At 33.6% G+C, this 72,089-nt stretch overlaps 2 protein-coding genes across 2 annotated transcripts; one reads left to right on the forward strand and one right to left on the reverse strand.

Annotated features, from left to right (window-relative positions):
• The first annotated feature begins 1,143 nt into the window (after positions 1-1,143).
• Positions 1,144-5,837, forward strand: LOC137397182 (microfibril-associated glycoprotein 4-like). The gene is made up of 6 exons (XM_068083470.1): positions 1,144-1,462; positions 2,184-2,330; positions 3,529-3,747; positions 4,126-4,262; positions 4,577-4,703; positions 5,701-5,837. The coding sequence occupies exons 1-6, from the start codon at positions 1,144-1,146 to the stop codon at positions 5,835-5,837; spliced, it is 1,086 nt and encodes a 361-aa protein (XP_067939571.1).
• Positions 5,838-21,255: 15,418 nt separating this feature from the next.
• On the reverse strand, positions 21,256-48,833 carry LOC137397183 (microfibril-associated glycoprotein 4-like). Its single transcript, XM_068083471.1, has 6 exons — positions 48,767-48,833; positions 48,358-48,486; positions 26,358-26,597; positions 24,993-25,129; positions 24,581-24,701; positions 21,256-21,407 (listed from the first exon to the last, which is right to left on the reverse strand). Exons 1-6 carry the CDS (start codon positions 48,831-48,833, stop codon positions 21,256-21,258), a joined length of 846 nt encoding a protein of 281 aa, XP_067939572.1.
• Between the last annotated feature and the right edge of the window lie 23,256 nt (positions 48,834-72,089).

Raw genomic sequence — 72,089 nt, forward strand, 5'->3', positions numbered from 1 at the left:
ATAAGGAATTGACAATATTAATCTTTTGTTTGGTAAAATACATACTAAATCAGAGCTTTAAGCATGTGTTCATTAGCTTAAGTTAATCATAGTCCAAATAAAAGTTCATTTTATACGCCTCTCTCAAATGTAAAATCTCCAAATAGTACATACTGTCCACAGTATTGTTCCATTTTATTGCACATCACAACCACTAAATACACTAAAGTTGTTGTACGTAGCTATAGTTGTTGAGGTTAATATACTATTTCGTCACTAATATTTAATATGTACAATACATATATAAAACTTTTATGGTGGTTTTTTAGGGATGTTTGTGTGGTATATTTACCATGAGTTTCTATAGACCTTCATAGAACATTTTCAGCCTGTGATGTCAACCCTAGAAACAGTTATTGTCAATTGACACACAAATTTACTGAATATCTCACTGTACCTGTTACTATTGTGAATAGCAATGGCAGCATTTCAACTTATTTCACTGATGGTTTCGCTATCAACATCTGGTTTCAAACATTTGGACCAGAAGCTCAACTAACAATTTTATGTTCCCAGAAGGTTCCATCGATGTTCCGAGGAGTCCTAAAAATGTTTCATCGCAACGGTGTCACAAGATTATTTGTAGACACATTTTAAACTTTCCAGCATTGTTTTGCGAAATACTTTGCTGCAAAGTATTTCCCATAACTTCTCAGCAATGTTGTAAGGATTATGTAGCTGGAAGGTATTTCCCACATTGGTATTAATAACATTGGTATTACCCAACAATCATACGTTACGTCACGAATCTTAGTTAAACTATTATAAACATTAAAATTTTAAATGTAAATGTACATATGGTTGCATACTCTGTTTGTGCAACCAACTCCATTTGATTTTCATACCACCTTCACTCTGCTCTGCACCAACTTCTAAAGATCAGGTGCCCAAAACTCCTAAACTACTTACGATCCCTATATACTATTATTTTTGCTTATCGGCAATAGCACTCCGTAATGGCGATATATCTACCGTTCCATAACCTTATTTTATAGGGATAAGTAGGCGGAGCTTATCAACTGATCATATGGCCTTTCCCATTACATTTCTCACTTTAAGTGTAAAAAGGTGCCATTAGTGAATTCATAACCGTAGTAGTCAGCAATGACAAAGTTTCAGCTTGCTGCGTTGTTCGTTCTGATATCAATAGCCAGTTCTAATGTTCTTGGACCGGATGATGATTCTCAAGAGCTTTTTATATATCAACAGAGAGTCTATGCTCTTCACCAACTTCTAAGGATCAAGTGTCCAGAACTCGTCAGACTAAGACGTGAACCGGTTGATGACACCTCTCTACCGTTTGCTTTGTCTGCAGACAAGATGGTGTATAACCGTCTCTTGCAGGCCTTGGTTGAATGTACTTCTAACAAATCTTTAAAGAGTGAACCATCACCTACCACAGTCAACTTACTTGCCTCAAAAGGTACTGTAAATAATGCTGTGATGAATAAATAAAAAATTGAAATCAACCATCTTTGCTACTCATTTTTTGACCTAAATAGAGCTTAATAAATCACTTTTAGGTTTCTTTGAATGGCAATAGTTCAGGTCATCTTGTTAACACAAACTTTTTTGTATTTGTATTAAGCTAGTATTATGGTTTGTTTTTCTAATTTTCAAACAGTTAATTATACTAATACTGTATGAAATGTGTGTATGATATGAGCATACGTATAGCATGTATGAAACTCCAGCAATGGTGCAGTCTGGAAACACTGCAATATTATATTGGCCTTTGATCTCTGATTTACTAAAGCCTTTTGTCAGAACTTTTGTCTTACAATGCAGAACAAACTGCAATGTTAGTTTAGTAAAAAGGGTAGTTTAGGTTTGAATACCCTTTGCCTTAAGGGACCTGTGCCAGCTGTTTTCAGAATTGTAGACTAACATGTTCTTTACAATTCAGGCTCTCACTTCTATTAGGCTACTTTTTCAGCTACCAAAATACATATAAACTAATTTGTTTAATATATAGGCCTGACTTTGTGATTATTCATATCCTTAGTACCATGGCTTATCTTGCTTTAATCAAAACCTTCAACCAATATATCCACCTACTTATATTTAGCTTACTACTTGTTCTGACTAGTGTAGAAGGAGTTCCTTAATTTGAACAATGATTTTATGAAATCTTTTTATTCCAGAACCTCACACAAACACACTTTTCACAGAGAAGCTTTTTACAACTCCTGTTCCAACTACTAGTACTACTACTAGTGTAACTGCTGACTTAGTTACTGTTACGACAACTACATCTGCTACTACTACAAGCTCACCACCAACTCCTAAAGGTCTGTACATTGGTTTCATGCTAACTGTGAGTATATGTCTTGTATTCGTAAACCTAGAAACCTAAACGTAAACCTGTTTCCTTAAACTTTGAGTGAAAGAAGAACACATAACTTGTTTACTGTGAAACTATTTTATGCATGCCAAAAAAACCGAAACCTGTGTTTTTTTCTATTAAAAACATCTGCTTTTCATTTAAAAAATATTACACGTAATGAGTACTCTATTGACAACTGCTTGTTCAAAGTGTCCACTAAAAGTACACTAAAATGTTGGCATGAAATTGATGAAAGCGTGAAATTGGAATAAAAGAATTTTAATGAAAACATTTTGTGCAGGGTCTATATCCCTGCTTGTATGTTTAGCCCAATTTTATGTTGCCGTTGAAATATACCCTTCAATAAATTAATCTAGTAAAAAACTTATAACTCAAGTGAGAAAGTATTTTAAAACGTAACATCAATCGGGACAACTAGAGACATGGAAAAAAGAGGACCGAATAGGTGGAATTCCCTAAATGACTCATAACATGTTTTTCATGCAACTGTATATTAGAGAGTGTTTAAAGGCAAAACTTGGTGATTTTAGTATTAGTTACAGCTTTCATATACTTTATCTTTACTTATATCGGTACCGTCAACATAAAGTAACTAGTGATTGGTAAGTGTTGGTAAGAATTATATCACCTCTTATTAATTCAAAATTTTAGCTTACACGCTCATCAGTTTACCACAGTCATCCGCATGAATATCTTTTTTGGAATAACCCCTCTACTAATTGACATTTTTATTAACTTAAGTTGAAACCAAAAAACAAATTTTTTGAAGCAAATCATCCATCTGCTAAACATAAAAGCAGAGCGAGTCCATAATTGTTTGAATCATATTGTTGGACATTAGTTTATACACAAATGCTGTCAAAGCAGTAATGTCAGTGTTAGCCATTCAAATTACAACAAATAAAGGTCATTATTGAAAAAGTCGTTTACAAAATTTTGCAGGTGAGCATGACAAACTCAATGCTTTAAGCGATACGCAAAAAATTGTCTACTAATTTGCCTATTTACTCATAAAAATTTTCAAACGGGATAATTCTGTTTAAACAATGTATAACTACTGTACTCCATTTTTATTCTGCAGATATATTGAGACATGAGATGAGCTTTTATAAAAAATCTGTTTTGATATACTCTGATTGTAGACTGTCAAGAGCTTTATGATCATGGTTGGACGACTCCTGGTGTGTACCTAATAAATCCATCTTCATCCAACATGACAGCATTCAAGGTTTGGTGTGACTTCTTTGATGATCATGGATGGACAGTCTTCCAGAAGCGCTTCAATGGTAATGTGAACTTTGCCCAGAACTGGACTGCATATGTACAAGGCTTTGGTAGCTTAACTGGAGAGTACTGGCTAGGTGAGAAATAAGGCTGTTGGTATTTCATTCATTTTTTGTTTCCTTACATGTATTGCTTTGTAGACTTCTTTTAGCATGCTGTGATCAGTTGTCAGTCTTATTTAAGAATACATGGTGGTTAACTGATCATTATTGGAAGACATTTAGAGGAAAAATAAAATGTTTGAAAAGTAAAGTTTTGTAAAAGTTGTGCAATAGAAAGAAAATACATTTAATTAGACAAACTCACATGAACAAATAAAAATCTTGCAAAAAACTAACACAAATATTCTGATTTTGCACATTCACAAACCATTAAAAATATTTGAAACACACAAAAAGGTCTCCTTTCATTCCTATAGTAGGGTTTCCCAGAGCCTTAGCTTTTATATGATTCAGGTCTAGAGAAACTGCATACTTTAACTCAGACTAACAGGAAACTGAATATTCATCTTAAGACAACATATGGATCTGTCAAGTCTGGTACCTGGTCTAATTTTTCAGTCGGCGGTGAACAAGATTATTATAAACTTTATGTAAGTAGCCTACCATGTTTAAGGTTGTTTAACAAGTCTTTCCCTTAATGCTAAACTATTGATACTATATACGATGTAAACAGTGTCATAACAGATTTATGTGTATGAGCTAAAGATACATAGTTGAGTGAATTTCACATTTATGTTAATCTGAAGTTTCCAAAATCTATGTTGACATCAGGTAATAATACTAATACATTATTCATGAATATGAAACATTGACTAAAGGCATACTCACTATTATTTGAAGCCAATTGTCAATTAGTGTCTTAATGGCAATGATGGAGTTAAAAGTTTTTGTATTGTGACAACAGGTAAGCGATGATGGCTACCATGGAACACTGGATAGTTCAGATTTCTCACTACACAACGGGATGAAGTTCAGCACAACTGATCGTGATAATGATGTTGACTCAGGCAATTGTGCTGAAGTTTGGACAGGTATGTGTATTTTTACATTGTTATATGCAACTATTCTCTGGTTTAAATGTGCACTTTGTAGCAGTGCCAGTTATATGTTTTTTGTTATTGTCACTTCAAGTGTCATTTTATATGCAAAAAACAACTCACATATTGGTAGATAGTTCTTGAATAAATTGTTCTTCACTAACTTCAATGAATCCAGTAGCTTAAACAAAATAGCTTACAAGTTTGTTTCAAACTAGCTAAATGCCTGGCAACAACATAATTGCCTAATAACTCTTAGTGAATTACCTGGTAAGCTATTAGCTTAAATATTTACTGAAACTAAAGCCGTACTTCAAACAAAGTTAATAACTGCTATTCCGATGATCAGTCATACCGGTTTAACTTAATAGGTTAATAAGTTAAACTATAACTATTTCTATTTAAATTTATTACCTTAATAACTAGTTAATAAATGTTATCATTTAAACCGATGTAATAAATGTCATCACTTGGGTATAATAGTGAATTACTTTAGCTAAATGGCTATCAGACTAGGATGTTCTGTGTTTAAATCATTTGCAGTCCTAAATTTTCATTGATATAGCAGAACATTTAATCAAGCGACTTTAAGATTTATATATATATATATATATATATATATACATATATATATTAATCTTAAAGTCTTTAAGAAGTATTAATCTTTAAGAAATATATATATATATATAAAACTATATTATTTATATATTATTATTTATATATTATCATTTATATATATATAACTTTATTTGTTTCTTATTAGTAAAGGCTGTGGTAAAAATTTTAAAAGTTTATCACTTTCTTATATTTTATTCTTTGATTTTGGCTTTAAATGGGTGTTTTTTGTATTATGCTAATAAGTCGGCAAAACTCATTGGACTATATTATATTCAGTCGTTTTTGGTAAACCATACTATTAGGATTACATACACGCATGTAAAAGCTAACCAATGTGACATAATTCAACAGCAAAAACTTTTGGTACTTGTAGGTGGTTGGTGGTTCATAAGTTGTCACAAAGCTTATCTTAATGGACTTTACGGTGATACCACTGGATGGGCTGGGATTGTCTGGGGAAGTAACTTTCACCATTATACGGAATCTGTTATGAGAGTGAGCAGAGACTGATTAGCACTGATCAAATGCTAAGTTGTAACTATGACCTGCTTCTTTAAACAAGTTGATCATATCAAATGCGGACATATTTTCCACAGAGCATGATGAGTGGCGCTTTCTATACTTTGCTTCAACAGTTTAATTTGTAAACTCATAAACATGGATAAATATACTCACAGTATATAAATATAAAAACCATACATCAACTGATAGACTATAGTTTTCAGCCTAATTTGAGCAAGTGATCAAATATATGATTATTGTTACATTGTTGATTACTCCCAACAAAGCATATATAGATTATTGCAGTTTTTAAGAAATGTTTAGCTGGTAATCCAGATGGAGCACTGGTTAAAACATTTCCGACATTTGTCAGAGATGCTTCGATTAACCAACTAAATTATATAGCTTATTGTAGTGTTTTAATATTTTGTGCTGCAAGCTAGTGCTTTTTCCAGAACAACTTGAATAGTAGACTAATTCAGGTAAAACAAGAAAGCCCAGTTTTGTGGAGAATTGAAAATGTTTTGTGATCTTTATTGCGTTTTCATGCCATGTTTATTATACTAAGTTCATCAATTATAAATAGTTTAGTTTAAGCTATATCCAATAGTACTAGAAATTGTTTTTGAAAGAAAAACATGACAATTAACTAAAATAATTGAAAAATGAGTTTGTCAACTTTATTTTCTCATTCTAAGTTTTGCCTGAAAATTTTGTTTACAAAGCTCAAATATTCTGTTATTTATTAACTGTTTGCATTAGCAAACTTGTGAAACAATGAAAATACCTAAAATAGAAATTGGCACATAACTTAAAAATTATTTCATGGTGCAAAATGTGTAAAACTAGCCTTTGATAACAGCTGAAATACTCTCGCAGCAACGCGTAAGGTGCATTCAAAATAATCTATTCTATCAGCTTCCGTGAATCTTACACCTCAGTCTCTAAGTAATGTCATAATCGGTTTACTTGTGAATATCTGAAACCTGAAAACTCTTATAAACTCTTTTCAAATTTATTTGGGAGAATAAGCCAAATGAGGTTGATCTGAAAAGCTGACTCTTGCATACTCAACTATATAGTGGAACTCGAAAACTGGCTAGTATGCTCTATTTCTAAGATTGCTCATATCTCAGGGAAGAAACCTTTAAAAAATTTGCTTGCGTCTCGTATGTGGAGGTATGACTGTAATAAGAGCCATGAAAGGCTGTATGGCTGTTTATTTAACTGTATACCTCTGCCATTTAGTTACTCGTCTGCCTGTCTGTTCGTTTATTCATTCACCCATTTGTCAGTTAATCTTTCCATCTGCCGCTCCTTTTGTCCTAAGCTGCACTGTGAGCATGAAGTAAAATAATACACTGCACAGAGATCAAACCAAGATATTCAGATATCAAGCCAAGCTCACTACCACCTGCACTATTTCATCATGTTTTTACATCTAAGAACAATTGAGGACATAGATATTACAAATATTGATCTGATGAAACTGTCAGCGCACTAGTATCTATAAAATACTGCAGATGATTGATTATCAAACTAGTTTAGAAAGTATTGGTAAATTTGGCGCTATTCAACTTCTTATATGCAAAAACTAAGAACATAGCTTGTAGCTTTAAAAAGTTTATTTGAAACTCTGACACAAGCTATAAATTTTGTTGCTTGATCAGAATTTTATGAAAAGTATAGCTTTTTCATACTGAGTCACCTAAAAAATCATTCTGCATGATTTATCTTACAGATATTTGCAACTCTTCTGCTTTACATTTCAAGCATGCTATAATAAATAATTGGTAGCTAATACATAAAAACTAGCTGCGTTTTTATGTATTAGCCACAAAACCATAAACAAAAATAATAAAAATGATGTACTCTTGTAATCGAAAAAATGGAATAAATGTATTAATAAAGACATGTTTTGCATGTGAATATAGTCAGCAATTACTAACTCATAGAAAATGCTATCACAAAAAGGATCAAATTTTCTACTAGTTTGCGTAGTAACTACTGCACACACTCAGAATAAAGAAAGGTTATCAGCAACAAGGACTGCTACTAACATACTAATGATATAGCTTGATTATCTGATGTCACAGTGGCTATCCTATTGAAAAGTATTGTAACCTTCCTTCAAGAGATAAGGTACTGCCATGCAACAGTGATTAGCATAAGGCTATGTTTTTTTAAATGTAAACATAGATAAATGGCTAGCTGCTGCTTCCAAGCTCATATAGTCACAGCTAAAGTCAGCTAAAGTCAGCTCAAGTGGAGTTAGAAATCTAAGAGATCTCACTGCTGACGCTAGTTTAAATGATTCATTGTGAACCCTTTACTGGTTCGCCACTAACCAAGCATTTGTTTGAGTAGAAGAGTAGTTATTTAGGTAAATAAAACTGTTAGAATCACAGTTATTGTTGGTGAAACAAGGAGCTACATATAAAAAGACTTTCCCGCAATTTTTCAGCTGTTGTCTGACCTTTTATACGCTTTCTACTTACATACTTCTTTCTGGTTTTCCAGATGGCTATATTTTGCCAGCCATGCAGCCAGTCATTTTAGTGGTAGACGCGTCATTGCCAGTTTGTATTTTGGTATTTATTTGGTGGTTGGAGCACATATTACCACAAACTTCATGACCTGTCTGTGCTTTTATTAAACTGACCCGTTGTGTTTCTGGCCGGCCTGGTTGCTTCTCAGCTTTGCTCAACCACATGTGTGTAATTTAGCCTGAAGCTAAAATTGGTTTATAAATACCCATTTTTTAATGGTAGCGAGAGAGCTAATATGCTCAATGTCATTAGAAGCAGGTGTTAGCATGATTTCAGTAAGCAGTCAACCATCTCAGTTCTGCTAGTGAGCTGGCTTTTGCTTCTAGATTACAATAAATTGGTGTAGATTATTCAGCTAATTTTGAAACAAACAAAGCAGATCACATGATTACAGTACTGTGGCATGTGGATTTGTATGCAGGTATTTAGGGTATACCTGCAGGATATGATTAAAGTGAGAAACTGAAAATGTAGCTTGATGTTTTGAAACTTGGTGTCGATCATGAGTCAAAGATTCCTAATAATGGTAAAGAACATATTCTAAAGGACCGTCACAATAAAGAGTCAACTTTGTAGTAGTTGAATATAAAAAGTTTAGTTTATGTTGGAAGAGATTTGAGACTGAGCGTACGTCATCGCAATTATAGCCTTTACCACACTTAAATGCAGTAGATTGTAAACAAAGCAAGTATGCGGTATAGAAACAATGAAACAAGAAGATTTTTATATCTAAGGACGTCTTGTAAACACATATGCTGAATGTGAAACTCTGGCCCTTGTTAAAAAAAGCTATTCGAGTCGAAAAAAGGAAACTTTACTCACATATTTTGTTGTGTTGACATGGCAGCATAAATTTTTCAATCAAACTAAACTATCATTGTATTGCAAATTTGGTACATCAACTCTTTATGCTAGAATTATAGATAACAGATAATTTCAAAAAATAACATGTGATAGTAGCAGCCTAATGACAGTAAGGAAAAAGATAATATTGAACAAACATTGCACACTGATAGCACCCACAAACTCATTTATGTAAACTTCACATTTAGCTAATAGGATGAGTTAAGGTGAAATATATGGGACGAATTAGCTCCATGTAGAGTGATATACTGTGTTGCTTTGTAAAAGCTAATACAATTTTAATTGCAATTCCAATCCTTTTTGCTAGCTATGTTTTGTGTTCCAAATCTTCCTAATGTTTCAGTAAAAGTTCTTTGATTTTATACAATTTCATCTGGATATGGTTTTTGTTTGGCTGTTCAGTTTTAAGATATGTGTAAGCAACGATTTCATACCCATGTTTCTGAAAGTTTTCTTTTTACAAAAATCAAAAGCTTTTTGATGATGTCAGTAATTTTGTATTTTCATATCATTTATTTTATAGAAAGTATTTGACTTGATTTTCAACCACTGGCAGTGTCATCATCAAGGATCTATTATGAAAATTTTCAAAATACAAGTTAATTTTATAAAGTACACCTAATCTAACAATAAATAGCAGTATCATTTGTCAAAAATTGATTGTTGAAAACCCTCAACACATGAGCAAGCAGAAGAGTGTCTTTGATATAAAAAATATAAAACTTCATCATTTTGTTTTAAGGTCTCAAGGTTGCTAATTCACATGCTACAACAAATAAAAATCATGCATAGCTCATATCGAGCCTATATGTCATTTTATGAGAACAACCGCTTAGTGAAAAAATATGTTTGAAAAATAAAATTGAATCAGTAGGACTGGCTTACCAACAAATTGAACGCAAATTACACATTGATGACAGAATTGAACAGACCGCAACAAAAAAGCATTTATAACAGTAAAAGACCCTAAACCCAATTTGTTTAACAACTCCTCTTATAGACTTACAAACCCAACGGAGACCGAAATTTGGAAAATAAGTTAACAAATACTAGCTAATAAAACCTTTTTGTGGCGATCTAAAACAAAATCAACTTTATGGCAAAACACGACAGAAATTATCAGCTGGTTTAAAAACATTAAAAATAAACACAAACACTCCTTCATTGCTTTTAACGCTTGTGACTTCTACCCATTTATAACACCAAAACTTCTACAAAAAGCGCCAAATATCTGCAATGATGAACTACATACAATAATGTGCAAGAAAATTCTTATCTCAGCTATAAAAATGCGAGCTGGATTAGAAAGGACTATGCCAACATGTTCGACGTGACGATGGGTAGTTTTGACGGGGCCAAGACTTGTGAACTCGTGGGAACTTACATATTATCTCTTCTACCAAACAAACCATAGAGTAATACTGGAATCTACCGTGATGACAAACTGGCAATATGCAACGACACTCCTAAATATGGCGGAAACATAAAAAAGACAATTTGCAATGTTTAAAGCAAACATTTTTAAAACAACAATCGAAGCTAACATGAAAATTGTCAACATTTTAGATGCGACTCTTGACTTACCCAAAGGCTCGTACAGCCCATACACCAAAACTATCAACGCTATTTTATATTTACCTAGACTGAGCAACCACCCCTTTGCATAATTAAAAACTTACCACGTAACATTAATAAAACACTGAGCAGGCTTTCCTCTAGGAAACAGATTTTTTAAAATGTGGTACAACCAAACCAGACAGCTCTGACAAGCAGTGGATACAACCATATAACTTACATATGAAAATACAATCTCAACTAAGAAAAGAAAAAGACAAACTAGACAACGAACCATAACTTGGTATAACCAACAATTTATTGCAAGTGTAAAAACTAACACAGGAAAAAGATTCCTGACTTTGATCAACAAGTGCTTCCAAAAGACAAAACCTCTAAATGAAATATTTAAAGTAGTACCCTAAAATTGAGCTATTCTAGAATGACTAACATCAAAAACAAACTAGAATACCATATCAAATATCTACTTTCAAATCCGCCAACTATCGAAATAAAAAATGCTACCACAGAACAAAATCATTCAGTCTGCTTATCCAAAACTGCCTTCAGAAAAACGTATTGTACCAAGCACAAGTGACAAGACTAGACAGCAACACTGCTGAGACCTACGTCGGACTTTGTGAAACCGACTTTAAAACTAGATACCATAACCATAGAAGCAGTATAAATAATAAATAAAAAAAGAAATGTTACAGAACTGAGCAAACACATATGGGCACTAAAAGAACGAGACATTAACTTTAAACTTGACTGAACTATACTGAAGAATGCTAAATCCTACAGTAACTTAAGGAAAAGGTGCAATTTATGTATTTCTGAAAAATATTAAATTATCAAAAAACCTGACATGTCAACATTTAATGAAACAACAGAAATGGCCTTCTCCTGTCCTTGCTCTAAAAGTTATCTCCTCTGCAATTTTAGTAACAAGTTAATCAGAGTGTGACACAAGCCACCAATCAAGTGAAAGAGTGGGATGTTTGAAAGGTCACCATCTTGTGCCAGTAGAAGTCTACAGCCTGAAGATTGCATTAGCAAGAAACTGTCAGTAGCTGAAAAATAGATAAGTAAACTGTTAAATTATCTAATTTATATATATGTAGATATACATATATAAATACATATATTACAGTTAGTACAAATATATGAATATATGTATATATATACATGTATATATATATGTATATATATATATATATATATATATATATATATATATATATATATATATATATATATATATATATATATATATATTAGTATGTACTAGCTGTTGTAATTATAATTATATATATATATATGTATATATATATATATATATATAACCTGACATGTCAACACTTAATAAAATAACAGGAAGTGCCTCATCCTTCCCTCATTCTAAAAGTTATCTTCTCTGCAAATTTAGTAATAAGTTAGTCAGAGCGTGAAAAAACTCACCAATCCTTAAAAAAGTGGGATGTTGGAAAAATCACCATATTGTTCCAGTTTAAGTCTACTATTTGAATAATGCTCCAGCAGGAAACTGTCAGTAGCTAAAAAAAGATCAGTGAACTAATTAATTTTCTGATTTTTATATATATGCGTATATATATTTGTATATATATATATGTATATATATATATATTTATATGTATATATATGTATATATATATATGTATATATATGGATATATATATAGCTCTTATATATATATATATATATATATATATATAAATATATATATATATATATATATACATATATATATATATATATATATAACTATGTGTACTAAAAAACTACAAGTTTAGTTAAAACATTTCGTGCGGTAGGCTTGCACTCTTCAGATAAAATGTTAAAAAAAACAAATATTCTACTAGCAGTAAAGCTGTATAAGAGCTAAAAGCTAGAGTCTTAAGTGACACTGTTTTTTAGCAGGAATTTATTGGCATGACGGCAACTGGATAGAATTTCGTTGCGCTTATTCATGGTGGCTAATTAAAGCTTGCATATTATGTAATACTTCTCCCATATACAGAGCTTGCATCTCTTAGTGGTAGGGCTATAAGGTCTTGCAGTTTTTAAGATTGACCATTTGATATTGTGGTCTAGTCCGCTATCCTTTAGTTGCCATATATATTTGCTTAGCTCAGTGGCATTCCTTTTTGATGTATGGTTGAAGGAAGCCTTATGGTTGGTATATCTAGTTTTGAAAGTATTTTGAGTCAAGCCGACATATGTCTCCTCTGTTCCGTTGTTGGTGGTGACTGATGCTTGGTAAACGACATTCTCTGTTAGGCACTTGCCATCTATAGGGCAGCTGGCTCTATTTCTACAGTTACATGTCCTGGAGTTGTCATCACCACGAGTAGGTAATAACAAAGCTTTATTGTGAGCGTTGATATGGCTTTTAATATTGGACATGCACCTGTAGCTAAGTTTAATTGTGTTGGCATTAAATACTTAATGCAGTTTATGGCCAGGTGAAAATTTTGTTCTTATGATGTTCAGAAACTGCTTTCCTATGTTGGAGGCAACATTCATACTATATGGCGGGTTATACCATATAATATTCCGTCTTCGCTTTTGCTTGATATTGGTGGTCTGGTCGGATTCGGGCAAATATGATAGTTTGCAGTCATACCCGCTTTGTTGGAGTGCTTGTTGATATGTGGGAGCTATTCTTTGGAAACAATCCTTACTGGAAGAGAGTGTTGACAATCTGTGATTTATTGCTCTAGGTATGTTCTTCAATATGCATGGTGGATGGTTTGACCTTGCATGTACATAGATGGGTTTATCTGAAGGCTTTATATATGGTCTATATTCTCCATTTGTCGGGTTAAGTGTCAGATCCAAAAAAATTACAACTTTGGAGTTGGCTTCTGTTGTAATTTTCAGACCTTGTCGTTTAAATATGGAGCAAAGATCTTTTTTGATATTTTCTATGTTACGGGGTGAGTCTTGTATGATTCCCAGTCCATCATCTCTATATAGACCAAATTTGTCTCCGTATTTCTGCTTGATTAAACATAATAAAAAGCAGCCTACCAGTTCACATGTTTCTGCACCATCATGGCTGCCCATGGTGACATCAAATAAGTTATCTGTACTTAATTTTTCCCAGTCTTCTCCTGAATGGTGTAATATCGATTTTTTAGAGTGTATAATGATGTGATGTTCTTCATCTGTGATGGTGGTATATTCAGAGGCAAAATCTAAACTCTTCAGTAATAAATTGCTCTTTATGGAAGGGTAGAATTCAACTACGTCAAAAGAGATGAATGCACTCTGGCTTTTGTTGTCAGTGCCAGTGAACCATTTCAAAACTGCTAAAGCATTTCTCCACTGGTTGAGTTTTAGAGTATTGACTACTTTTTCGTCAAGTTGACTACTTTTTCGTTAAATGTTTTAACTAAACTTGTAGTTTTTTAGTACACATAGTTTTATATCAGCTCTGTTTTTACTCTAAACATTGAGCACTCTTTTTACTAATGTCTATCAATATAACTTTTATATATATATGTATATATATAAATATATATATATATATATATATATACATTTCTGCAATTCACTCGAGTTTTGCTGTTAGTATTTGGGCAAGCCACATTTTATGCGCCCGTGTTATTGCGCCCAGTGCGCCAATGACTAATGGGATAACAGTGTTGTTACATCCCAGCATTTTTCAATTTCTCCTCCAAGAGAGAGAGAGAGATATTTCTCTACCTTTTTTTGCTGGCTATATTGTAGTCATTGGGTACTGCTATATCTATTACAGTAGCTGTCTTGTTCTCCTTATTCACCACTACTATATCTGGTTGGTCAGCTAGGACATGCTTTTCAGTCCCTATGTAGAAGTCCAAGAGGACCTTAGCGCGTTTATGCGCTAAGATATGTATATATATAAATATATATATATATATATATATACATAAATTTGTTGAGAAATTTATTAAAATTTGACTAAGCAAAAAATTACTAAAAGTTTCATATTACACGAAAGGTGTGTAACACTCCTCAGAAAAAATGCTTAGTATGTTATCTGATGAGTGTTACACACCTTTTGTGTAATATGAAACTTTTAGTAATTTTTTGCTTAGTCAAATTTTAATAAATTTTTCACCAAATTTATATACATATATATATATAAATTGTTTCCTGACCCCGGTTAACCCGTATGAGTAGTAGTAGTTTCTGCTCAAATTCGGGTCTCCTACCAAAGACCTTGGAGTTTGAGCACTCACCTCAAGATCTTAGCTGTTCCAAGTAGCGTACTTTTTTGCAACTCACCTGAGTTGATTGCTGTTGGTATTTGGGCAAGCCACATTTTATGCGCCGGTGTTATTGCGCCCAGTGCCCCAATGACTACTGGGATTACAGTTGTTCTTACATCCCAGCATTTTTCAATCTCTTCTCCAAGAGGGAGATATTTCTCTACCTTTTCTTTTTTTACTGTCTATATTGTAGTCATTGGGTACTGCTATATCTATTATAGTAGCTCTCTCTTGTTCTCCTTGTCCACCACCACTATATCTGGTTGGTTGGCTAGATCATGCTTGTCAGTCCGGATGTAGAAATCCTACAGGATCTTAGCGCAGTCATTTTCATTGACCTTACCAGGAGTTTCCCACCAGTGTTGTGGTTTATTAAGGCCATACTCGTCACATAGACTTCTATACACAACACCTGCGACATGGTTAAGCCGCTCAGTGTATGCATTTCCTGCTAGCTGCTTGCATCCACTGATGGTGTGTTGAATGGTCTCAGGTGCATCTTTGCACAGTCTGCATTTAGGATCGTCTCCAGCGTGATAGATTTTTGTTTTGAGTTGCCTTGTTGGAAGCACTTGCTCTTGGGCTGCCATGATTAGCGACTCTGTATTGGCCGTTAGGTTTCCTTTGTTCAGCAACAAAAGAAAGGTTTCCTTTGTTCAGCCATATATATATATATATATATATATATATATAAAAAATTGTTTCCTCACCCCGGATACCCCGTATGGGTGGTAAATTCTGCTCTAACTCGGGTCTCCTACCAGAGACCTGGGAGTTTGAGCACTCGTCTCAAGATCTTAGCTGTTCCCAATAGCGCACTTTTCTGCAACTCACCTGAGTTGATTGTTGTTGGTATTTGGGCAAGCCACATTTTATGCGCCGGTGTTATTGCGCCCAGTGCCCCAATCACTACTGGGATTACGGTTGTTCTTACATTCCAGCATTTTTCAATTTCTTCTCCAAGAGGGAGATATTTTTCTACCTTTTCTTTTTCTTTGCTGGCTATATTGTAGTCATTGGGTACTGCTATATCTATTATAGTAGCCCTCTTGTTCTCCTTGTCTACCACCACTATATCTGGTTGGTTTGCTAGGACATGCTTGTCAGTTTGGATGTAGAAGTCCCAGAGGATCTTAGCGCGGTCATTTTCATTGACCTTACCAGGAGCTTCCCACCAGTGTTGTGGTTTATTAAGGCCATACTCATCACATAGACTTCTATACACAATACCTGCGACATGATTATGCCGCTCAGTGTATGCGTTCCCTGCTAGCTGTCTGCATCCACTGATGATGTGTTGGATGGTCTCAGGTGCATCTTTGCACAGTCTGCATCTAGGATCGTCTCTAGTGTGATAGATTTTCGTTTGGAGTTGCCTTGTTGGGAGCACTTGCTCCTGGGCTGCCATGATTAGCGACTCTGTATTGGCCGTTAGGTTTCCTTTGTTCAGCCACAAATTTATATATATTTATATATATATATATATATATATATATATATATATATATATATATATATATACAGTAGAACATGGATAACTTGCCCTCGGATATATCGAACACATGGTTAACTCGAATGGCTTTGCTTGGTCCGTTCCCACACAATGATATATGGCTTTATATAACTCGACCTCGGCACCAAATTCACAATTGTGGTTTCCGTTCAATTTAATTCAAAGGTGTTTCCACTAGTCACAGAACTGAGAGTACTCTGCTTTCTTAACAAAAGCGCTTTTTATACGCGTATAGTGTACGTATAATTCCCCCGTATCATATAATGGAACCGAACAAAAAATTGTATGAAAATGATTAATAGGGTCTCTAAGACGTTCACTTAGTTACGGCCAAGCTATAAACGTAAGAAGGTATTAGCAATAATAAATTAATAAAGATAGACACAGCATGCAAAATGCATATTGTAACAGTAATTATATGCGGATACATAAAGATAAAATGTTACAAATAGGCTGGTGGCTTGGCGTCCGCTAAAACAGACATCCACTTTACAATGGCATCACGCAAGCAAAGAAAAGCATGGAAACCTTCTGACAAACCTAAAGTACTCGAGGAAATCGAAGCAGAACAAAAGCTATCAGCATTATCGAAAAGAGAAAATCTTTCAAAAAGTACAGTGTCAACATGGATTAAACAAAAATAATGAATAAGATCGTTATCTGACCAAAATTCATTAAGGCTAAGAGATCGTTCAACGTCGCACGATGATTTGGATGGTGTATTATTGACTTGTGATGTGACTGACAAGACGTTTTAAGATTAAAATTGGCAAAATTGATCTCGAGTAAAACACTCAGAAGAAAATGTGTCTTCTGAGCGTTTGAACCGCGATTAGGTTTTGCCAATTTTAATCTTAAAAAGTTCTGGAAGTCACATCACCTAAAACAACAAACAGATCTCGAGTGTATAAAAATATCTATACTTTCTGATAAATACTTTAAAACTCTACATCAGATGCCTTTGAACTTACAACAAACAACCTATACTTTAGTTTTATATATACATGTAGTTTGTATATGTTTCTACTGATAAATACATTCACTTGTGACTGTGCTCTGATAACTCGAACGCTCTGATAACTCAAACAATCTCGCTCGGTCTCGTGAAGTTTGAGTTATCCATGTTTTACTGTATATATATACATATATATATATATATATATATATGTATATACATATATATATTTATATATTTATATATATATATATATGTATATATATATATATATATATATACTTTTGATGTTTTTGACCAATTCATTGTAAACTCAGTACTGGAATAAAGAACATAACAGTGAGAACGCAACAATAACTGATTTTCCTACAACTCTGTGACCACTAATAACTTTGTGACCACTGTAACCACTAATAGAGTGTCGTCTCTTCGACTTTACACCTTCTTTTATTCAACCGTAGCAAGTTGCAATATTTTTAACATTCTTAATTAAAGGCTGACTTGTCACAAAATTCACATTAAAGCTATTTGATATCAAAAGATTCACCATGTCTTACTCTGCTGTGATGCAGGTTTAAAATATGTAGAAATGTGATTACAAGCTTTTAAATGCTCAAAAATGAACAGTTAAAAAAACGGCCATGGTTTGGAATCCCTTCATTTTGATGATGTGCTCAACTCGCCTGTTACTACAGGAAATGAAAGGCCAATAAAAAGCTCAATATCACCCTTCACGTAGCAATAGTTTATGAGAAACACTTTGAGTTCTACCGCTAAGTGCTTATCAAATATAGATGTTTGCTACTTTACAGTTTCGTTCTAGATTGGTCTCATCATCTAGACATAATCTGATAATGTGAGCAAGATTTTTCGCTCAATAGTGCGAAAACCTTTTGCAATGATTTTTGAAAATTGCAGGTGATGATATGCACCCTTTCGAGTTAAGCTTAAAATAAAACTACTTGTTAGGCTAGGTTTTAAGATATCAGTGATCAAAGTGACATCATTACAATGATAATGAGATAGACATAGAAGGACAATAGACATGCTTTTATTGAATATGTAAAGTAGATTTCTGAAACTATTTTGATGAATGAGGCTGCACGAAAGTGTGAACAGAAGCACATCATGTTCAACTATATCGCATTTGAGCCATTTTGATGGGGACTCCTTCATATGGCCGTTTTCGTGATGGCTGCAATTAGCCATTGGTTTTTAAGCTTATGATCGCATATCTACATATTTTGAGCCTTCAACAAAGCAGAATAAAACATGGTGAGCCTTTCGATACCAAATAACTGTAATGTAAATTTGGTTGAAAGTCAACTTTCAAATAACTTATTAGCCTCTTTTAGTAAAATTAGTTCATCGATAATTGTAGCTTCTTCCCACACTAGTCAACACCAAACTAAACAAACTTTGGAAAATCTCTTAGCCTTGATGAACCATGATCAAACAGTGGCTTTGTCCTCTTTTTCTCTTAAGCAAAATTCAACACTGTACTTTTTTGGAATGTTTTTTTTTCCTTTATCAATGATAGTTTCAAATCAGCATTAATCTCTTTGATGATTTGTGGTACATCCATAAGTTTTTAAGCATTATCTTGTTTTTGTGAAGTCAATGCAAAGCGGATGGCTTGTAAAATACTTAATTGTGAACCCTCAAACAAGTTGTTTATGAAAGTATTTTGCTGCGTAGAAGAAAACTAGCATCTAAGAAATATTAAAAATTAATGTTTGTTTCAATTGTTTAAAAAAGGATCTTCTAAAGTGATAATTACAGTTTTGATAGCTGTTCAGCAAAGAAACCACTCTCTGAATTAATAATTTTAGATTTGAGTTAACTAAAGCAATTTATCATTTTGTAAGACCGGATGAAACTAAATTGTATGAGTTTACAATGTGTTTGAGCTATTCGGGGGTGGGCTATCCAGATTTTGCTGTATTTTATTATAACACTTGGGTGGGGGAACCAGCATTTATTAAAAGACTTGGTAGAAGAAACCAGTATCTAATAACACATCAAGAGCTATAACAAGTAAAAAGCAGTAAATGTGATTATAATGCAAAATATTTTTAACTAGCACCCGTCTGTATTTCTCAAAATTGCAAAATGATTTACTACTGCAGCTATTCAAATATCATTTTAATCTGACTTATATTCCGGTGCAAACATTTATTATGATTATTGTATCATAACCAATTAATGTAGTATTTCAAAGGTAATGTTTTGCTAGTGCCTTACCCCCAAAGTAAATAACAAATATGATCTATTTTTTGCAGCTGACCGTATAGATTCAACTTTGGTTTCTAAACATCTTAGTTAGTTGTATCAAAACCTTTGGTATCAAAGTAAAATTATGCCGATCTTATTGTCATTATCAGGCTTTTACATGGGCACAACAGGAGTTGTCTACAATAAAGTTGAAAACAAGTAACTCTCACATTTACCTGGTGGCAAAGTGCTACCACAGCGGGTGTGGTAAATAGGCAACAGCAACTGGCAAATAACCAAACCATAGTAGTGTAGCACCACAAAAGTAAATCTAATCCACAATATTTTAGAAGATCATTTTATGTCAGTGACCAGAGTATGGAGTTGCTATACCATTTTATAGTGCATATTGTGAAATATTTCTGATCCCATTACTTATTGGTTTTGTGCCATGAGGTATAGGCTAGCTTGGAAATCATACTAAATGTTTAAAAAAAAAAATAAACCAATGAAATACGCAACAATTATTTTGTTAACAGAATGGTGATGAATTGCTAAACTAAGCCTCAATAAAAGTTCTGTTGTTCAAATAATACAAAATGAAGACTAATTGATATTCACAATTTACCCAATAATTGCAAGTTTAGGTATTGTTGTTCAATATATTATGTAGTGCAAAGGTCAAGTTTTTTCTTTATTCGCTATATTGCAACAACAATGTATTTACTATAGCCTCAGTTTGTTCTTAATAGAAACTAGTTTTACACTAGGAAAATGTTAGAAAACTATTGTAAATTGTTTAACAGATTTGCCAGGAATAAGATATTTTAGAAGTTTGGGGCTATTGATTGCAAATTTATCTGCGTATTTCATTTATTAGGGTAAAATCTTATTACAACAAAAGCCAACTAATGAAGTATACACTCATGACAATGTTAACAATGACAAAGCGATTTTGTGCATAGTGATAGTTTGGTATGTGGACCGTATTAGTTATCACTGTACTTTAAAAGCTCAAAAACACACAAAACAATTATGAGTAGAAAATATATGTACATCACTAACAACAAAATATACTTTCACAAGATTAAGGTAATCACCCAATTTTAATATTTATCACAACAAAAAGTTTAAAGTGTTCAATAATAAAAGTAATAATTAGTTTGGTATGTGGACTATATTAGTTATCACTGTACTTCAAAAGTTCAAAATACAAAAAAACAACAAAAGCCAACAATTAGGAATACGCTCATGACAATATCCACAATAACAAATCAATTTAATGCTTAGTGATAATTTGGTATGTAAACCAAATAAGGCATCACCGTGTTTCAAAAGTTCAAAAACACAAACAACAGTATGTGTAGAAAATGTATGCACATCACTACCAACAAAAAGTACTTCACAAGATTTAGGTAATCATCCAAATTTGCTTTTATCACAACAAAAGATTATAAAATGTCCAACTGTATAATATAAATATAATCTAGTCTGATCCTTATCTTCCCAACTTCATGTAAACTATTCTGAAAGAATAGTCCTCTGTCTTCCATTTAGACCAGATTATTCCTTTACCACGAGCAGAGTTTCCTCCTTCTATCCATCGACCATTCAAGTTGGAGGCAACACACTTTTTGTACCACCAGGCACCTAAAAAGTTTATTAGTTGGAAGAAAAATGTACAATAGTCCTAAGATTAAACACGAGCGGAGCGAAAATCTCCCAAACGATTGTTTGGGAGATTTATGATAAATGCATATGTGCACACAACTTATGAAAAATATTCATCAACGGCAGTCGCAAACCCTTGTACCGAAATCTCATCAGCGAAATTAGCCATTTTTCAATGGAGTCGTTTGGGTATAATAACGATACCAAACACATACAATGTATACACCTATTTAAATATGTTACCAAGTCTTTATTATCTGCAGAAAGTTTCTAAACCTTACCCAGATGATTGTATTATACATAAATAGACAGATTAATTTGGCCCAAAATCGTTATTAAAACTTGACCAGCCTTAGTTTTATTAAAATTAAGACTGGCAAACGAAACGCCGAGTGACAGAGAATAGAACCATTAAGTTGAGCACATTTCACAAAAAAACATGCAAATTTCACCAGTCTATAGCATTGTCGAATTGCCGAAGGTTTCTGTGATTAACGTAGAAGTACTGAAAAGCAATCGTTTTTTTTGCCGATTTTACAGTAACTGACATTTTGGACACTTATTAGTACTTTTGGTATTCCAACTGATGTCCAAAGCAGTGAAAGTAAAGGAAATGACGAAGATATTTTTTCTAACGATTTTTATGAGATTATTACAATATTTAATTATAAGAATAGTTAATCGATTTTATAAGATTTAATTATAAAAATAACTACTTGATTTTATAAGATTTAGTTATAAGACTAAGCATTCGAATTTACAAGATCGAAGTATATAGTGACCGATGTTGGGTATATTTTACTGTTATTATTTTTCATAAATAGTTTTGTTAAATAGATTTTCTACAAATCTATATAAATATCACAATTTCTTGATATTGTTAGCTGAGAGGTTTTGAAATCTAAAAAAAATTTTGCATTGTTTTTTTTTATTAATACTGTATTACTATATTAATAATATTGATTATTCAAATAATATCAGTGCATTATACTTCTAATATTGCATTTCTCCTATTGTGGAGAGAGATATAAACAGATAATCTTTTCCTTTCATTATTGCTGTTTGTAGTACATAATAACACCCAGTATATTACAGCTACCATTGTAGTTATCCTATTGCACTGCAGTGCCATTTGACTGCTAATATTGCATTTTTCAACCATCAGTACCCTTTCTTTTTTCCAATATCACTTTGGTTGTGGGCTGTATGACAGGGGAATTTTTTCGTATTATATGTAAAATAACTTTATCTATTAGAGCAATAGCTGGTGGATGCAACAAATAAATTTTTAACATAACATTTCATTGGATACTTGCGAGTTAATAAACTTTATTTATGATGCCTTTATTACCACTGGAATCACTATTCACACATTTATATTAGTATTTTCTATAATTTAACATAACAAATTTTGGTAATTCCAGATTATTTTATTGCATACTTGAGATTGAATAAACTATACATATCATACTGCTTTTAATACTGTTCATACGTAAAACATGACACTATATTTTTGAGGTAAAATGTAAATCAGATGTTGAATTATTAAACACATCAAACAAAGGTTCGAATGTACTATTTCAACTAGCTATCTTATCAAACTGGTTACTGTAGTTTGTTTCCTAACCATTAAAAGTTGAATTGCAACAAAATTCACATTACAGTTATTTGATATCAAATGATTCACCATGTCTTACTCTGTTGTGTTGTGGATGCAAAATATGAGGGAATGTGATTACAAGCTCTTAAAAGCTAAAAACAAAAATCAATCAATCACTGACTGTAATTGGTAAAGTTTGGATGCCTTAGTAGGTTAAATGCTAATGAGTTTCAATAGTTGTTTAAATTTTTTTAGTCAGCTAGCTAAAAAACTTAAAGGGCTGTTTTTAAATACTGGAGCAGCTCTGCTTTTTGACGCAAAATTTAGCTTTGAACTTTGCCAAATCCTTATGACATATTATCAATTTAATGCTACATAAAATTTATTAATCAGCAGACAAAGCTCGAATTCCTTTTTATCTTGTTTCAAGTATAATGAATTTTGTTTTTGAGATTTTTCCTAAGACTTTGGAAACCAATCCTAATTATGTTACCTGAAATCATCATGTTTTCTTTTTTTCTTGTGTTATTGAAATCTCCTTAATGTTGTTAAGCTTAGAAACTTCAATGAAAAACAAAGATGGTGGCATTATGTATTACACAAAGCCATGTCTTAGTGCTATGACATTACAAGAGTGTACAAACAGAGTTGTCAGTAAGACAGGACTAAAACGATTACAAAATATCTCAACCATGAGAAGCGGGCCATCATCATTCACCTGCACAAATTTTGAAAATCTGCCTGAGAAATTGCTGAAGAAATAAGCATACCCACATCAACTCTCGGAGATGTCATTAAATATTAAAGGAAACATGTACAGCGAATGATAGGTGTGTTAGAAAGAAAAATAACTACAGAGAAAGAATGTGAATGTTTTGACTAGACTTTTTTTTAAAAACAGGAAGCCAATGGGTTTAGAGATGACTAAAGGATTAAAATAATTTAGAGGTACAGTATAAGCACCATCAACCATCCAATATATCATTTTTAGAAATGGTCACTATGGCTGCAAAGCCAAAGAAAAATCTCTCTTGACACAGCTCCAGAGTAAATCGAGGTTAGCTTGGGCGAATATTTGTGAGTTCTGGATAAACTCAAAATGAACCAGAGAACTGTTAATTGGCTGTTGAGAATGTTCAGTTTTCAGTTTGTAGTTCAACAATTTCATTTGTAGAAGACCAAGTGCGGATTACTGACTTCACTGCATTTTCCCAATCATAAAGCATGGGGCTGTTTTTGCTGCTAGTTGATGTTTGCATATAGTTGAGAGAACCATGATCTCAAAAAAATTTGGTGAAGTACTTGAAAACAAAATGGTTCTATCGGTAAGAGATTGTTCCAAGAATATTGGTTCTTTCAACAATACAATGCACTGTGCCAGGTAATGAGCTCTTTCTGTAAATATATATTTTATATAAAGTAATATAATAGAAACAGACATATGCTATATAGTTAAAAATTACGCATGCATGTTCATGCTCAATTCTTCAAGGCATCACATTACTTGAGAGCAGTGCTGTAGTAATTAGCATTACTAAATACTGATATTTACCATCAGATTTAGCAGCGCAATTGACCCTGGTGTTGGGATCATTGTCATTGTCAAATGTTGAAAACCTTTGTCCATCATGGTAGGCCAAAGAGTCCTCAGCATTTCCAGTATAGCCTCCAACCTACATGTACATTAAATGGAATTTAGTCTTGGAAGTTATCATATTTTACTGCAATGTAAAACGCATATTATACATAATGGAAGACTGCATAAAAATATTTGAGTTATTTGTTCACAAAACCATCCACTGTTTTAGTTAAGAAGGTCGAAAATCTTTTTGAATGATAAAAATATTTACTAAAAATTATTTTTTACTCAAAATTTACATCACAAAGAGTCTATTAAAAAGTTTAACATAGCATAAATATGATGATATGTAGATAGTTTGTCAGATTTACTTATGTTTACATACATGAACAGTGTAATCAAAATCAGCATGATCTATGTAGAAGGTAGAGTAGTTAGCTGTTCTACCATCACCATCATGTGCTTCCAGGTAGACACTCAGTTTCTTGTTAGTTCTTGTAAGATAGTACATATTATCTAAACCTAAAATAGATAAAATAGTAAATGAGCAGACATCTAATCATTGTAAGAAGATATGAAATTTACATGAATGTATGTAACTCAAAGAACCTTCAAGGAAATTTGAATATTTCTTAGTAGTAACAATTTGTTGTCTCACACATACATATGGATTGAAAAACTTACTGCTGCATCTTACATATCAGTAAGATATCAGTACTGTATATCAGTAACCTTTAAATTATATCAAGTTCACAATGCATCACCTCGGACACCCACATTGCATAGAATTATTAAAGACCGAATAAAATTTAAACATACATAAGTGTTAGATAAATAATTTAGTGGTCTAAAGAATAACCAACACAATAAAGAATGATATGAGAAAGGTTGAGAAACAAAAGAATGAAGCAAGGTTAAATCACCAAATAAACTTTGCGTATTTCAAATGTCATGCATTAAATATGATTGTCTATTTAAATAATACTCATTAAATATCATAGATACTCATTTCATATCATTAAATAATAAGTTTTTAGGCGAATGCTAATAAATATCTGATTATAAAGCATCATGCATGCCTTCTAAAAGACTACAAGCAAAATCAAATAACTAAACATTTTTTGTAAATGTCAATATTTTCAAAGTGACTGTATTTTATGAAATCAAATCTCCAACTTTTAAATCAATTCTAAGCATCAAATTTCAACGGACCATAATTATGTATACAACTTACAGTAAATTCTTACTCTACAGCCAGCTACACGTATATTATTAACAAAACTTTTTAGACAAGCTAAATGGCTATTCAACAATTTGTCTTAAGTAGTTCAGAGTGTTCAAATGATTGTTAGTTCCAAACCACAAGGTTACCAAAAATTATTGCCAGCAGATTTAAAATTAACATGAAAATCACCTTGCAACTCTTAAAGCACAGCGAAAAGGCCATTATACACAAACAATAGATATTGAAAGTGAAAAATATGCTAAATAATAACATAGTAGTACATGGAATTAGTGGTATTGCTTCTAATCAAAAACATTTTATTAGTAAATGAAGTATTTTTTGGAAAGCTGAACAGCATTTAATTACAGTTTTGACAAGTTTTAACCAACATAAACTAATAATAAATAGCTGTAATTTGGTAACAACGTTGCTGACCTTATTTAAACAAGAACTTGAAATGAAACCTATTAATTTTATTCCTCGCATCATCACACATTAAAATAGCTCAGCCCTAAATATTATAACATATGTTCAAAACATGGCTACCTATCCAATACTCTCTATCAATGTAGCCAAATCCATCAACATAGTCACTCCAATCTCTGTAGAAATCAACACTCCCATCAAGTCTTCTCTGTATAACTGTCCAACCTGAATCATCGTCAAACTGACAGATGGCTCTGATCAACATCCGGCTAGGGTCTGGACGAAGCACATAAGCTGCACCGGATTTTCTTTCTCCTTTGTCAAACGCATCTTGACAGTCTATTAAAACATAGAAAACCAATATATATTAAACCTGGTTTAAAGAGGACAGTCAAAACTATCAGCGAAAAGCTTTTTTGACAGCTGTTATTAGTTAATCGCTTTATTCCACAGATCTGCATTACACCGGTTATTCATAAAGCTATGGAAACAGCATCATGTAAATTCAAATAAGATCAAGTTAACAAAACAAGAATTAAAGATTTACTCATTATGCATTTTTTCATGTGTTTGTTCAAACAAACTTTTTAAAAACAAAAGTAAAATTTTCAGTCAAAGGAACATTAAAAAGTTTTTAACTCGTTCAATGCCATTAATGTACAATTTTTTTGTCTGGCCTACTGCTTGCTATTTTACTGAAAATTCTGATTTAGCATGATGATGCATATTGCCTATTTTTTCCATTTTTGAACTACATTTTGAGAACACAATTGTTAAATATTTTATGTTGCCAACTTGTTTACCAAGATGGTCATCCAAAATTTTTTAATGTTACTATGTTATATGGCTTGCTAAAGTTAAGTGAAGGTATAATTTTGTTGTTACATACATCTTGTTGCAACACTACTATTATATTCATCATCAGAGCCATCACTTTCTTTATACGTGTAATCACTAAAATCTGAATCAGCTGTAATGTCATCAACACTAGTACTTCTTTATTTTAAAATTTGGTAGATACATACTTGCAAAAGCCATAATATGTAACACAAAATAGTTTAAATGTTAGAAAAAAAAGTGTTTTTGAGTTGGACATTCCAAAACAAAGATTTAAAACTGCTTGGTGAATTTAGGGTAATTTCATAGAGAAAACTTTAAACACCACTTTTAATGCTATAAAAGTACCAAAGATCATTGGTATATTAAGGTCATAAGGTCAAAGGTCATATTGTCAAAGAATATTAAAACTAAGTTACTACCCAACTGCTGAAAAATTCTCAAACATGCACACGGCAGTCGACCATAGATTTGTCATAAATGAGCATACAGCAGTAAAAGGGTTAAGCAACAAAAAGAATAATCATAATCATCATATTGTTTTTTGAGAAAGCAGAAAATAGTAATGAAAACATTTTAAGTATGGTTAGAATATTTTTTAAAAGGTTTAAATATATTTAATCTTTGTAACCAAAATTATTTTTCGCCTGAGCTACTTTCAGTTCTGGCACTAAAGGAATGCCACTTTTACATAAAATGTTATAAACGATTCAAGGGAAAAACAAACAGACTTGTGTTTTTGGTTATCTTAAAGAACAAATGTCATCTTGATTTATTCTAATCCTTGAGCAATTATACCAACATAAATTACATGATACTATACAAAGCAACACCAACTTTATTTTAATAAAACAATATTAAATAATATTTCGAAAATGAAAACAAAATACATTTTGAGACCATAGGTTTATATTTCAACTTGTTTACTAGCCTCAACAATTTTTTTCGTGAAACTAATAAAACTTTGACTCATATAATCTGACAGGGTCTAACAAAATCATTTTCCAAAGTCATACTAAGAGAAAATTGCCATAAACATTTGGATAACATTATATATTTGGCAACGATTAGCGTAACTTGCACAAATGTGCCTGAGCTCTCCTCACCATGTTTATAACAACAATATTATGAACAAAAAAGAAGTGTTAATTAAGAAAAACAAAGACTTCCTTTCAGAAATTTTTTGTTTAACTGTAAGTAAAAACTTTCAAAGTAAAAGCAACATTTTCATGTTTTCAAAAGTTTTTTTTAATAAAACTCTTTTAATAATTTTGCTCACAAAAACTTATATCTATCTATTATAGCATAGAATGAATTAATGTATTATGCGTGTCTCTGTGAGCATTATCTTTAAGTATAACAAAAAGTATAAATAGATTTGATAAGCTTGGCATAATTGCTTGCAATGTGTTTAAAAGTAGCTATGGGTTTGTTTGCTTCAGCCTTATAATGAACTTAATTGAACTGCAATCATTAATACTGGACTGTTGATGTTTTAATAAGTTGGTAATGATTGTTTCCTACCTTGAAATATTGGTGTTTGATCATTCATAGAAGTACTGTTCCAATTACAGCAGTCCTGTAACATACTATCGATAATTAATCTCTATGAAGTACCTGAAACTCTCAGTCTATCTTATATTCATACATCAATACTCTAGCTAATTAAACAAAGGAAAATGATGATGCAATAATCATACTTATTACCTTCAATAACTTATAACTAGTAAACCGTTTATTTATTATGTTATTTGTAGACTGCCACAGTTCAAGGTATTTGTATAGGGAAGGTAGTTCTACCAAGTGTATTAAAATGCTGCAGAGACAGCTCTTAGCAGTCCATGTCATTAAACTTTAGTCGTTTCAATATGAAATTTTTGGTATGACAATTCATTAATTTACTATAAAAGTTTATGTCAAGTGAAACATTTTAAATTCATCCTATCTAAAAACTGGCTTTTTTTTCGATTTTTGTATTTACACAAGCAAACAAATAATGGTTTAGCAATTGTCCCCTTAAACAACTATTGTTATATAGTAAGTATGAGCTGACCAAAGTTTAATTGTTTGAGTTTATTCTAAATCATAATGTTACATGTACATGAAGAAATACTGACAATGAAATATTAAAGTCTTACCCAAACCTGCTCAGCATACACCTTGGTACAGCTAGCTATGTTTGCCTGATTTCCAACAGTAGAAAGGTGATTCTCACACGTCTTAGTATCATGAGCATTCAGTGCTGCGAGACATGAGCTGTTTGCAGTACAACGAAGAAGGCACTTTGAAAGTGAGACAATTTCTAAAAAAAGGATATATTTTCTTCAACGATATTGAAGTTTCAAGTAACATTCAGCATATATAGGTCAACTTGCACTTCTGAACCTGACTTTGATGGGAAATTTTATTTGAATTTCAAAAACTGAACCATGTGTTGGAAACCATCTAACATTATCATTCCCTATATACATGAAAGCAAGATGTGCTTTGTCAACAAATAGCGTAATAGTGAGAACGAATGACAAAGTTGAAAAATAATTTAGTTTTGGTTCTTATGACATGTCTCACGTTCTAATGACACATTGATGAAATTTTTATTAAAAAGTTCACATTTCATCAGTTTGAACAGTTTTGATCAAAAGATTTTAAACAAAGCCAGCAAAGACAAATAATATCAGTGACTAAGAAGCAGTTTAAACATTATTTTCTAGGTTTGAAGAAGTATCTAATTCTAAGCATCTGATTCTATTAGAAAAACAACTTTAAAGAAACTATCTCCGACAGTTAAGCTTTGGCGTTGTGTGAAGTACATACAACTAAAAACTAACCGTATTCAACTGCACAACCTGAAACTAGACCAAAAACACTAATATTTTGTATTTGCAACCTTTTTTAACTAATCTTCAGCACCTATGGCTTCACTAATAAAATAAATTACAAGAAAACTATTCATGAAGTGAAGCTTCACTAGACTATAAAATGGCATATTTGTTGAAAATAAAAAAAAATATAATAAACTATGTATATGATATCTATGTACATACATATTATATAAACACATATATATGTAGTATTTACATAATTATATATTACATATATGTAATATTTATGTATGTAAATATTCATTAACAAATATTTACATGTATGTAAATATATGTAATATTCTTTTATACTCCCCATATATGTATGATATACATGTATGTATTATTATAAAAATATATACATATAAGCAAATATATTACATCTATGTTGAGCACTCTGTAAAAGGCGCAATACCATTAGCCTTAGTACAAAACTCATCACATTTGTGATTTGAGCATCCAGAGTTTTTTATGTAAAATTTTCGATTTGGAGGCTTTTGGTAAACCAACTACTTGTGGTAAGTTATAAATTTTCTCAACGTAAAGAACTGCAGGAAAGACTTTTTTGATGACTATGTCATACCAAAATCCGAATAACTTGTGACAACCTTGATTAAATTTGTAAATAGGTGAAATGCACTGGCAATGGGCTTAACCCAAAACTTTGACGATGATTTTAAAAGAGTTTGAAACTCAGCTACGTTTACTCACTCAATCTAGTAACTAGTTTTTACTTTAATGTAGTAGTTGTTCTCCCTTGTGTTAAAAATAAAGATAATTGTTCGTCAGTTTTAACAATTTGCGAAGTTGACTGTACGCGAATTCAAGAGTTATAGGTTCATCGAATAATTTCGTTATGTGGGGAACATATATTAAAGGCATGTTAATATATATGAGTTTATATTAACTGTAAAACATCAAATTGAATGTCACCTCCAAATCTTGATCTATATAAACCCATAATATCAAGTGATCAGTAGAAGAGTGTCCACAAAATCATATTAATGATTAATTGATTGTTACATCGATAACAATTTATTATCTTGCTGCCCAACTCAAAAGATGCGCATTTTTGTTGTTAAAACTCTTAAAGCAATTCCACAGAATTAATTAGTAACTGTATCAAACTTTTGGTAGATCCTTGTTTAGCTGGTCTTGATGCTTCAAAATTCATTTATATAAAAACAGTTTACATTTATGATAGTTGATGAACAATTAGTTTTAGGCCAAGGGTTACGTCTATCGAGCAAATATTTTTGTGTGTTGCATTTGTGCTAATGCAAGCCATCAACATTTTGTTCTGCCAAAAAAATTGTTTCGTTGCTGATATTAACTAGTTCAGCAATGGAAACAAAAAGTTGAGATCTGAAGAATTGTGGATAGCATTGAACAACCTCAAGATATTCGATCAATCGAAACCACAACTGGAACACAGCTAACCGAGCTAATTATGCAAATATTTTAGTTGTAAAAACATTAGTTTTTGTTTTTTCATGTAATACAAGCACGGTCAAATTATTTCACCTGTTCATAAATATATATTTTTACCATTTGATAGATAATCATTAAGTAACTTATAAATTTACAGCTTTATAGCATGTTATTTAATAGCATTATTGCAGTAATTTGATCTTACAATTGATCGACGCTCGTAACTCCTCTTCTATTGAGCATAAAAAGTTAGTTTTGGAGCAAACTGTAGCAAACACAACAATGAATGCAACAATGTTTTATGCAATAATCTTATGCAGGGATAAAACTAAATGTAAAACAAAAATATGACTTTAACTTCAAAATGGAATTTAAATTGAAAGCTCAAAACTCAAAAAACTGCTCGAGTAAGGTACAAGCTTTAATGTCATTGCAAGTTAAATGCACGCAATATATCAACTGGTAAAATTAATGTATTTTCCGGTTTCTCAATGCATATTTATTACGAGATGTTTGACAAGGTAAAAGTAAGTTAACAGATTTATTGCATCCAAAAGGCGCAATATTGCTTCATCAAAAAATAGAGCAAAATAGAGGTGACATTTGCTTCGCCTGTAGAAGGGCTAAATTTATCTTCCCAAAATGCGATGGGCCATTTGTAAAAAATAGAATGATAGCCGCTATTTAAATGCCACCACCAATTGACTGCCACTGTAGAAAATAAGGTTGAAAAATAGAGCACCATTGGCATTCAATTAGAGGTTTTTCAGTTTATGTATAACATATATATTTAAATTTAAATAGAAGTAAATATATTTATGTATACTATATTACATAAATAAAAGGGAATATGGTTACATATGTGAAATATATTTAGTTAAGTTTATATGTCTTTAAAAATATATATTTATTAATGTATATTATATATAGGTAAAGTTATATATGTTTATAAATAAATATATATATATATATATATTAAAATATATGGCGGTCTAATAGAGCTGGCTTTTAAATAGAGGCGGTGTTCAATTACAATTATATATATATATTATATAGACAAAGTGGATGCTGCACAGTTTGTTACAGAGTGCTCAATGATAAATCAGAGCTAAATTATAAAATATTTATAAGTGGAACTTCACTCTATATTTGTGGAGTAGTCAAAGCTAATACGTTCCATTTTAACGAAGTGTTGCTTAGAGTGCTCAACAGATATAGGAGCATATGTAGACATAGTATACATCTGTAGTATGCATATGTAGCATATGCAAAGGTGGTGTTCAATTATAAGTTTTTCGATATATATCTGTACATGTTTGTACTATATACATATATTTATAATTGTATTGCAACTACAATTATATATATTATTATATATATGTATAATTGTAATTGCAATACAATTATATATATATATATATATATATATATGTATATAGTACATACATGTACAGATATATATCGAAAAACTTATAATTGAACACCACCTTTATTTATAAGCCAGCTCTATTAGATCGCCACTACAAGAGATCCAAGAAGCGCCAACCATTATTTGAACATCACTTCCATTTGACTTCCACGCCGACTATCTTTGTACTCTATGAACTCGTAATATCAAGTGATCAATAGAAAAGCGTCCACAAAATCGTATTAATAATGAACCGTTTCTATTAACAACAATTAATTTTCTCATTGTTAAACTCCAAAGCTTTTTACTTCTTTGTTAAAACTTTGAAAGGAACACCCTAGAAATAATCAATAGTGGTCTCAGACTAATATCAGTTCCTTGGTTAACATAGTTTTAGTCCTTTGAAGTACATACACATGTAAAAAAATGGTTTAAACTTACGATGGCAGATTTTACTTTTTATGCAAATAATTACTGTCTCAGGCTAATAATTGTTCCTTGTTTAACGCTGTCTTAATACTTCGAAGAGTATGCACATAAAATGGATTGTAAGTATTTGGCCAAAGGTTATGCTTAGCGAGCAAACTTTCACGTGTTGCATTTGTGCTAAATACAGCGCGTAAAAGTTTTGCCCTGCCAAAACGTGGTTTTGAGGCTAATATTGACTAGTTCCGCAGTGCAGAAGAAGAGTTGAGGTCCGAATATATTGTGGAAAGCGTTGGACAATGTTCGTTCTATCGAGAGCAGCAATCAGAGTGCAGCTATCTGAGGAAATTATGGAAATCTTTTTTTTAGAAATGTTATTTTTTGTTTCTGCTTGTAATATATGAGTATGGTTCATTTATGCCACCTGTAAGTTAATGAGTATATATTTCTATCATTTGATAGATTACTGTTATATAATTTAAAAATATGCAAAATTATACATGTAGAATGTTATTTAATAGTGTCTTTGTGCCTATCTTAACAATGCTTACAATATAATGGTGCTCATAATGCCACTTGTATTGCGCATAAAAAGCTATATTTGCTTGCAAACTGTAGCAAAAATATCAAAGAGTGCGATGATTTTTTATGCAAAATCGTTCAGCATATTTTAAATAAAAAATAAAATATATGGCTTCGAAATTACAATGGAGTAAGAATTGAAAATGCCAACAAATTGCAAAGAAGGTCACAGGCTATAATATCATCGCAGGTCAATTGCAAGCAATAGATATCAACTGGTAGAGATATTTCTCGGTTTGTCAATGCATATTTATTAGGTTATCTAAAACAAGTTGGAGGTAAGTTAGCAGATTTATTGCACTTTAAAGACGTAAATTTGCTCAACCACAAAATGAGCAAAATATAGGCAAAATTTGCTTGGCCGGTCAAAGGGCTAAAATTATCTTCCAAAAACTTGTTCAAGCTATTCGAAAAATATACAGCCAGCCTCTAATTGAATGCTGTGTCCAATTGTTTGCCACTATACATGAAGGGTTGCAAAATAAAGCGCCATGGCATTCAATTAAATGCTTTACGGTAAATATATATATATAAATCAATAGATATGGACCTATAAGTATATATATATATTTATATATGCACTTATATTTGTTTATGTTATAGATATATATATATATATATATAGTTGTATATAGTTATATATCTATGTATAAGAGCACAGCTTCAGCCTTTTATCTGCAGATGTATACTAAAAGTATACCAAAAAGTAAACTAAAAATTATTTTTCTGGTTGTTTTAATTTTGTAATTATTTAAAAGTACCTTTAAGCTACAGCAAATCAAAATACATTGCACTGATAAACACATGCAATGTTTTATTGCTTCTAATGTATGAACTGATAGGCCAAATAAAGGCAAGGCTACACCAAAAATGTTATATTTAGCAGACAATAAAAAACATCCACTTAGTAAAAAATGTGATTTAAGGACTTACCAGGCTTTAGTAGGTTGGAACAGCTTTTGGTTTTATCTTCAGGTAAGCTTCGACTTAGTGAGTACATTTGTGATGTTTGCCTGGCAGAAGCAATGCTTATTAAACAATATGCTACCAGGAAGGCGCATAGACTGTGTTTTACTTTGCCAGTTTTAAAGTACATTATGAAGGTGCCTAAAAATTATTACAAACATTTTGATGTCTTCCCTCAAGTGCTGGACATTCATATAGATCATGCCGGTTACAGTCAATATGCCAGTTACTTAGCAAGTATAACAGGCAGTAAAGCAGCTTGTGCTACTGATTAATTTTTTACTCATGCAAATCTGCTACAAAGTTCTTAACCGAATGACTATTGTTGATTTTTGCCACAATAATGGAGCATCTGAAACCAGGTTTCTGTGGATATGGCATTCAATTGACTGGACACCATAATATGTTGCTTTTTAATTTGTAATCAGTGTCATGTAAACATGTTTCTTTTAGAAGCTGGCGTGAATTTCAAAATCAAATCTCACTTCTTAAACAATTTTTTTATTAAAAAATTCTGATTAACAACTGAAAATGAACATAGAAGTATGACTAGACAACAAGCGTGAAATATATTTTCTGATTAGTTTAATGCTAAAATATCCTTGCACATTATACCTTTAACAAAACATAATATTCTATAAAGTAGCCCTTCAGAACCTTATATTACTAACTCCCACTGATTGTGATTAATGTAGATCTAGTCTAGATTCAATGTTACAAACTGTTTACATAACTACTCTGTTACCCTAGTTACCATAGATACTATGTTAAGATAACTACAGAAGTTGTTAGATTGTAGGACTACTATGGTACACTATTCAAAAAGTCTTTCAAAAACCTGTACAAGTCATTGCCAGAAGAGTCATCACAAGCATACATAGTGTTCTATATAATTTCATACTCCAAGCTGGAAAAACATGAGTGCAGTGTTTCCACAGCCAAGCAACAGAACGATCAGCAAACTAAATAGTTACATTTTGTTTCTGGTAAAACCAGGTTAAGTTATGAGCTTTTGTGATAGCCTCATTCACATTTCAAGGTCAAGCAGTATTTCACAGATTGAACCACTTCACTTTACTCAATGCTGACAAGGAGTATGTTATAACACCTACCAACACCTAGCACCCACCTGCATGTGTAATCGACTAATGCTAGCCTAACTCATCTGTAAGAGCTCGATAATTGTCCAAAAAGAAAAATGCAATAAAATCATGACTTCGGTCAGACATAAAACCTTATTTCAGTTGCCAACGCAGCCTTTTATTTTCCTAAAACACGGATAAGTGATGATTTATTTAGCTAATGGTTTAATTATTTAGTAAGCACGTGTCTAAATCCTTTTCATGTAAAGCCAGCTACATAAAATATGCATAAATGCACCTGCTGATCTGTACACACAAACTCCCTGCAGGCCAACCTACATTGTCTTCAGAGATCATATAGTGCATCAGCAGGAGTAAGTATGTCACTTTTAAAAACCGTGGTTGTAAACAGAAACAACAAAAAAACTCAAGCTCCCCTCTAGAAAGATAAACTTCCTAAATTGAGGTGCTTGGGCTGATTTTAAAATTTGACTTATAGAAAAACTCAGCATGTTTGCCTAAGCAAAATAGTTTCTTGCATACCTTAAAAATATACATTAACTCTTTGTCTTCCATCTCTAAATAATTGTATTTACTCATATGTTGTATTAGTATTATAGAGCAGCTATCTACATTCATGATACTTTTGAAAAGTTTTCTACTACTGGACAGATGTTTAACTATCTGGTTATTTATAGTTCAGGTTACAGTATGATCAACTTCTTTTTCCTTCTACCATAAATTTGAGATAATCAGCAAGGTTAATAGTGGTGTTTAGCTAACTTTTCCAAACAATCAAACATAGATAGTTGACACCTCATGAGACCGAACTCAATTGTGTGAGTTATTAGAGTGTTTAAGTTAACAGAACTCTGTCACAAGTGTATGAATTTATTGGTAGATACTTTTCTTTACACGAACTATATACAAATGGAAAACGTATTAATTTTGCCGATTCAAGGACCAATCAGGTCAAATTTCAAAAAGTTGTACAAGCAAGTATAGATATATTTTCTCATTGAGATTTTCTTGAAGTTGTAGGTGATGTGATTTCCAAGATGTTACATGACTAAAGGTATAAAATTGGTCAAACTTGACTGTGATCAAAATGTGTAAACGAAGAAAAAAAACGTTGTCTTTTTTCACATTGTTTAGTAAAATATTTATTTTAGTATAATCAGTTGATTGATAAGTATACCTTCATGACGCACTATTAAACAAGACACAAACCCAAACTTTCATGTGGACTTTCAATCGCTCAGCCTTAATTAACTTTGGTCATATAATGACCTTATCCTATCTTTCTGTTAAACCAACATCAGTATTGTAATTTTTAGAAAGTTTTCGTTTTTTGATATTGATAGCTTTTGATAAGCTTTATTCTAATCAATGACTTTACATATATCTATAGGTTTTAAACTTGCAAGACCAATGCACAATATAATCTTTGTAAAATGGCCAATGGCAAACCTTCTAAGATGTTGTTTACAAAAATATTTTGCAGACCAGAGTATTAATGACATCTAAGAAACACCACAAGTTAATTTTTAGTTCTATGGTTTAAAATAAAGTAATTTTCTAAAGTGATAATTATATCTGTTATAGCTGTTGAGCAAAAAAATGTTCGAATTAATAAGGTTCCATTCGAGTTTTTGAAAGCAATTTGTCATTGTAAAAGACATTACCAAACTAAGCTATGTAAGTTAGCAATGTATTTTAACATTCTGTGGGTGAATTACCTGTGTTTGACTGTGTTTTAATCTAAAACTTGGCAGGGGGAACTAGCTTCTAATAACACATCAAAATGTATTATAAGTAAATATCACTCATTGTGACAATACTGCAGCATGTATTTGATCAGCTCTTTTCTTCATTTTTCACAGAAATGAACAACTTTTTTTAGTTTTTTGTGTCCGATTTTGACAAATATATATATTTTAAATTTGAGTAGTCTTCTCAATTTATCTAGCCTCCCTTTTATTCTTGTTTTAGTAATTTTTTGCATATAAAACACAACGCTTGTTTTACTCTTTTTAGTCTGTTTACCTTTTATGCTAGTCAGTTGAAGTGACATTAAAAACTTAATCATGATATAAACCTGATTACTTATTGCTCTTAATAACCCTAAAAAACTGGTCTCTAAGTTACTACAATTACCAACCTTTTATTATGGTATTGCTCTATTCACTCTTCCTTTACTTTTATAATTCATTTCTGACTTTTTTTCAGTTATTTTAAACATAGGCAGAAATAATCTCTTGTTAATTTATTCTGAATAACTGTAAAATATAACAATTTGTATATTCCTCTTTGTCAACAGACATTTGTGAAATCAGTAAATCTTCTGATTTATTTTATATTATAATTTGTTTTTTTGACTATTTAAATGAAAAATGGAAGAAACATGGTAGTGAATGATTTAAAACTGCAACTATTGAGGTATCCTTAAAAATTGACTTATGTTCCAGTGCTAATAATTTTTATGTCACCACTAATTAATGTAGTAACTTAAAGGTAATGCTTTGCTAGTACATTAACTCAGAAAAGTGAATAACAAATATGATATATTTTCTCCAGCTGACCATAAAGATTTAGTTTTTAATTTTAAACACATTAGTTAATTCTGCCTTGAGCAGAATCTTGACTGTTGTAAAATGTTCAGTACAAACACAAACGTGTTTTATTTGAGCCTGGCATCAGTGTTGGCAATATTTCAATTTTTTTAAAGTATGGTTAGATTTTCCAAAGTCTTTGCCAGAAAGTTTTATTTGTGAAAATTCAAAATCAAAAGAGTTACTTCACTTAAGGCATTTTGATTTCCTAAATTGACAGTTTACTATTCTAGCACTAGGAAATCAAAACACCCATTCACACAGATAGTGCAATTTTATTGCTTAATTGGACTGGCTTCTAACTGTTAGTTTGCCACAAGGCAATTTGCTATGATAGGATTATCAAAGGATTACAAGTATCAATCCTGATTATTAATCCAGTCTGCAAAAGCATAAAAGTGGCAACTCTTATTACTAATCCAGTCAACACAAGGATTAAAGCCCTGTGATAACCATCCTTCATCTCATATCTTAAATGTTGACTTGCAACAAAATTCACATTACAGGTATTTGTTATCACAAGATTCACCATGACTTACTCTGTTGTGCTGTAGGTGCCAAATACATGTATGTGCCAAATATGTGCCAAATATGTTAATTTATGTGTCCTTAAAACAGATACCGGGTCGTATCCAATTATCTTCCAGTTAAACCATTTTAACAAATAAGACTTTTGCGGGCAAAATGTATGTATTTTATCGTATCGTGTCCAAACACCAACTGCCCTTTATACAATTCAGGCATCTTTTATATACATGTACTACCAATTGTGGGCAAAACTTGCCCGGACGCGGAGAAACAAACTAAAGGACGTGTCGACCATAGCCCGTGTTCGGGTAACAAAGAGATTATCATTAGTTCAATATAAGAATGTATACCACAATTCATATAATTTCATGAGGACAACTTAGATATAATTCACATACTACAGTTAATACACAAACAAAACTTAACATAAATGAAACAATAAGAGTGAAAGTGTTATTGCATGTTCTTTTAATTGCGGTACTTCTTTGTAGATAGACGGCTATTGGTTTCATTACACATTTCATTACATTAAAAAGTAAAACTTAGTCAATAGATGATAAAAATATACATGTACACAGCAATATGTTTATAATAATGTTTATCAATCAATCTCGATATTCTTAGAAATATATAACTTCGCTATTTAAGAGCTGTTTGTGTCACTTTTGTTTACAAAAAATACATGCATATTGCTATTAAAATGTTGTGTTTAAATTGTTTACAGCAAGTGAAAATTCAATTTAAAAAAATGGTTTATCAATTTTATATATTATGTATGCATGTGCTTGTCTAGTGAAATTATCACAAAATGCTCATTATTTCACTGTCTTGTGTCTCGAGTCTTGAATTATTACAACACAGTGTCTCGAGTCTCGTCTCGAACTGAAAAAATCTATCTCGTTCCACCTCTTCTAGTGAACTTCTTTATATGCATAAATAAAGAACATAGCTTGCAGCTTTAAAAAAATTTATTTGAAAATCTGACACAAGCTATAAATTTTATTGCTTGATCAGAGTTTTATGAAAAATAAGGCTTTATCATGTTGACTCGCCTAAAAATTCATTATGTATGATTTTGCTTACAGATATTTGCAACTCTTCCGCTTTACATTTCAAGCATGCTATAATAAAAAGTTGGTAATTAATACATAAAAAACTATTTGCATTTGTATGTATTATTTACAAAACGGTGGACAAAAATAATAAAAATGATGTACCTTTGTCATCAAGAAAATTGAAAAAATATTTTAATAAAAACATGTTTTGCAAGTGAAAATAGTGAACAATTATCAACTCCTAGAAAATGCTATCATAAAAATGAGCTAATTTTCTACTAGTTGGCGTAGTAACAACTGCACACACTCAGGATAAGGAAAGGTTATCAGTCACAAGGACTGCTTCCAACATACCGATTATCTAGCTTGATTTTCTGATGGGACAGTGGCTATCCAATTGAAAAGCATAGAAACCTGCATTCTACTGATAATGTGCTGCCATGCAATAGTGAGTAGCATAGAATTGCATTCTTTAAAAAATAAATGTGGATACATGGCTAGCTCCTGCTTCCAAGCTCTTATAGTTACAGCTGAAGTCAGCTCAAGCTGAATTATAAATCCAGAAGATGTCACCGCTGCTGTTAGTTTAAATAATTCATAGGAAACCCTTTACTGGTTTACTGCTAACTAAACATTTGTTTGTGTAGAAAAGTATTTATTTAGGAAAATAAGTATGTTAGAATTACAGTTATAGTTGGTGCAACAAAGAGCTACTTACAAAAAGGCTTTCCCGCAGTTTTTCAGCTGTTGTATGACCTTTTATATGCTTTCTACGTACATACCTGTTTCTTGTTTTCCAGATGACTATATTTTCCCAGCCAAGCAGCCAGTCATTTTAGTGGTAGACACCTGATGGCCCGTTGGTCTTATGTTATTAAATTAGTGGTCAGATCATATATTACCACAAACTTCAGGACCTATCTGTTTATTTATCAAGCCGATCCGTTGTATTTCTGCCCAGCCTAGTCGTTTCTCCAGTTTTGATCAACCTCTACTGTGTTATTTAGCCTGAAGCTAAAATTGGTTAGAAAACTTCCAATTTTTTAGTGATAGCGAGAGCTAAAAGGCTCATTGTCATTAGAAGCAGGTGTTAGCATGATGCCAGTAAGCAATCAACCTTCTCAGTTCTGCTAGTAAGCTGTCCTTTGCTTTTAGATTACAATATATAATTGGTGTAGAGTAATCAGCTAATTTGGAAAGAAACAAAGCGCACCACACGCTGACAATACGGCACATGGCATGTGGCACGGGGCACGTGGCACATAGTTGTGTATGCATGTACTTAGTGTATAGCTTCAGGATATGATTAACGTGAGAAACTGAAAATCTAGCTTGATGTTTGGACACTTTGTGTAAATTATGAGTGAAAGATTACTAATAATGGTAAAAAACATATTCTAAAGGATCGTCACAATAGAGAGTCAAGTTTGTAGCAGTTGAATATAAAAGTTAGTTAATGTTGAATAGGATTTAAGACCGAGCGTACGTCACCACAATTCTAGCATTTACCACACTTAAATGCTTTCAACTGTAAACAATGCAAGCACGCAGTATAGAAACAATGAAATGGAAAGATTTGTATAATTAAAGACATCTTGCGAACACATATGCTGATTGTGACCCTCTGGCCATTGCTAAATAAAGCTATTTTAGTTGAAAAAGGAACCCTTACTCACATATTTCGTTCTGTTGATATGGCAGCCTAAATCTTCTGATCAAACCAAACTATCATTGTGTTGCAACTGTGGCACACCAACTCTTTACCCTTGAAGTATAGATAACCAATAACTCCAAATAAATAACTAGTAATACTATCAGCCTTATGATAGCAAGGAAAAAAATAATCTTGAACAAACATTGCACACTGTTAGCACCCATAAACTCATTTATGTAAACATTACATTTAGCTCATAGGGTAAGTTAATGTGAAAGATATGGGGGCAAAATAACTACATGTAGAGTGATAAACTGTGTTGCTTTGTAAAATCTAGTGCAGTTTTATTTGCGATTCCTATTCTTTTTACAACCTAAACATGTTTTGCGTTCCGAGTCTTCCAAATGTTCCAGTAAAAGCACTTTGATTTTATTCCATTTCAACTGATAATGGTTTCTGTTTGGCTGCTCTGTTTTAAGATATGTTCAAGCAACGATTCCATACCCATGTTTCTGAAAGTTTTCTCTTTACAAAAAAAAAGTTTTTTGATGATGTCAGTAATTTTGTATTCTCATATCATTTATATTATATATAAACAATGTTTGACTTAATTTTCAACAACTGGCAGTGTCATCATCGAGGATCTATTATGGAAAATTTTAAAATACAAGTTAATTTTATAAAGTAGATCTAATTTGGCAATAAGTAGCAGTATCATTTGGCAAAAATTGATTGTTGAAAACATTCAACACATGAACAAGAAGAAGAGTGTCTTTGATATAAAAAATATAAAACTTCATCATTTTGTTTCAATGTCTCAATTTGCTAATTCAGACGCTACAACAAATAAATATAATGCATAGCTCATATCGAGCTTATACGACATTTTGTGAGAACAACCATTGAGTGACAAAATATGTTTAAAAAATAAAAATGAATCAATAGGACTGACTGACCAACAAATTGCACCCAAATTACACATTGATGACAGAATTGAACAGACTGCAACAAAAGAAGCATTTATAACAGTGAAAGACCATAAACCCAACTTTCTTAACAACCCCACTTACAGGCTTAAAAACTCAAGGAAGATCAAAATTGGGAAAAAAAGTAAACAAATACTAGCTAATATAACCTTTTCTGTGTGATCTTAAACAAAAGCAACTTTATGGCGAAACACGACAGAAGTTACCAGCTGGTTTAAAGACATCAAAAATAAACACAAACCCTCCTTCATTACTTTCGACATTTGTGACTTTTACCCATCTATAACACCAGAACTCTTACAAAAAGCACTAATTTTTGCCTCAAAATACGTCAAAATCAGCAATGATGAACAACATATAATAATGCACACAAAAATGCTTATCTGAACCATGACGATGTCACTCAGATTAAAAAGTACTCTGCCAACATGTTCGATGTGATGATGGGTAGTTTTGATGGGGCCGAAACTTGTGAACTAGTGGGAACTTATATCTTATCTTTATTACCAGACAAATTAAAAAGTAATACTGGAATCTACCATGGTGACAAACTAGCAATATGCTACGACACACCTAAGTATGTCGAAAACATGAAAAAATAAGATTTGCAATATATTTAATGCAAACAACTTGAAAATAACAATCAAAGCTAACACGAAAATCGTCAACTTTTTAGATGTGACTCTTGACTTAGCCAAATGCTCCTACAGCCCATACACCAAACCTAACAACACTATTTTATATGTACATAAATTGAGCAACCACCCCCTTGCATAATTAAAAACTAACCACTTAGCATTAAAAAAGACTGAACAGACTTTTTTCTGGCAAACGGAATTTCGACAAGGCGAGACAACCATACCAAACAGCTCTGACAAACATCGAATAAAGCCATATACTTAATTTTGAAGTATTGACCTCAGCTAAAAAAAGAAAAAGACAAACTAAACAACAAACCATAACTTTGTATTGCACACCATTTGATTCAAGTGTAAAAACTATTATAGGAAAAAGATTTCTGACTTTGATCAACAGGTGCTTCCGAGAGACAAACCCTCTATATAAAATATTTAACAAGAATACCCTGAAATTGAGCTATTCTACTATGCCTAACCTCAAAAACAATGTATCATCCTATAATAACAAGCTACTTTCCAGTCCACTAACTACCAAAATCAAGAAATGCAACTGCAGAACGAAATCAGACTGTCCCCTTAACCAAAACTGCCTTCAGAAGAGCGTAGTTTGCAAAGCGCAAGTGACCAGACTAGACAGCAATACTTCAGAGACCTACGTCAGAGTTTGTAAAACCGATTTTAAAATTAGATACCATAACCATAAAAACAGTTCAAATAATAGCTCAAAAATAAATGCTACAGAACTGAGCAAACACATATGGGCACTAAAAGACCGATACATTAACTTCAAACTTGATTGAACTATACTGAAACATGCTAAATCCTACAGTAACTTAAGTGAAAGGTGCGATCTATGTAATTCTGAAAAATATTACATTATCAAAAAACCTGACATGTCAACATTTAATAAAATAACAGAAATTGCCTTCTCCTGTCCTCGCTCTAAGAGTTATCTTCTCTGCAATCTTAGTAACAAGTTAATCAGAGCGCGACAAAAGCCACCAATCAAGTGAAAGAGTGAGATGTTTGAAAAGTCACCATCTCGTGCCAGTAGACGTCTACAGCCTGAGGATTGCACTAACAGGAAACTGTCAGTAGCTGAAATATAGATAAGTAAACTGTTCAATTTTCTAATTTATATATATGTAGATATATATAAATACATATATTACAGTCAGTACATATAAATGAATATATATATATATATATATTTTTTTTTATATATATATATGTGTATATTAACATATACTTATATGTACATGTAAATTAAGAGGTATGGGTATAAAGTAGGGTGCAAAAAGAAATAAAGTTTTACTATTCATAAAAAATATCAAAAGTTTCATGCATATTACGCAAAAGTGTGTATACTCATAAAATAAGTCCATGGAAAAAATATATACTATATATATTATATATATTATATATATTATATATATTATATACAGTATATGAGTATATGCTCCCTCACTTTGGTTTGGTTGAGCAATCTGTGAGAAGTGCGGCACTATTAGCCTTAGTAAAAAGCTCATCACTTATGTGAATTGAGCAATCTGGTGTCAGCATATTGATTTTCTTAATGTCTGTGAGGCAACCTACATGTAGTTGTTCCATGGCAGGCAGTCAACTCTCATTGGTAATGGGATTTGTGTCCCTTGTCTAAGCTCTGAGCTGCCCTGATGAGGCTTCAATAACTGAAACAGTACTGTCTGTAGCATGAGTATATGCTCCCTCACTTTGGTTTGGTTGAGCACTCTGTGGGAGGTGCGGCACTATTAGCCTTCGTGCAAAGCTCATCACTTTTGTGATTTGAGCACTCTGGTGTCAACATGTTAACTTTCTTATAGTTTATAAGGCAACTTAGTGGTTTCATAGCAGGAAGTCAACTCTCCTTGGTAATGGGATTTGTGTCCTTTGCCTAAGCTCTGAGCTGCATTGATGAGGTTTCAATAGCTGAAATAGTACTATTTGTAGCATAAGTATATGCTCTTTAACTTCGGTTTGGTTTAGCACTCTACTTATTTTAGCAAGTTTCTCACTAGCTCAAAGGCTCTTGATTTGTACTATTTATGGTCTTGTCTTCACTAGCTTTATTTACTTTTTGAAATTATACGTTTCACCAAACATGAATCGCTCAAATGCTTTCGATACATAGTGCATGTAATGGATATGGATGACCGGGCGCAGGGTTCAGCATGCCTCACAGGTGCTTTTTTAATCATTCGGCAAGCTGATGGAAAGACAGTTCGACCCCATCGGCTCAAGAGGGACTTGGGCTAGCTCTATCGGACCAATATGAGAAAGGGTTGAACCAGGCTAATGAGAAATCAAGCTGGTAAATAGTATGACCAGTTGGCTGTCAGCAAATTAATAATGAATCGGCTGGCTACCGAGCTAGCACTAGATAGGCTAATTAACACCTGGCTAGGCAGGAGATGACCATCTGGCCCCTAAGATAAAGAGGCAGAGGTTAAGCCTACCAAATAGCGTATAAAAAGTCAGAAAAAGCGTTAGCCATCAGCTAGTGTACAGAAAAGCCTTGTTATATTCAGTTCTTTTTTGTGAACTTATTTACTGTATTTTGAGATATTTATTTAAAAAAATGTTAAGTCTGAGTGTATGTCATTCATATGTTTAGTTATAGTGATAAATATATAGTATAAAAAAGTGCTTTGTACAGGAATTGACTTTGCAACCCAAACTCTGCAGAAAGGCATGTTTATTTACTACACCACGCAACCTTCTTGTCACATTATGTAATTTTTGTGCACATACTTATTTTATCGATTAAACTTGAAACGATTAATAGGGCACTTGATGATCAAGATTGTGTGAGAAGTCGCTATGTGTAACATCATGTTTATAAATAAAGACTCAGAATAATTTAACCTTGTCCTAAAACCAATTGTATCGGCACAAAAGACTTGTTCCAGCGTACCAACCTAAGTTAAGCGTATATGAATTAAGTCTTTAATAAATCTCTTCGATAAAGAAAACTTTTAAAAGTTTTACTCTATTTGTGCTGAAAATGACATGCATAAAAATTTTAATGTGCTAAAAATTTTTTTGAAAATTAATATCAACTGATTAAGCTGTGCAAAATAATTGAAATCACAAAACACTTTGGAAGGTATTGAACAGCCAGAAAACACAAAATGATTTCAAAGAACTTCAACAATAAGAACGCAACTAGAGGAGCAAATGATGCAAAGATCATTTTATGAAAAATTTTTCAATTTCGATTATGTATGTATTATAAATATTGAGTGTTTATGTGCTTGTTTTTAAATAATAAGCTCTAGTGTTTGAAAAAATGTTAAACCCTAACTTATTCATTTGCAGTTTTACAGCATACTTTGACCCGCGTTCCTAAGTTTATTAAAATTCAGCAAAACTTTATGACCACCTTGCCACCTGATTGCAGGTTTCTTCTACTGTAACACCTGAGCCAGCAAATTAAGACTTTGTCTGTAAGCAGCATAAAATGCTGGTCATACAGATTGGGTCAAAAATGTTGACCATTTTTAAAACAGTTAACAGCTTCCTTAGAATGATGCAGTATTTCTAGTCAGGGAGTGCCGGCGTTCTGTTGTAGTAGGCAACCAGCCTCGCAGTTCTAATATGTACCTCAAACTGAATGAACCTCTACAACACTTACTCACAATTGAATTCAGAATACAGTGCTTCGCTTCACAGTAATTAGAACATTTTTTTCTAGTTTGCATAAGTGCATGTTTAGGTCTGAAGCAAGGACTATAATGTCACTTAAGTAGAGCAATAGCGTTTTCCAATAGAGTCTGTGCCAAATGGCATTAATTAGGGTCTACAAGGTGGCCAGGGCTGAGGTCATCCTAAAAGGCTAAAGCTGCAACTTCCAGAACAGAAAGCGCATGGCAAAAGCTGACTTTTGTTCTGCACATCCATTATGTTTCTCAATAACTTAAAGTTTATAAGGTGGTTATTTCCAAGGTTGGAAATACTGAGTCCTTCAAGTGTTTGAAAAAAAATACTGCCCTCTGCTGCAAAAACAATTTATCTCCCTTAAAAATGTTTTTTTGCTATGCAGCTGGTCAATTTTGCTCTAATAATTTAGTTTGAGCAAAATTGTAAGACATGATTCTATCAAATATTATGTAATTTAGTTTCATCAGTAAGGGATTACTAATCCCTATCTTAATCTGCTATGAGTTATTCTATCTGCAGCTCCCTTAAAAAAGTGCAGAAATTCTGAAGATAAACTACTTATCAGCTGTTAAGTGGTTTTATGTGCAGTTGAGGGTAATTGATTCATGCATATTACTTAGTGCTTATTAGTAGTTACTTATTAATGCATATTACAAATATTTTGAACTCTATGGAAATAATAATATAAGTAAACCATATAAATTATTACATAAACTTATTTCTCTATTTTTGTAGCCGGAGCAGATTTATTCACTGTTTGCTTGTCAACGCTCTGATGAATAAACGTTTTTCTGTCATTGTAACTGATGTTAGAAAAATTCATATATATATTCAAACTCTTCTGAACTAACTTATTTTCTCAGTGCATGATCTTGAACATACACAGGGTGGTCTCAACAGAGTGGTTTAGATATTTCATGTTGTAACTGGTTTTCTAACAAGCATTCTTCTGCTTTGTTAAAGTTCATCAATAGTTTAAGCAGCAAACATTGCATAAACCAGTTACCGTCAACTTCACATAAAACTACTTAACATCTGATAAGTAGTTTTATCTACAGAGATTCCGCACTCTGTTTAAAGGAACTGCATATAGAGCTACTCATAATAGATTAACATAGGGATTAGTAATCCCTTACTGACAAAATAAAATTACATAATAGTTGAATGAATTATGTTGCTGCTGTTGTTATGGTGCTGCTGTTAGCTGCATAACAAAAGATCATTTTTAAGGGAGATAAGTGGTTTTAGCAGCAGAGGGCAGAATAGTAGCGTGCATAGCAAGCATATTCTCCTGAGTATATGTGTTTTCTTGCTGCTATCTCGTGAGATCGATCTTGGTTTGCTTGGCTTGCCACACTTGACTGGTGTGGTTGAGCCGAGTGGGCCGGAGATGGACGTAGAATGTCTATCTTCCATCTGATTGGTGTTCCATTTAGAAGTTGGCTTGGTGAAAATCCAGTTGGTAACGGGGTGCTCAAATACTGCATCCAGAACTGATGTAGAGCTGCTTTTGATGACAGTTCAGATTACTGTAATGCTTGTTTAAATATCTGTGCTCGTCTTTCTGACAAGTCATCGGTTGCTGGATGGTAAGGCGCTCTTGCTGGGTGAACTATACCTCTCTCCCTACACTAAGTTTAGAATTCCTCTGCAGTGAAGCTATGCAGGCTAAGCTATTCACAGGAAACATTTGAGAGTGAATTGTTTACTTCTGTGGTAGGTGTTGATGATCTTCACAAGATGTACATTGTCAGCAGGTACTTTCTATGTCAGCATCAATTCTAGGCCAGTAGACTGTTGTTTGAACCATAGTCTTCATTCTTTCCATTCCAACGTTTCCAAGATGCAGGATTGCAAAGACTTGCTTTTGAAAGCTCAAAGGAATGATCGATCTTGCTCCATATAATGGGCATCATTATGTTACTGACAGCAAATCTGCCATTTGTTAAAGTCTCTTGAAAGTCATCTTAGGTATTATTTCATTATCTGTAGGATTGAGCTGGCGGCTGCTGGTGTGAATGGTGCATACAATGGCAACATATTCTTTGTTTTCTATCTGGTCAAATTCCTCCACTGGTCCTACTGGTAATCTACTTAGAGCCTCAGCATTTTGGTTATATTTGCTGGATCTATGTTCTTTAGTATTGTGAAGGTTTTTGTGCACTACCCTTTACTACTACACTAACATAAGACTCAGTGTGAAGAGTATATACATGTATCATGTTTTTTTCATACGTAATTACAATGGAAAACCTGCAACAAGCAATGAAACAGGCACAGAACAGCTCTGCTTTCTACTGCAAAGGTCTGTGCTTATATAGCGGCAAGCCTTGCCTTTTGTTCCACTTGGTTGGACTGGAGTCGGCTTGGCTCGGTTCATCTCAGCTTGGCTCGGCTTGGTTTGGCACACACACACACGCAAACGCGCACACACACAAACGCGCACACACCCACACACACACATACGCACACATACACCCTCACACGAACACGAAAACATACACACTCACAAATCTACAGAAATAATATTTGCCATTTTATAGTGGATAGTTTATATTGTCCTAGCTGGCTCAATATGACCTTAATTACTTTTTCATTGATGCGTCAACAGATATAGAAAAAAATGTGTTGCTAATGCTAGCAGCTCACATTTTTTATACTTAAATAATAAAACCTTGTTTCTCGCCATTTAAAGGTTATCTTACCAAGCGGATTGTGTTTAAGAACACTTTTTCATCCAATGAAAAATCAGTGCAGAAAAGTAATTTCCACCTTTTATGATTACAGCACATTCTTACATTTTCAAAACCCTAAGTTGGATCAGGAAATAGAATGACACCAAATGACTCTTTTACACAGCCTTACATACAGTTGATAAGTGATTAAATGTATTTATATGCTTACTTAGAGCAAAAATTGGATATTCTTGAAAGGGATGGTAAAAAATAAACACAAAGTCCAAACTCAAAATAACATAATTTCTTCCTATATTTTTGTTGTAAAGGCTTGAAAAACTCTAGTCAGACAGACTTGTCAAAAAAATGTCAAAGTAGCCAAGTTTTGCATTTTTTATGCATTTTTTTTACCAGATAAAACATCATGAGCCGTCTATCAGGTTTTATGCTATAGCTAATCAATCTCTTCTATTCCCTTTCAAGGATGACTGTGAATTTTCAAAAAGTAATGTTAGGTTAATGTTGTAACTTGCTTAATTGCCTAATTTTTTTCTTAACCTCATTGAAGCTGTGAAAATTAACCAGCTTGATGTTTTAAAGAGCCAAAAATCCTGTTACAGTGTTTATCTTGTAACATACGGTTCTGTCACATACTTAATGAAATAGAAACAGCAAACACAATTTTATAATTAGGAGCCATTAGTAGCATGTTGGCAGCTGGTGACTACACATTTTCATATACAAATCGTAAGGTTTTACCTTGTAAACTAAAATAACTTGTTTCAGATAAATGAGCTATTTTTTGTGCAGTACTAGTTATGAATTACTGACTTTTTCAACTCTTGGCAAGCTGAAAATATAAGATATGAGATGAATCTCAAATAACATGTTTTAAGCTTTAAGTCTAAGTTTAACCCTTTTACTGCTGTCGTCACATTTATGCTTTTTATGGTTGAATGCTGTAGACACATTTTTGCAACTTTTCCAGTAATTACGCAGTAAGTTAAATTTATTATTTGTTGACAACATAACCAACGATTTTGAAGACTTATATGATATTCGCAGTGTTGTCTGAATATTTCTCTAAAAATCTTAGTTTAAAATAGCCAGCAGTTTTAAATTTTTGTTTGGAAGTTTCAAACTTGAAAACTAACCACTTTTTGTGTAAGTGGTGTAAGTATCACTCGAGTTAAAAAACAAATAACTACTTATGTTGATGACATTATAGATGATTCAGATTTAAACTTTTGTGATCGCACAGTTAAAACACTAGCACTGACTCTGATTGGGGTAAAAGTAATATTTTTGGAAGAATAAGGAACATTGTAGAAGATTGTTTTAGCTTTCAGCAATCGTAGTTTCATTTCGCCTTATCAATACACAATTATAGATAGAACGAGTTTTTTGTATTGCAGTGTGTATTAACATGTTGGCAAAATAAAATATATAACAAAAACGTTACAAATAAAGTTTTAAATAAAAAAAATTGTATACTCAAAATGAAGCATCATTGGCATTTTTTAATAAAATGGCTGACAGTTGGCCTTTAAGCTCATATCTACATAGTTCAGCGAGATTGAGATATGAGCATGATATTAGATGAGATATGACATGGTATGAAATATAAGATAAAATAAGCGTTGAAGAGGTCAGCGCAAACCTGGTATTTAAAACAGTTCAGAAAACAGTTGCACTAGGAACTGCCCGGTTTTTTGAGGAAAACTCTTCAATATAAAGAAGGATTAAAGTGATAACCTTTTGGCTTTAAGCTATGACCTCAGTTAATTTACTACCAACTACTTGGTCGTAAAGGGAGTTTTTTGAATAGCAATAATAATATACTTAACTATAATAAAAGCTGTGTCTGTCAATCTTTCTGAAGCTACACAAAGTTTGAGCACAGAAAAGTGTTTTATCTGGTAATTGAACTGAATAATTTGGCTTAGGAGCCGTGCATAATAAAACTGTTCTACTCATCTATCTTGCAGGCACAATAATTTTGAAAATTCAGCATACAGTGGCCCTCGCCTTACGATTTTAATTTATTACTGTGTTTTTATGGAAATGTGAACATTTCCTATAGTGGGGTAGTAAAACGCAGAGTAACTATTCGTTACAAGCATCCTGTTGTAGAAATTATTGAAATTTTCTATACAAAATGTCTACATTAAAAACTAGTAACAAAATAATATGCTAATCTTAGACACTATAGTTACCTACAGTCATCATAGTGTACTTAGTGGAATTGATCGGCCAAAATAACATCTGTTAAAACACTAATAAAAAGTATAGCAACACACAGCAAACTTAATCGAACAAAATACATAGTATTCCAAAATTATTTGTGCTAAAACGATAGAATTTGTGCAATTGTAAAAGCTTGTAAAAGTATTCACATAAGTGTCATAATATCTATCGATAACATGCTCATCAGCGTTTCATTTCTCAAAATTCATTGAAGATTATGACTAGGATCTTAAACTTCTTTGTTTGTATAACAATCATCTATAACCTACAAAGGAACGAGAAGTATCAATTTTTAAGCAATATTGTTCCAAAAATTTGCTATATAATGTATATAAAGACTTTTGAAAATCGTTAAAAATAGACATGAAAATTCTGGTCATGTGCAGGAACTAATTTGACTGGTGGTTATGACTTATAAACAGCATTTATGAAAATGTCCACGCCAATTTCAGTATTCCGGCCACTAGTGGTCAAAAGGTTAAATGAATTTAGCTAACTAAACACACACTTGAAGCTATGTTTCAGTGTATTTTTACTTAATTTACAGAAATTTTTTCACTGCTAAAATTATGTCATCTATTATTATACTTCTTGTTTCAATTTTGCAATAACTAGCAGTGAATAACACGGAGCTAAACGAGATTGAGCAGCATATATCTTTTATTCAGTACTATACTTGTTGCTCATGATAATTTTTCTTTCTTCATTTTTTGATAAGCCAAATATAATTGAGAAATTTATTCAAAGCAACTGAACACCATTGCTCACAGTTTATTTTGTAAATTAAAACTTTTATGGTCAGGAAAAACCTTTAAAAATTACGCTGTCAATAAATGCTCTGGAAATTTATTCAGCTCATATTTTATTGTGGCTGCAGAATTCGGAGCCATAAGCAACCTTTATTAGCCAGATGGCCTATGATATGAGGGTATCGATTAACCCTCCTTAAGTAGCTAGCCAAATAATAAATCCCTAGCATTGTTATATGTCAACCAGAACCAGGCATTCAAACATTCAAATATCAATTGGAGCTCTCTGCCTTCGAACAGTTTCAAGTGTCATATTTCAATGACTCTAAATTTAGTAGGACTGCTACTACTTCACTCATTGCTTTTGGCCACAGCTAGAGCTTGTCTAGTAAGCTGCTCTAAGATGTTCAACATTATTCATAATGTCTTTGTAGCAGTCAGCAAACTGGTGTTGTAATTTTACTGGTTTATTCTTGATAACATTGGTAACCCTGATAGCTGTAAAACTACCATACAAACAATTCACTACAGCAGCATTTACAATGACATTTAAATGTATAGAAAATTAGCAACAGCACTCCATACGAACCAGCTTATATAATAATAGAAAAAAAATGTTGTAGTAGCTAGTACCTGTTTTCAGGCGTTTGCTGAACAAGTAGTAGAATGTCTAGGTAATGTAGTATATTGTTCAAAATGTTGATCTGGTTCGCCACTAAATTCAGGCCGTGCTCTATTATACACCTGTAGCTCCAGTACTACTGAATGACTCCTATCAAAATTGTTGTAACTTATATACTCTTTAAAAATGTTAAGGACAAGGGTTAGCTGTTTGCTTAATTTATTTTATTTTGTTAGCTTTGGCTGATCTCTATGCTTATGAAAGATGAGAAAAAGACAGCGGACAGCTGCATGTGGACTGCTTGATCATAGCGAGCCAATTACAAACAAAAAGCAAACATACTATATATGTGCACCAGCAGTCGGTAGCCCGCTCTAGTGCCTCTGAACCCTCGCTGCTGCAGTCTGTCTGTTCAATGTTTTTATGACTTTCTTTAAAGATGCTCTTAGCTAGTTTCCTACTTCACATTCTAAAACAACAAATTCAACAGTTCTAGCCCTCCTTGAAGGCCTTACATGTATAACTGATATCATCGTTTTACAGAAACACAAAAAGGGCTGGATAGGACAATACATATACAAGTCAGACCATATAAGTTTTAAATTTTCTGCTTTTAACATGCCTGCAAATTTTGGACATTTCATATTTGTCACTGCAAGTCAACTCTCAGATTTTGATCCACCCATTTTACGACAACAGCTTTGAGGGCTTGGTGTAAGAAAATGTTGGATAATAGTCTGAACTTGTAAGTAAATCTGATATCAAAGCCATAAACATACTCCAAAAGAGTGCATTTTAGAATATATGCCTAACTAGACTTCCTATCCACAACAGCACTAAGACAATAACAACTTGTGCTATGTACATTTGGTAATGCTAGACATCAGCTCGTAATATATAATTAAATATACCACATGAAGGTATCTTCACTGAAGTAAAACACCAGGACACAGCCAAGAATTCTCTAAATTTGTTGATCAATGTGATAAGTTGGAATAAGTGACAAGGTAGTCTAAGTATAATGGTTACAAACACAACACAGTTTAATAGAAAAAACAAAAATTTAGTTTTTTCCTTTTAGCTCCCGCAATATTAAGATAAAATGATAAACTACACTACCTGGTGCTGTGGAAGTGTAGCTGATGTATGGTTGGTTAGGTCAGCTCTTTTGAAGCCTATTTTGTACTGGACCTCAGTAATTGCCAGCCAATGCTTTTGCCAGACTGGTAGCAAACATGCTTTAGTAAAAATTTTGTATGTGGTGGAGCGGTTTTCTTAAGCAGACTTTTTACTTTATAATTCATGGGTGTAGAAAAAGATATGCTACACTTGCAGTGGAATATGAGATAACTGGCTATTGAACACTTTAACTTGAATATTCAACCTTTAATTTGCATTTCAAAAGTCATATGATGTTTCAACAAAATATAACACCCATATAATCTAGATTGTTTGGCAAATTATATATGTTGCAGCATAAATATTTAGTCTGCATATCTAAAGTTATTGTAGATTTCTATTTAAAGAGTTCATGAGAAAATATGTGATAGACATATCTCAAAAAGGGCAAACCCACATATACAATGGGCCACCTACAGAATAGCAAAACTTGTTTGCCGGCAAAATTTTATAATTAGAGGTTTAACAGTCAAGTTTTATGATATATTTTCATATATGTAATTACTAATATAATTTGTCAAAAATATGTTGCCTCTCAGTCATCACAATAATTGAAAGCAAAGCTAGCTCGTCCAAGAAGAAGAATTATTTAGGCATTTTTATCAATCTTTCATTATTAGCAATACTTTTTCTACTTTGACTAACAATACCCATCAAAACTAACTTACACCTTTTGCCTAGTACTTGGGCTAGTTAAATTAATCTTGTGTTGGGTCTTTGTACCAGCCATAAAAATCAATAACAAGTCTTTGTTTATTCAAAAGGCGAACATAAAGAGCTTACTAAAACAGCTGTTGTTGCGTGTATTGTGTGTTTGAAAAGCCTAAAATGACTATCTTGATATAATATGTGTATTCAATTAGCGCTCAAGCCATAGTTACTAAATACGCAAGCTTAACAAATGTTCTCTGATTGTGTGACGATTGGTCTAGTATATTCTGTGGATAATCATGTCATGGGGAAGAAGTGCATACTTGTATGACTATCCTACCGAATCAAAGCGTAGGAAATATTCAGACAAAAGTGAAGAAACTGATGCAGTTCTTGTTGTTAAAGATGTTGAGTTCAACATATCAAAGCTGGTGAGTGACTTACAAGTTAGTTTTTTTGGAAAACAAATTTTACCAAAAAGGACAAAACCTCAAAAGTTATGAATCACTAGACATTGAACAACAAACCTGAAAAATATCTGGAAAGAAAATTCAGCTCTTCCCACAAGAGAGAGGCTTATAGAAAGTAATCATAACATAAATTGACATTAGTGGACCAAAAATTGAATTTCCAAACAAAACTGAGCTGCAAAGTTGAAGAGCGGCATAAATAGATGACAAACGCTTTTAATTGTTACCTTTTTTGTTTTTTGGATGCGATATCATGCAGGCCATATTTTAAATAGTAGAACACCAGTATTTCTAAATCAATTTATCGTTTAAAAGAATTATTTGTATTTAAGCGGCATTAAAAACAACATAATTTTAAAATGAAGTCACCACTGGTGAAATGCATAAAAAAATGTATAGTCTTTACGTCATCACAATTTTTTTCTAATGATATCGGTAAGCCGCTTTTTTAGAACAGGTATGAGTGGCCATTTTTCTTTTAGGTAATTTGAAGTTTAACTACACTAGTCAACTGTTTCTATTCTAATGATAATGAACTGCTGCGCAAGTCTTTTGCCAAATTTCTTTACTATTTCGCAACATTAGCAGTTATCTTAAAGATAAGTACTCATCAGTGTTTTTTTGTTTTACCAATAGTTTTTGAGAATATTGCAAGCTGTTTATATTGTTGCTCAGTAATATACAAATTAAAAGACGTTCACTCGAATGCTTAAACTAAAAACAATAAAGGTTAGATTTCAGTAAGCTGTCATGAAGTTTGGTTGGTAAGATGAAGATACTGCATGACAACAAAACAAGCTGATTTCTTAAACAGATCTAAATGATGGTTAATAATCTAAACCATATTTGGTTTATGTCTAGAATTCAAACTGTCACATAAAATTGTGCTGAGTTATGCAAAGTTTGACCTAGATTGAATACTTGTAGTAATGTCTGCTTTTCAGATCGGATTATAGCAGTCCTAATTGTATTATAAATTTAACTGATTAGAAGAAACTCTATTAAAAGGTTTTGTGTTGCACAAAAGCTTATAGTGAATAACTCAACAAACTTGAAAAGCAGTTCAGCCATCTTGTGAACTAGTATTAATAAGCTAGTGTTTACCAGTAACAACACATAGCAAACAATCAATATTTTGGTTAGAGTAGGTATCTCTTGGCAGAGGTTTCATGCAGCAATGCTAAACAACTATTACTGATAGTGGTACTAATGCTAGAGTTCTTACACATTTAACACAGTTTGTTGAGAACAGGGAAAATTTGATGTAGTTTTTTGGTTGAAAATGCAAATATTTTTAAGCTGTGTGCTTGCTGCAAAATCTTGGTATCGGTTAGTATATTGGGTTTTATACAATGTATGACAGAACTGAGAAGTGTCAATATCAACAAAATCCATATTGCAGTGATCAAACCAAACTTCATGATGAACTCGAACAAATTTGTATATAGATATCATCCAATTATACAAATATTTACAATTGTTTTGGATGTTTCAGGTGTTCTGATTTTCAGAGTGTTTTTATCATAAAACCGATATAACTTGCATTGGTGTCACACTGTAAAAAACTGGATAGGAAGGGGAATTTGTGCAAAGGCCCTGAAGACACCGAGAACTTCTACCAGTTTTTGGATAAGGCCAGCGTCAATCCAAATCTGAAAAACCGAAACAAAAAACACATCTGTAGCTACATACAAACCTTGGCAATGTTGCATATTTCAAAACATTGATTGTTTGCTCAGAAGAGATGCTCAGCATAAAAGTGGCAAAAATGATCCTGAGCCACAGTGGAAGTTCTGCAGGACTGATCAACCAGATGGTCAAGCCTGACTCAAACCAGCTCCCAACACCTCTCCCCTTTTGTGATATAGATCTTGCATGAGACACGGAACAAAAAAGTCAATTGCTCAACTTACAGGTCATTAACCTGAGACAATTATGTATCAGGTCATTTCGACTAAAGGGTAAACACCCAAACAGCAGTTTGAGCCAAGAAGAAGAGAGCTGGACATTTGGATCATATGCTATTATCACCCAGGACTAGGTCATATGGAGTACTGGACAAACATATAACTCAAAAACCCTCCCAATTTGTATGGCATCTGCTCACCAGCTCTACAAAATACCACTAAGCGTCCAACATACATTACAACCTAGCCTATGATGAGTTTAGAGGGTTAACAAGTCCTTATTAGCTTATCTGGTACACGCACGGCCTGATTGCTATATTCAAGATGTAAAGTAAACAGCTATGATGAAGGCCAGGCTGCCAAGCGGGTTGAAACCAGGACAACAAACAAAAATAAAGATAGAAGGTTCAAAGGTTGTGCCCCTGTCCACCTTGGTAAAAAGTAGTCGCTGACTTGGTTGGCTCGATCACTACTACTCTAAGGGACAAAAATGACTGCTGGTACTCAGAGCCCATTTCACCAGGTGCCATAACGCCCTAAAATTGCGATAATCCCAGCACTGATGATGACAAGTGCATTCAATGAGAGAATGTTCTGCTTAATAGGAGCAAATACTCACAGAACAAAAAGCTGTAAAGAGCAATTGAAGACCAGTTGATGGCAGAGCTTTGTCTACCCTAGTATGTAGAGACACCCCGTACTACCATTAACCAAATGGAATGTAGGAAAGAACAACCTGGAACAGCAACACTCACTCAAGCCCTTGCTGCTTACCTGAGGAAAAGAAGAATAAATGCCAGTCTTTCATTTAGAGCGAAGAAAGGCTGAAACCTTATCATGCTTGCCCAGAAAGGTTGGGCAAGCCCAGCCATCCTGTTGCCAAGGAGAGGTCCTAAAATGAAATGAGCTTGACCCAGCAGGCCGGAGAGAAGACAAGAAGGGGTTAGAATAGACCTTGTACCGATATTGCCACCACCAGCTGAAAAAGGTTGCTGCTAGAGACTGCAGAAAAACGAGGGCAAAAGATAACTCCGGGAAAAGATCTGGCTGGACTGAAGGAAGGAGAAAGCAAAAGACGCCTTTCGAGTTCCGAGGAAATCAATCTGGCCACACAGGAAAAAGTTTCGGGAGAACCGGAAGCAAACCCGATGGAGACTGAAGAGACTACAACACCAGATTCCATCAACTCTGCAATCCCATCAACTCCGGTTTGGCGCAATTCGAGGCAAACCCGGACAACTAGGAAGCCGGAACGGTACGGAAATGGTGTATGTTATTCTATGGAACTGTCGGATAACGGTTTGGAGATCGCGTGGGAAGGTTGTAAAACAGCTCTCACGGACGCAACCAAGGCTTTCCTTTTAAAGCTCTTGTTTTCTCTGGACGACATCAGAGTGCTGGAAAAGATGGATAGCAAAGGCAATACAACACTACAGGACTTACTGACTTTGGTCACATTTAGCTTGGAAGAAGCTTGAGAAGTAATGGATAGGCAAACACCGGCAAACGTGATGGCCTACAAGGGGAACAACACAGAACTGGATATGACACAACAACCGGACTCTGCCTTATTAGAAATCACCGAAGAAGGAGCAGAGGTGCTGTTAGATGCAACCCTAACCAAAGAAAGAGTGGGGTATCTGCTTATAAAGACCAGGCTAGAAAAAAGTGGAAGAGGAGAGCCAAGTGGCCGCTGTGCGCACTTAGAGGAGACGAATCAGCCTCCCATCACCGGGGTTGTCCTTTTATCCGCCGTCTGTTACAGTTAGAAAAAGCACGCCCGTGAGAGAGCCGGAGTCATTAGAAACCAGGCCACGGCGGAAAACAATAGTTAGGACTATCAAATACTTGTCTTCCCAGACTGTTTCACGGGCGGAGGAACAGGTGAAGGACGGGAGCTGCCGGATTTGCCAGTTTACGACCAGCACCTGGCGGATCCACTTTCATGTCTTACAACACTATGCCATGTTTATGTGCCCCTGAGACTGGCAGCATGTGTCGAGAGATCAAATGTTATTACTCCACTACTCACCAACAAGGAGGAGTGGAGCCGGTGGTGTATCTGATCGATCAGGACTCCTGGAAGCAGTTCTGCCAGGTGAACATGCAGGGATCTCTGACGATGGCTGCCTGCACTCCCACTACTAAAGAAAGGAGGCGCCGCAGTCCGCGAAGGGGAGTCCAGCAGGCCAGGACTCAGTTGTGCCCTCATCCCGGGTTTGCCTGGCCTGGACCAGGTGGAGTAGAACAGCTTTGGATCTCGCCGGGTCAGAAGTGCTGCCCAAGGTATTGGGACGGGCTCCAGCTAGCTAGACCCTCCTGCAGACGCAGTGCAGCTGGACCCGGTTGTTAGCACAAGACGCCCAAGAGTGGGCGCAGCCTGCCGAGACAATGCAGACGGTCATATGGCAAGGACACTTGGAGAGCATGAACGCCAGCTACTGCTGGAGGAAGTGGAGCGCCTCAGTTACAGAGCCTGCCAGCATGAGGCCCTGGCCCATGTGGTGCTCCCTCAGGACATAAACTGTAGTGTGCTGGATGGTGTCCCCTTACGTTTATCCAAGCCAAGTCAAGCCAAGCCGAAGCCAAGCCAGAGCCGTGCCGAGTCAAGACTGCGCCGAGCCAGGCTGGGCCGTGCCGGGTCTAGCCAGGTAAAACGGAGGCAGAGCTTACTAGCTATACAAGCTTGAACATTTGTGTAGAAGAGCAGAGCTGTTCTGGGCCTGTTCGTTGCCTGTTACTTGATCATTATTGTACAACTTATGAACTAAGCAGAAATATATGTATAAACTCATGCACTGAGTCTTGTAGTAGTGAAGGAAAATTTAAGGTTGCACAAAACCTTTACAATATATATATATATAAAAAAAAATTGTTTCCTCACCCCGGATACCCCGTGTGGGTGGTAAATTCTGCTCTAACTCGGGTCTCCTACCAGAGACCTGGGAGTTTGAGCACTCGTCTCAAGATCTTAGCTGTTCCCAATAGCGCACTTTTCTGCAACTCACCTGAGTTGATTGTTGTTGGTATTTGGGCAAGCCACATTTTATGCGCCGGTGTTATTGCGCCCAGTGCCCCAATGACTACTGGGATTACGGTTGTTCTTACATTCCAGCATTTTTCAATTTCTTCTCCAAGAGGGAGATATTTTTCTACCTTTTCTTTTTCTTTGCTGGCTATATTGTAGTCATTGGGTACTGCTATATCTATTATAGTAGCCCTCTTGTTCTCCTTGTCTACCACCACTATATCTGGTTGGTTTGCTAGGACATGCTTGTCAGTTTGGATGTAGAAGTCCCAGAGGATCTTAGCCCGGTCATTTTCATTGACCTTACCAGGAGCTTCCCACCAGTGTTGTGGTTTATTAAGGCCATACTCATCACATAGACTTCTATACACAATACCTGCGACATGATTATGCCGCTCAGTGTATGCGTTCCCTGCTAGCTGTCTGCATCCACTGATGATGTGTTGGATGGTCTCAGGTGCATCTTTGCACAGTCTGCATCTAGGATCGTCTCTAGTGTGATAGATTTTCGTTTGGAGTTGCCTTGTTGGGAGCACTTGCTCCTGGGCTGCCATGATTAGCGACTCTGTATTGGCCGTTAGGTTTCCTTTGTTCAGCCACATATATGTCTGGTGAAGATCGCCAACCTTAGATATTTGTTGGTGGTAAGCACCATGGAGAGGTTTCGTATGCCAGTCAATTTCCTCATCATCAGGGCGTAGGTCCGTTGTGAGAGCAGCCGATTGAAATTCAGCTAGCAAATTATCTGAGATGGCCATGGAGGCTGCATATGCTTTGATGCTTCGCTCCTCCTCTTTCACTGTCTGCTGTACACTTTTGAGTCCCCTACCGCCATCTTTCCTATCAAGATACAATCTAATAGTATCAGATTTTGGATGGAGTGCTCCATGCATGGTCAGCAGTTTACGAGTTGCTATATCTGTTTCTTTGATGGCTTCCTCAGTCCACTTTATTATGCCTGCTGGATATCTTATTACTGGCAGTGCGTAGGTATTTATTGCCATGATTTGGTTCTTGGCATTGAGCTGGCTCCGTAAGACCTGCCGAAGGCGTTTCTTGTATTCGGTAATGGCTTTGTGACGTACCTCGGCTTCGTGGTTGATGTTGCTTTGCATAATCCCCAAGTACTTGTTAGCGTACAGCTTGATGTCATCCATGTAGAAGAGGTGGTTTATCTTGGTGCCACTCTTAAACTGGTACCCATATTGAGTCTCCTCCAGCATATTGCTTAGAGGGTTTAAGCATATGCAGAAGAGCAGCGGTGATAAGGAGTCACCTTGATAGATGCCTCGCTTAATTTGTACACTCGCCAGCTTTTTGCCATTAGCCTCCAGTTCCGTCTTCCATTTGGTCATTGACATCTTGATGAATGCCACAAGAGCAGGGTGAACATTGTACATACTGAGGCACTCAAGTATCCAACTATGGGGAATTGAGTCATAGGCCTTTCTGTAGTCAATCCAAGCCATGGCAAGATTGGTTTGCCTTCTCCTGCTGTCTTGACAGACCGTCCGATCCACCAGTAACTGATGTTTAGCTCCTCGGGTGTTGCGCCCAATTCCTTTCTGAGCACTGGTCATATAGTGACTCATGCGCTCTTCCAGTTTGTCTGCAACTATTCCTGAGAGCAGTTTCCAAGTGGTGGGCAAGCACGTTATTGGTCGATAGTTTTTGGGAATCGGCCCCTACTTTGGATCTTTTATCAGAAGCACAGTTCGTCCTTTGGTCAGCCATTCTGGATGGTCACCTTGTTCTATTAGGTATTCCATCTGCTTAGCCATTCTAGTGTGAAGTGATGTCAATTTCTTTAACCAGAAGGCTTGAATCATGTCATGGCCAGGTGCTGCCCAGTTCTTCATACGCTGCACTCTGCACTTGATGTCTTCTTTGCTGATGGTGAGTCCTTGCTGAGCCACAGTGTGTTGATGGTTCTCTTTAATCCTCTTCAGCCAATTTGCAGTGGTGTTATGAGTGGTCTCTTTCTCCCAGATGTCCTTCCAGAACTTTGAAGTGCTAGATCGGGGAAGCTCAGACATTGGCCTCTGCAGTTCACCTTTGAACTGGGAATACACTCTAGATGGATTATTGATGAACAGTTTGTTCATTCTTTTGTTATCTCGCTCTTTGGTGTACCGCTTCAGTCGTGCCGAGAGTGCTACTAGCCGCTGTTTGGCAGATTCTAGAGCTTCTATTGTGGCTTCCCTTTTTGGACGCTCCAAACTGTGGTTAGATCTCTCACTGAGCCTACTAACTTTCTTGCGCAAGTCCTTGATCTTATTTTGTAGCCTCAGCTGCCAGGATGGAATGGCTTGAAGCCTTGTTGACATTGGCTTAATATCCATCTCCTCCAAGATGACGGTTGCTGTACTGTAGATTAAGGCATTAGTCTCACTGATTGATCCAGTTGAGATCGACTCCAGTGCCATGTTAATGTCTTCTAACAGCTTCTTAGGTATGGCCTTGCTAACTCTTCGTAGTGGTACCCTGCTTCCATAATCATTAGCAGCTGACATCTTGTTGATGATATTTTCCGCAAGCTCTTTCACCCTTGGGTCAAGGTCCAAGTGCATGTCCTCTTCAGCCCGTGAGTCAACACATGATCGTGTATCCATGACAGTGTGTGTTGATATGCACTCCTCGTTGGTTGAGGTTACTTGGGTGAACTTTTCCCTAATTTCATCTACCTCAAGTTGTGATATGAGGTGCCGCTTGATTATGTTACTCCTCTGAGCTACAAGTTGCTTAGCGGTTAGTGGCAATTCAGGGCGCATGTTTATCCACAGTTGACGCATTCTTCCCATGTAGCCCCACTTTTGAGGTTCACTCAGAAAGTAGCACTGCATGAGGTCCGTGTTATCAGTCCGAGTCCATTTCATCCGTTTTGAACCAGTAGCCCATTTTTCACTGCCTTGTCCTGGTTCAGCTACAGGCAGCGCGGACCTTGTTTGACCGGGCGACGTCCGAGCCGGCATGGCTTTGGTTATTGCACTCATCATAGAGGTTGTAGACGTTATACAAGCAAAGGTCTTGTCTAAGGACCACCAGAAAAGTGCAGTTGTTGGGGTTTGAACCGAGGACCTAATGATCACGGTCCCGATACCTTACCAACTGCGCTATCTGTCCTATATATATAAATATATATATATATAAATATATATATAACTCTCAGGTTTATTTATGTATATTTTTTTGCATATGTATCAGATAATAGAAGGTATGTAAAGCAACTATATATTCAAGTTCAAGCAACCTGAAGTATTGTTAAGAGTTCTGCTACATGAGTCTTTCCGACTTCTTTTACAGCATGTTATTTTGTAAAAAGAAAATATAGTGAGACAACTTGAGCGACAGACAAAAATATTTTGGTTGTCAAAGGTAAAAATGAATAACAAATTGCAATTCATTTTCCTATTTTTATAGTATGTGTCAATTGTGTCGCCAGTATTCAAGGCTCTCTTCAACAACAAAATGAAGGAAGGCGAGACATCAACAGCATTTTTAGAAGGAAAAGAGGTAGAAGATATTGAAATGTTGCTAGATTACATTTATCATGACAAAGAATTTGACCTCAATGGTAAGTTTCCTTAAAGGTGAATTGCATTTCTTTTAGAACTTATTTAGCGGATTATAGCTTAAATTTGAATTATAAAGTTTGATGGTATAGTTTTTAACCTATATTGTGATATTTTAATTACTTTTATTAAAGATGTTGCTAAGAATTGTCTAATAAAACCATTCTATGTTTGAATAATGCCATTTAACACATCCATATCTAAAGGTAAATATGTCATTCTGGGATGCTGGCACAAGGTGAGTGGAACATGTGTGCAAGTTCGACTGTACAGTTATAATGCTAAATATGTTATTTTCCTTTGTTAGCAAAATTTATTTGCTTATTTTTTAAATGGCAGGTCATTAGTCTTCTATTACAATTATTTTAGCGTTCAATAAAGACGAGTGACCTTTGCACGTCGAGCTTAAATTAGGTTACCAAATAGCTATTGCAGTAGCAAACTTTTCTTGATAAATGAAATAGTGTTTTGCTGTCCATGTTTTGATGAAGCAAAAATAAAACACCTGAAAGATTTGTCAACTACTGTTTAGTCACTCATTTTTAGCTGCTATGAAAAGAGGTATATTGTTAAAAAGAAATATTAATAAGAGCTCAATATATATTACAAAGTTAAACTTCGACTAGGTTACCGTTTCTGTAGGTAAAAGGTTATTTCCGTTGAAAGCAAAGATTTTGGTAAATATTTTTTTGAAGGTTCCAATGAGTGAATTTCAAAAGAGTTTTATGTGAAATAATTCATTATTATATTCACAGTGCTATGAAAACTGATATTTTGAAATTAATGTTAGGCTTTATCAATTACAGATCAAAATGCGCCAAAACTGATACCTTTAGCCGAAGAATATCAGATACCCAAGTTAAAAAAAGACTGTGTAAAAGTCTTGCTGCAGTCAACCAAGCCTAATATTGATGTGGTTGCCCTGGCAGAACTGTATAAAATTCCAGATTTGTTAACGAGCTCAATCGATCTTTGTACCAAGCTTCCCACTCCCGAGATGGAAAAGTACTTCAAATCTAGCGCAAGAAAGCCTATCAGCACTGAGTCTGTCTTCCAGATATACACGTAAGATTTGCACAAGTTATCTTGACATAGTAGTGTCTAGCAGCAAGAACAACCTTCGAAACTTTTTGCATAGCTGGCAAAGCATATTTCATTGTTCTATAAAATATCTAATAGCAAAAGGTTTCTTAACCAGACTTCAACAAAAATTAAATTTTTAATAAAGCCTTTTACTGTTTTAACCAAATATCAATAAAGCTACAAAGATAGATAAGTTACTCCATCAGACAGTTTTATACGCTGTTCATTGAAACATTTATAATAAACATGTTTTTAGCAGATCAAACTTTCTGTTATTTTTTTTCCTGTGTACTGTGTAGCTCAATAAATGTTAGACTGCAAATATAAACTTAATTGATTTGCACCGCATTGGTCTATGATTTTATTAAAAATAAGCAGACAAACTTATCTGAGGTAAAAAGCTCCTAAAGTTATGAGACTGTCCCATCAGTCCGAACAGTCCCATCAAGTTGATTGACACAAAGTAATTCACTTACTAAGCCACTGATTAGTCTGGATAGAGTTGGTTCATGTAAAAAAAAATTCTGATAGAAGTTTTATAAAGTTTGAAAACTATAACTTTCAGAGTTAACAGACTCTAAAGTCAAACTCAAATGCTTAAAGTATTTACAGGAGAAAACAAAATTCATCTTAAGATCTAACCAAAAAAATGAAAAACAATTGTGATTCCGGTGTTAGTGTATTCAGGTGAAATTTTTGATGGGTTTTTAGTGAGTTTTTCATCGTTCTGAAAGTTGAAAAAAAATTATAGTTTTTGAAAAAATTAGAAAATTCATGGCACTAATAAGTTGTGGTAGAGATTTTTATCTTTGAAGTCAATCATTCCGCAGCTTAACTAGCAAATCCTTCAAAAAATTGCGCTTTATATTAAATAAAAGATAGTCATATGCAAGGTGTGTTATTATAGTGTTAAAATACTAGATAAATGGCTTGCAATGCAGGAATGACAACAAAAACAGCATTACACCAAATTAAATACCTTACCTTCTACATAACTTTTATGCTACGTTTTCTGCAACAGTTTAAATACTGTTTTTTATTACCATGCGGTGATAAGTATTTTTTAGTGAGACCAGGAGGCTGTGAGGCCAGCTAAACATCATGCATGAAGCAACAAATATATATATATATATATAAAATTATAATTGAGTAAAAGTTACTAAAATGGTTAAATCATTTTACTACTAAATAGTTTTATGCATAGCAGGTGCACTCTTCAGGTAAAATGACCAAAGGTTGGTAAAATATATAAACGAAAGCTAAGTAATTATTGGTTTAAAACAAATAGGATTAAAAGACACTATGAATGAATGTTGTATAGTAACATAACTCATGTAATGTGACCTAGTCTGTGCTTTTGTGCATGTCTACATGTCGATATCACTTTACTCTGTCATTTAATTTTGATAGATGTGCCTCGTGAACTATATAGAACTTTTCCACTTGACAGAGGTTAGAGAGTTTTGTAGACCAATTAAAAGAAGATGCATGCTTGAGAAATTTCTAACCTATGTTATAGTTAATGTCACTCTCTTTCATCTTCCATATGTATTAGCTCAGTTTGGTGGATTTTTATTTGTTGGCAGAATAGAAGGATGATTTGTGGTTAGAATATATTTTCTTAAACTATGTCTCAGTCAGCCCTACATTCAATTGTTGTGGGTATTGTGCGTTGTCTGTGTTCACAACAGCTTGGTGGATAACACTTTCTGTTAAGCATTTCCCGTTTCCCAAATACCGTTTGCCAAAATACCAAATGCTATCAACAAGAGATTGAGCGAAATTTCATCTGATGCGCTATTTTTCCAACAATCAGTCCCTGCTGATCAAGAGGCCTTAAAGAACAGCGGCTATGACCATCAGCTATCATACTCACCAATGCAATATAACACCAGCCCCAGTATGAGCAGAAAACGAAAGCGTAAAATTATATGCTTTCACCCACAATTCTCTAAAGCACAACCAAAAACATTGACACGAAATTGTTTTCTATCTTAAACTCAGATAATCCAATGAATCATAAGCCCCGTAAACTGTTTAATAAAAACACAATAAAGATGCGTTACAGCTGCAGCCCTAACATGAAAGATCTTAGCCACAAACACAATAAGTAGGTGTTTGAATCACTTTTAACACCAACAAAGACCGGTAATTGTGACAAAACATGTCAATGTCCATTAAACGGGAAACGCTTAACAGAGAGTGTTACATACTAAACTGTTGTGAACACAGACAATGCACAATACCCACAACAATTGTATGTAGGGCTGACTGAGACATATTTAGGAAAATATATTCTAACCTAAAATCATCCTTGTATTCTGCCAACAAGAAAAAGTCCATCAAACTGAGCAAATACACATGAAAGGTGGAAAATAGTGACATTAACTATAACATAAGCTGTAAATTTCTCAAGCATGCATCTTCTTTTAATTGGTCTACAAAACTCTCCAACCTCTGTCAAGTGGAAAGATTGTATAGTTCCAGAACCACAGCTACCAACAATAAACAAGCGAAAAAAAATTATATCACAATGTAAACAAGCATGAAAACATAGACTGGGTCACATTACATGAATTCTGTTGCTATACAACATTTGTTTATAGTGTCTTTAAATCCTATTTTTGAAACCTATAATTTTTGGCTTGCGTCATATATTTTACTAACATTTGGTCTTTTTACCTGAAGAGTTTGCCTAATATGCACAAAACTATTTAGGGGTAAAACACTTTGACCATTTTGGCATTTTTTGCTTAATTTTGACTTTAGTCAGGTCTAGTTTTACTTTTAAGCACTTTTTCAAACAAATTGATAATACATATATAAATATGTATATACATATATATATATGTATATATATATATATATATATATATATATATATATAAAGTAAGGAAACAATATACATATATATAAACTACATGTAAATATAGTCTATATATAAAGTATATATATATATCATATATCTATACAAATATTTATATACATACATGTATATCTAAAAAAGATTTTGAGAGTTAGTACTCATACGGTTTGCTTCGAGCCGCTAAACTGTTTTCATTTGCATAAATGAAGTTTTGAACTATGTAGTTTTGCCAGAAATCAGCCTTTGTTCAATTTTGTTAACAGATGTAGATTGAATTATGTCAAATATTTTGTTTTATAGAAAAAAAATCACTGAGTACAAAAAGAAATGTAAATCCTGCAGCAGCTGTCGCGCTGACATGACTTGGCTGTAAAAGACAGCGATATGAGATGTTTTGTTGCTTTAAGTTGTAGAAACTGACAGATAGTTTCAGAGTAACATATTTGATTGTAAATTAGTTTTATATGAAAAGTTTTGTAGTGAGTCTTCGCTATTTGAATGTGCGCTGTATTCTTAAAATACATAAACATTTTAGAGACAACTTGATGCTTTTAATTCTTTGCAAATAGACAAATTCCTTAAAATAGTACTTTAACACAGACCAACTACTTATCAGTATAGTTATTTCTTGTCTATTGTATGTATAACGCTGAACTTATATTCTGTCTAAAGAATTTAACAAGTTCAGCTAATTTTTAAGTTTTTTGCAAGTTTTTTGTGTATTCAGCGGATCTTCTGATATAATATTTTCAACTCACCATATTTTAAAGCTGATGTTTTGTTTTTGCATGATACTTTTTCATCAATCACTTTATGAAAGAACACATACACAGATTATCATATATGTATTAAATCAGTATAACATGTTTTTTTGCATTTCTTTTGTGACTCTTAAACAACTTTTGTAGCTTTTGAATAAGCTTAAAAAAGATATGACATCTTTTGTCTGGTTTTCCCTCCTTTTATTACCATTGGCTAGTGTTGTATCTGGTTGGCTGGCTCTACAGCTTGTTATTGAGTGATTGATTCTAAAATGATAAAAAATATAATCTTTAGTAAAAGCAGATCGATGTTATTTCCGACCTTTTGTTGGCTGTATAATCTCCTGGTTTTTTAATAACATGTACCTTTTCTGCTAATTAAAGGTTGCATTTATTTTAAATGTTTTTATATGAACTTAGCTGCATTAATATGTTCATTATATTTTGAAGTTCGTTTTGTTATCTTTCAACTTCAAAAAGGCTTACCAAATACAGTTGCTTTTTTGTTGCTGTTTTTGAAGTTTGCTTTGCGGTAACGGTGTATGATCTGGAAGTCAGTCTTGCATGGTCCTACGTAAGTCTCAGTGGTTTGTTTGTCAAGCCTAGTTAATGCTGCCTGTTGTCCTCAACTTTCTGTAGGCAGTTTTGCTGCAAAAGACACTCTCCTTGCTTCTGCTATTGCGCTTTTCGTTTATTAGGGTTGTCTTGTTATTGTTGTTGTGTTGTTTGCTGTTGTTTTCTTTTAATAAATCATAACAGAACATTGAACTTTTTAAAGTTATTGAGACAATTTAGTTTCTTTAAGGCAAGAAGTCAACTTTCATTGGCAAACGGATTTATATAATTTGCCGTCTCTGAGCTGCACTAATGAGGTTTCAGTTACCAAACACTACCTCTTCTAGCAAGAGTATTTGCTGTCTTACTTCGGTTTTGCTTTGGCACCCTGTCAGAGGTGCGACACTATTAGCCTTAACCGAAATCTCATCAACATTGTGATTTAAGCAATCGCGTGTGAGCATGTCGACTTTTTAGAGTCTGTGAGGTAACTACTTAGTTGTTTTATGGCAGGAAATTAACTCCCAATGTAAATGAGATTAGTCTACTTCTTCCGGCTGTGAGCCACACTGATCAGGCCTTAAAAGCTAAAAAGAACTGCTTGTAGCATGAGTATTTGCTACCTAATTTCAGTTTGATTGAACACTCTGTGTGAGCTTTGAAAGTATTAGCCTTAGCTAAGCAACATATGTATATATTATGGAATTTTTGCCATTCATATCATAAAGAATCTACTTGAGCACCACTTTGTAATGCAACTTGATTTTGATTGCAACAATTTTGATTTGTTCCAAGTAATCAAAATATTTGCAGCAAGATTTTTTGCTGCTTCAAATTACAAAAGTTGCCAAGAAAGAGTAGCTTCCCGCTAAACAAAACTATTTTCCAAGTTTTTATTACAAATCAGCAATACAAAGTGGAATCTGTAGCACATTTGAGTAAGATTTTGTAATATACTTACACAAGGTTCACTATAATAAGAGCAGCATCTGTCTGTATTTACAAAGTCATGTTAACAGCATTAAGAAAAATGTAATGTATTTTGGGAGATTTTCTGATTTGAAGCCAAAGTTTCTACCACGGGATAACTTTTCCTAATCTAAGAATACTTGCAGTCATAGCTACTAAATATGATGATGTCTAAAGGTGCATCAAACTGCCAGCATACTAAGAATATATGATACAGTGTACTAAAATAAAAAATAACATAATTTTCCACAGGTACCAAGTAAAGTATATTCTAAAATATGTTACAATAAATCTAAAAATGGGTATCAAACGAGTGTCATTACATACCAGCATTTAAATTTTTAGACAATGATCAGAATTTCAATGATTTAAGTCTGTAGGTAATTACCTTAAGCACTAAGCCTCTAAAGTTAATTATTTTAATAAATTGTCTCATCAGAATACAAGTACTAACGAAACAGCACAAAGTTAAATTGATCAAGTCAGAAGCTGGTAGGTGAAACACTGAAATAAGGTAGCATTCCAAGTAAAACAGGATGCCAAATATGATACAGTTTTATTGTTATGTCATCGAGTTATTGAGTGATATTATTGAGTTTTCAACACTATTTTAATTCATGCAAATGATCAAGCCATAGCAGGTCACACAAAAAACTTTACATGCATTGTATAAATGCAAAGCGCCCAAATACCAGCTCATAATAACAAGCTGACTGAAATTCACTTAGACATCGATGTGAGACTGTTTTATCTATGAAGTGCACTTTAAGCTACCGATATATTACTTGCAAAGTCATACTGACACAAACTGAACAAGTTGTATCAGTTTTATACCAGGCATGAAAAAGTTTCCTTGGGTCTCATTGAATGAACAAGAAAATCTCAACCTACCTTTTCACCTGTCATGCTATGTCATGACAATTAATTTTAGTAACTGTGTCACCCTTAACTAGTTTTACATATTAAATGTACTTTGCTGACTAGAATGACTTTTTAACCCTTTGGCTGGAGAAACGATCAAGATTTCGTTTATCAGTTGCGTGGGGAAACGACATTGAAGTAACTTTCCGTAGACATTTTTAAAGCTGTTGCCTAGTAACGTTAAACAAAGGATATGAACACTAGTAGGTTTTAAATATTAACAACAGTATATTAGTCGATGATTTACAATATGAAACGATTATCTGAGAGGCGTTGCTTAGTGCTAAAAGCTAATGAAATTGCGCCTCCATGAAAAAGAATAAAAGTTGGAAAAACCAGTCAACAACAGCTCGACTTTCAAAACAGTAAAATAAAGGATTATTTAATCCTGCGATCAGTAGTGATTTTTTGTCTCATCAGAATAAAAAGAGTTCAGATAATAGAAGTGATGGAAAGTTTTTGAACCTTTAGTACATTCGGAATATACAAAAAAAAAATTATTATTGACTCCACCGTAAGAAATGCTTCCAAGCATTTCATACAGGAACAATTACACATTGTTGTGTTTTTTGTAGTTGTAAATACATGTATGTAAATGAATGTTTATGTACAAAATATTTTGTTCATAGAAATAAATTTAAGACTTGAGCTATGCATGTTCATGAAATATCAGTTTTGGTGAATTTTGAACAATAAATTACATGACCTTTGGGTGATTTTGCCAGGCTTTTACCCAGTCAAAGAGTTAATGTCTATGAGTCGACAAAGCAAACTTTGTTATGAAATAACTACAAAAGTCGTAAAAGTTTTACTGTTGCAATAAAAACTT

This window comes from Watersipora subatra, chromosome 5 (assembly GCF_963576615.1).
Source record: "Watersipora subatra chromosome 5, tzWatSuba1.1, whole genome shotgun sequence".
Lineage (NCBI taxonomy): Eukaryota > Metazoa > Bryozoa > Gymnolaemata > Cheilostomatida > Watersiporidae > Watersipora > Watersipora subatra.

Coding starts and splice junctions, on each gene's coding strand:
- LOC137397182 (XM_068083470.1), top strand. CDS start 1,144: ATGACAAAGTTTCAGCTTGCTGCGTTGTTCGTTCTGATATCAATAGCC. Junction 2,331..3,528: donor CTCACCACCAACTCCTAAAG/GTCTGTACATTG, acceptor CTCTGATTGTAG/ACTGTCAAGAGCTTTATGAT. Junction 4,704..5,700: donor TTGTGCTGAAGTTTGGACAG/GTATGTGTATTT, acceptor TGGTACTTGTAG/GTGGTTGGTGGTTCATAAGT.
- LOC137397183 (XM_068083471.1), bottom strand. CDS start 48,833: ATGGAAAGAATGAAGACTATGGTTCAAACAACAGTCTACTGGCCTAGA. Junction 24,702..24,992: donor ATTTTGATTACACTGTTCAT/GTATGTAAACAT, acceptor ATGTACATGTAG/GTTGGAGGCTATACTGGAAA. Junction 21,408..24,580: donor TTGCGCTGCTAAATCTGATG/GTAAATATCAGT, acceptor TAAACTTTTTAG/GTGCCTGGTGGTACAAAAAG.